At 36.4% G+C, this 72089-nt stretch overlaps 3 protein-coding genes and 1 long non-coding RNA gene across 4 annotated transcripts in view; all 4 read right to left on the bottom strand.

The window, feature by feature from the left end:
• The window catches only part of LOC105437773, a 12005-nt gene extending 475 nt beyond the window's left edge, over positions 1 to 11530 (bottom strand). The window contains exons 1-6 of the mRNA XM_030993631.1: positions 11228 to 11530; positions 9729 to 9892; positions 7991 to 8099; positions 7425 to 7482; positions 6478 to 6693; positions 4753 to 4892 (exon numbers count right to left, since the gene is read on the bottom strand). Coding sequence (XP_030849491.1) covers positions 4753 to 4892; positions 6478 to 6693; positions 7425 to 7482; positions 7991 to 8099; positions 9729 to 9892; positions 11228 to 11530 — 990 coding nt within the window. The remainder of the gene's footprint in view (positions 1 to 4752; positions 4893 to 6477; positions 6694 to 7424; positions 7483 to 7990; positions 8100 to 9728; positions 9893 to 11227) is intronic.
• A 19313-nt stretch (positions 11531 to 30843) lies between these two features.
• LOC115927198 lies at positions 30844 to 33237 on the bottom strand. The gene is made up of 4 exons (XM_030992704.1): positions 33065 to 33237; positions 32310 to 32426; positions 31856 to 32108; positions 30844 to 31273 (listed from the first exon to the last, which is right to left on the bottom strand). The coding sequence occupies exons 1-4, from the start codon at positions 33205 to 33207 to the stop codon at positions 30845 to 30847; spliced, it is 942 nt and encodes a 313-aa protein (XP_030848564.1). The 5' UTR covers positions 33208 to 33237; the 3' UTR covers position 30844.
• A 987-nt stretch (positions 33238 to 34224) lies between these two features.
• On the bottom strand, positions 34225 to 35363 carry LOC115927199. Its single transcript, XR_004065497.1, has 3 exons — positions 35308 to 35363; positions 34737 to 34847; positions 34225 to 34341 (listed from the first exon to the last, which is right to left on the bottom strand). It is a non-coding gene; the product is annotated as an uncharacterized LOC115927199 (long non-coding RNA).
• Positions 35364 to 35443: 80 nt separating this feature from the next.
• On the bottom strand, positions 35444 to 37609 carry LOC115927569 (THAP domain-containing protein 1-like). Its single transcript, XM_030993630.1, has 4 exons — positions 37387 to 37609; positions 36467 to 36673; positions 36041 to 36132; positions 35444 to 35492 (listed from the first exon to the last, which is right to left on the bottom strand). Exons 1-4 carry the CDS (start codon positions 37570 to 37572, stop codon positions 35444 to 35446), a joined length of 534 nt encoding a protein of 177 aa, XP_030849490.1. The 5' UTR covers positions 37573 to 37609.
• Between the last annotated feature and the right edge of the window lie 34480 nt (positions 37610 to 72089).

The following is a 72089-nucleotide window of genomic DNA, read 5'->3' as shown; positions in this document are numbered from 1 at the left end:
GACTTAAATAAATAATAATGATAAAATACCAAGGAATTTAGGAGTTTCATGGGTACCAATTCAATGGAAATTTGTATTAAAAATAAGAGCCCCCGTCAGCACTAAAAGACCCCCGTGAGAAGGCTCACGGGGGCTCTTTTTTTTTGGAAGAGCCCCCGTGGACAAAAAATTAACATATTAATATCAAATGGCAAGTATCAAAGAACATTTGTGTGCTTGTGTGTGTGTTTGTAGGTGTGTCTGACTTTGGCTCTGCAAAAAGCACATACAATGCATCTCATTTGATACATTCAAATAATTTCATCACTTTAATACTTTTGCGCAAGTCGAATATGTGTAATACTGCTCTAGCGCCGAAGGCTACAGACTTTCATAGAGAACAGGACCCTGTTTCATCAATATTTTATCAATAACAAATGCTAACTTTCTATGACAAATTTTGCTCTCAGCCAATTGAATGCCACGATTTCAGAAGCGTATAACAATTAATGTAACCTGTTATTGATAACAAGTTTCACGAAGCAGGGCCCTGGTAGGCTAAAAGTTGTTCACTTTTCATATATTATAGTCGGTCATGGACCCATAGGCATGATGATGCCAGACGTATCATGTAAAAGGTTCGCATGTAGAAAATTCATCAAATAATCTTTAACTTATCAACCTGGTTGACTGACGTAGTTACCTCTCCAAAAAAAAACAATCCATGACTTCATTACGTTACGTTTTTACCTGTCAATAAAACAAACGCAACAACTGAACGTTTTAAAAAAAAAGGCCACCAACTTTATTTCATCAATTCACGTAATCAAAGTTGAATGCCTTTCTTGAATATATTTGACAGAAAGAGTGAGTGATGACGCTGTGACATTTTCCAAGTATTCTTCCGATGTTTATTTCATATGTCAATTTGAAGTCTAATTTGATATCACTTTCGTAACTTTTAAAGATAAAGGTGGGTTCTGGTAAAAAAAAAAAAAAAAATTCTCACAAAATCAAACGAAACTTTCACTGAATGTTCAAGATTACAAATATATGTCATTTTCCAAACAATTTTGGTAGAAAATGTATACTGGCTGAGTAATGAGCATAGACAGATTAGGAAATCAGGGTTAGTAACCCCAACACCATTTGTGTAGTCCCATATACATCTTTCTGTGTACAGTGCTTGTTACTTTACACAGACTGGGCCAAATTTATATTTTGATTTTGATGACCTTATAACTTTGCAGTACACACCAATACTTACATGCTACATGATCAATTTTATCTTTCACAATGCAATGGGATTACCAGAACCCACCTTTATCTTTAACAAGTGCAATTGTACTATCCTAAAGCTAGTCATGCGCATTATTTATTCTTCTAACGCACTGACCTGAGAGTGGCATTCTTAGTTTACCTTCTTCACACTTGTATATTACCTTCTTCACACTTGTATATTACCTTCTACACACTTGAATATTACCTTCTTCAAACTTGTATATTACCTTCTACACACTTGTATATTACCTTCTGCACACTTGTATATTACCTTCTACACACTTGTATATTACCTTCTACACACTTGTATATTACCTTCTACACACTTGTATATTACCTTCTACACACTTGTATATTACCTTCTACACACTTGTATATTACCTTCTACACACTTGTAAATTACCTTCTACATACTTGTAAATTACCTTCTACACACTTGTATATCACCTTCTACACACTTGTATATTACGTCTAATTGTTAAAAAATGTTCTTATCTTTATCAAATATTCTATTATCATTCATTCATTTATTCATTCATTTATATTCCACAAATTGTTCGAGTTTGTGATAGATACTTTCATTGATTACAGATTTGCTAAACAACTTACAGAGAATGGTTAACATATGACAGATTGAGAACTAGAACAACAAACTCATGGGGAAATGTGGAGGGGTCTACAAAGAACATTAGTGTAAGTTAAATATAGTCCCATGAATTAACAAAATTATTCGGCTATGTATATTAAACAAACACAACAATATATATGAACATTGTATACAACAATTAAATGTGAATATTGTTGAGTTAGAGCGGTGAAAAACAAACAAAGCAGAATCGTCAAACACGCAAGATTTACGCCAACGTACATTAAATTACCCTTATAACATGTAAGCATGAATATTAAAGCTTCGGTTGGCTACTATGTATGTGTAATTATTTGAACAAGATATATTTAGGTTCATTAAATGATTAATAAGTCATTATTGTTCGAGTTGACTGATTTGATAATCAGGAGGGTTATTCAACGTCCCCCCTTCAACTTTTTTGGGGGGATAGTCCCCCCCCCCGTAAGATTTGAAAAAAACGGTAACAAAAAGTGCAACACACTTATAGGCTGTGGAGGGACCAAGTGTGCAACGTTTAGACTAATGAACATGCAAAAACCTTCTCGCTCGGTCGCTATACGCTTCCTCTCATAACATCCTTCAAAATGTACAAGAAAATAATTAAAAAAAATCTGTATTCCGTTGGTATCACCGTGATACCAACGGAATACAGAGTTCCCTCGCATTTCGCCCCCCCCCCCCCATTCCGGTCATGAAAAGAAATCGCCGCCCCTGGCACTAAGGGTCAATAGCTATAGTAAAGGCCAAGGGTTAGTTAGTCAGCGTAAGCTTTTGGCCGTAGAGTAATAGTTGATGTATTTGTTTCCAACAATTAAAGACGCTCTGATTGATTGTGGATTTAGCTGTCTCGGGTTCTGAATAGTTTGAGAAAATCTTCTCTTGTTTTCAGAACATTGCCGTCAGATTACAATACGGAACTTGGAGGGCGATGTTCCCGGACTTGCAACCGAAAGCATGGCATTCTGGTTGTCGCATGATATGTATAGTTCTGTCCCGAAGAGAGAAGGAGAGACGCAGAAAACATGTTAGAAAGAGGTATAGCGGGGAATGACAGTGAGAGGGGGAGAGGGAGATACATTGAAGATAATACAGAGAGAGAGAGAGAGGGGGGAGGGGAGGGGAATAAAGAAAGAAAGAGACAGAAAGTGGGTGCCGTCAGAAGGTTTGACAGGGTGTGTGTATGTGTGTGTTTGTGTGTGTGTGTGAGAGAGAGAGAGAGAGAGGGGAGGGGAATAAAGACAGAAAGAGACAGAAAGTGGGTGCCGTGAGAAGGTTTGACAGGGTGTGTGTGGGAGGGTGAGAGTGTGGGTGTAGGTGTGACAGAGACAGGGGGAGGGCAGAAAGGAGCGGAAGAAGAGAGTGGCGATAATAATAGTAATATAATATTAATACTACAATGAGATAGAAACGCGTCATACAGTCATTAATGATGTTTATAAACACTGTAATACCCACCGCACAATTTGCAATAGCATTTACTATGAACACTTCAACTTCTTAATTCTGAGTGATCGATGATTTTTATAATCAAAATTCTGATGGAATTCACGCATTTTTGGAGGAGGAATAATTCAATTGGCTCACAATCGTAGTGACGTCATGCCAGTAGTGCGATTCTCTACGATTTTAAATCAATTCGGCTTTTTAAAATCCCTTTTAAGAGCCTTCAACAAGAATATCTTGTGTCTTTAGATTTGTAAACCTATATATTATTGTCATTTCTTCTAAAATCGGATGACAGGGAAATCGTATAGTGTGCGTTTTAGGCTTAAATGACAATGTGATCTAGCAGGTCTGTAGTCAAGAAAATCAGACTATGAAAAAACAAGCAAACCAACATTTGCTTGTAAAGGTTTCAAATTAACGAAACGGATATCATTGTTTTCAAGAAGTTACAAAAGGAGAATGGAATAAATAAATAACTTGCCAATTCTTTTTTCAGAATGTGTCAAACCACATCAACTCTCCCCTTCCCCGTAAACCCGTCCCTTCCCCGTTGCAATATATACATTGCCATGAGTGAGGAGCCTTAACAAGATTGTATGAATTTATTTTTCTGTATTTCGGGAGGAGGGGGTGTTGTTGCACTACAAGCTGGCACACTCTTTTATTTGAAAGAGGGAGTATTCACCTCTGTGCTCCGCTCCACAAATTTTCTCCATTTTTCTACTAAGAGGATGGAGTCAGCCCCAGACGAACCCATAGACAAATGCCAACAATTTTTTGTATTTGAAGGTGTGTCCCCCCTCCCCCCATCCTCACAAACACACGCACGCTTAAATAGCTAACATTTCTCTTTTATTAAGAAAAGGGGTGTTCCCCTGCGAATGCCAACGCATCCCCCCTCACATGCACATACACACGCACACAAACGCACATCCCCCCACACACACACAATACAAGTCAACCATTTACCTTCTTCTGTGTTGGCAGCCTTAAATACAGATGCTCCATTAGGGAGACACAACTGGATAAAGAACATGTTATTTTGCGGAATCTCTTTATGACGACGCGTCATGTAGGAAGGAAAGGCCTGTCGAATCAACGAGGGAATGAAAGTAAGTTCGTGGTATTAGTGGAGAAACCAACAACAACAAAATAATCATCATCATTTTATTTTTACCGTTATAACCATTATTATTATCCTCATAGTCATCACTGATAAAACTATTATTACTCCTATTACTCTTACTACGATTATATTTGTGATGGTGATGGAAGTTAAGACGATGAGAAAAACGATAAAACGATAACGATGATTGGGATAAGGGTAGGCATATAATGATGACTGTAATTGTTATATATAATGATGAAGATGATGATGATGATGATGATGATGATGATGATAATAACAGTGAACTTACGACTACGCTAAGAGAACCATCATCGTCAGCCTCAATGCACATCGGACTATCATCGGACGATTCTGGTGTTGAGATGGAGACTGGAGTACCATCAACTTCACTATCGTATATCCGTTCGTATTTATTGATAGTCACGGTCTCTGCCAACAAGAAGACAACAAGCTCAATAATTAATTTATTCATTCTTGCACGAAATCAGATTTGGACCGGTTCTGTGCACTATTATTTTCACCTGAATGTCCTCGATCGAATGGCTCAATCTAAATGACACCACGTTTGCAACGGGCTTATGAATCGGTCTTCGCCCACACGAAGACAAAAGCCCCTTAATCAATTAATTCATTAATTATAGTAAGAGATCGTACTTAGACATGTTTTGTGCATTATTATAAGTCTGAATGGCATCGAATGGCGCAATCGAAATGACATTGCATGGGCAGCGGGCTCAAGATTCACTACTTAAGCTAAGCTCTATATTACGTGATCGCTTGATGGCGTGAGTCTGCGTAGAGAAGTAACGCACACATGCAGGTCCGGGTTACTGCAAGTCACGTCACAGGAAGATCATGCTAAATGAGGGTTAGCCTAAGCTGATGAGACCTATAATTCTAGTCTGAAGGCACAGCCTCCTCATTCTAACTTATTGACAATAAGCTAAATCATTGATACAATTGCGCATATAAGCAAAACCCACTGAAAACAAAGTAAAGCAAAGTAAATTCGAAGTTTCAAAGTACATTTTTATAACACTACAGTAGATTGGGGAAAATGAGTATTGTAAAACCGGTCACTCAAAGATTTTTACTTTTTTCAGGCTCTTCACCATCATTTTGAAGCGCAATTTCTGTAGGGCTTCAAGATCACACCATATCATAGGCACTGATAAAACGTAGGGCCATGCATTTCATATTTGTAAAACTGGAAACATCCTAAAAAACGCATTTAAGTTCTCTGTCTGCGAAGTGGTAATTAGGCAATGTGTCACGCACTGTTGGCGATGTGATCATGAGATGGCGCTGTGCAATAAACAGTATGCTAGGGCACAAAGTCCATCGGTTCACTATCGTTTTAAAATACCAATTTAAATGTTGGGTAATTTTACAAATTGGTCGATGCCTTGAAACGTTAAAGGGGTAGTTGAGTTCTGTTTTCAGACCGCAAATGCCTTCAAAGTGCATGGTTATTGCTCCATTTCTGATCTATGACATTTCTAGTGCCTTTTTAGAACCTAAAATTGCTATGAAGGTAATTTTAGACCCCAAAATGTGTAAACTTTAGCCAATACGATCATTCCAATTCGGTTCCACTTAAACAAAATCCGGTGACAGTTAATTAATTATTTAATTACAAATATCAGTACATGGGCCGGCTGGTTGTGCGTAATATAACTGACATGAAAAAGCTAACAAAAAGCCAACATCGGCATTGGCTGGATTACGACGTAAAAGGCGTAATTTCATTTTGTCAACGGCTTTTTCAAATTATGTAATATTTGTGGTGGTACACAAGTATTAGAAAATGTTATATTTATATATTTCAGCCGTCTCTGAAACGATTTTGATCAAACAAAGATGATTTTTTTTTTGGTCATTTAAATTGTATGTTCTTTCAAATTTGACACTCAGTTTTTCATTATCTCACAACAAATTATTTTGTGTGGCGCCCTCAGCAACAGAACTCAACTATCCCTTTAAGCCTAGACTAGTTAGTCATTGAGAAACGTACTTTTACATAGAACGTAGGTCGCCTTGTCGTTGTCGATCTCCATGAATCTGTCTTGTTTTTGTGGAAGTATCATTTGCACTTGAAGGGAAGAATCATAGGAATAGACAAGATTCACTCTGAAAGCACTCTTCCTGGGAATGACTGGTGTGCACGAGTTCTTCAATCTTTCGCTAGGTAATTGTTTGCTGAATATGTTTTCCACAACTGGCCGGTTACCTGCAATCGAAATAGATAAAGTGTGTGTGTTTGTGGGTGTGTGTGTGTGTGTGTGTGTGCGTGTGTGAAAGGGGGTGTAATAACTGCTCATGGTGAAAGAATATCTATAGAGTAACATTTCCAGAATCCCATCAATATTATTATATCATGCGATTGAAAATACATCTGAAGCAATGGCTTTCTCGCATGTACAAAGTACTATTACGGTAGAGTGCATACAGCCTCATTGCAGGCTATGAGTTAAGTAGAAATCTATCAAGGTATCTTTTTTTTCTGCCAATCTAGTGCACTCTTGCGGTGTCATTCAACTCCATTTCCCCTCCTAGGTTTTCTTGATTTCCCTCTTTATAGTATTTCCCCCTTTCTGTCTATAACCATTCCCATTATTTTGAAAGCGCTATTGAATTTAAAATGACGACTCCCATGGGAGGAAACTACAAACTTCAGAGAGATTGTTTTCATTGATTAGCATTCAGATCGGGGTCATTTTTTAACGATATATTTAACTGGCTCACATTTTTCACACATCATTTCGATTAAAGTTTTTTTTTACTTTCCTGCACATGCCCAAACCTAAAACTTAATTTTCAAGTATATGCACGGGTCAAAATAGCTTATGCATGCATGTAAATGAAAGCAAAACCATAGTAGTTGCTCCAAATGTTTATACTATCTCCTAATCTTATCTGTTCAAAAGTAAGTTGATGGGCAAGAAGAGAGAAAGAAAATACCCTTTTCGTTGAGATGAAAAGCAAACAGCCACGTTTCCTCCTGTTTCCTCTTAATAACCTAAATTTTGAAGAAAAAAAAGAGTTAATTTTAGGACTCGTGATTACAAATTTCTTTACCACGAATGTCGGTACGGATATAGAGCTTTCCTTTCGAAATGATTATAGTACTATAAGTTCATAGCCCTCTGTTTCCCTTGTTAACTTAAAAAAAAAATAAAAAAATAATCGTATCATAATATTGATGATAATGAGGATAGATGAATACAAACAAATGAATATACAATTTAATAAATATTGTCTTTAAAACGAAATTATATTATTTTAAATGTTTATAGAAATATTAATACTAACGATATTTATAATATTAATAATAATAATTATCATATTAATAATAATGATTATAATACTGATAAGTTTAATGATAATAATGGAAATAAATAAAATGATAATAATATTAGCAATAAAAAAAAATCATAATTGTAATCATTATAATAACCACGATCTTAGTAAAAAATAATGCCCGATCAACTAACAATAATGAGGAATAAAATAAAATGTATTCTTACCAAACCAATCTGAGTGCCAATATCTGAGAAACATTCTAGAACTGCTAGCTGGTTAGCACGGCTTATGTCTGACTGCAGGTTATTGATGCTTAGTAGTTCATCACAGTTTCTGCAATGACGTTATTGGAGGAGATACATTAGGCCAACAACAAAATCATTTGGTTGTCCTCGACCGCCTACTCTTCATTTTCGGGCCGCTCGATTTTTTTAATTTTTTTTTTGGTTGGGGGAGCAATCTTTAATGCCAAACATACCATTTTATGCATTCTGCAAGGATCAAAATGCGTCCCGTTGCCAGTTTGGTCTTTTCAGTACGCAACTCTGTATTTATTAAACTTACCATTTTTATTTTTCTATGTCAAAATGACGTTTATTCAAATCAGATTCTGAGCATTCTTAAACTCATTTTAAGCCCAATCTGTACTAGTTTACAGGAGGGATTTGACCACCCTGCAAGGTCACTGGACAGGTGGTTATCTCAATCAGCTCTCAGTTAACATTATATATAGAGGTTCACGGGGGACCAATGGTCACCGATTAGGCATTGTTTGCTATATAGAGGGCGCAAGTAGCTATAAGTAGCACAGTGGGGAATAAAAATGTGTTGTATTTCAAAGCCCGAAATACTCTTTGTGTTGGTCTTGACATTCATAATAAATTCAACTAGTCTTTTACCATATTCAAGTGTTTTATAGACTTTGTTTGTTTAAATCCTTGACATCCCAATGATTTTTGATTTTGTTATGGAAAAATATTCATTAAATTTTTTTTTTTTTAAACAAACAAAAATGGGGTGGGGGGAAATTCAAAGAAAGACAAACAAAAATGAAATTAAAATAAAACAAAACAATAACAAATCAGCCCGCCCGCCCCTACCCCAGAGAAGCAATCGAGGACAACCAATTTTTTTTTTTTTGCCTTATGGCGAGACAAGCCTTGCTGCCTTCAAAGAAGACGAAAGACTCCATGCATGGCTGATCATCAACGAAACGGAGTTAAGTATTTTGTCAACTCTGTTTGTCGCTACGGCAGGCAACCAGTGAAAATGAATTCGTTTTATGGAAACACAAACATTATTTTAAATAAACATTACTTTGTTTATCCTGCCTCATTTTTCCTGATTGAAGTGTCAAATGAAAGGGCAAAAAGTGAACTTTTTAGAAATGTAATTTTCTCTTTGAAATTCATATCGCCCGCCAAATGACTTTTTGGTACCCTCTCTTTAAATTGTTTTTAATCACTCTTGCGTGAAATATGCATCATATGAGTTGCATCAAATGAAAGAGAAGGATCTAAGCTTTACAAATATGTGTCATAAATAATTGTGATTAAGTTATGATAAAACATCGATAATTCTCAGTTTCGTTTTTTTCTGGGGCGCACTGTATATATAAAATTATATAGACATATAAATTATTTACATATAAATATATACCTAGTACGTTTTATTTTCATCATTGGGGCCTATAACTCACAATCATAGCTTTCATCAGAGCCAGAGATCCCTCAATTTATCACTCTTTGTTTTAGTTCAGGCTATTAATTTAGCGTGTTCAAACAAATTGATATGAGGTACTCACCTTCGTATTTCTTTTTGTAACGTTTCTGTTAATATAATTCTATTTTATTTGTATCATTCATTTCGTGAAATCATGATTGCCAAAAGTGAAATATATGTGAAATATGGGACAACAAACTGAAAATAAAATTGAATCAATAAGTTATAAATCCTATTTACCTCAACCCAACAGTTCTTGCCAGTCCGGTGCCATCTAGGGTCCTGAACTCATGACCACCCTGACTAGAATAAAGAAGTGCTCCAAACTCCGTGAGAGCATGAGATTTACCAGGAATATACTGAACAAAGATCTTCCGAAACGCAAGCCCATGTGAAGATTCGATCTGAAAATGTAAACAACAGAATATTATATTCAGTAGGTTTACGGTTGCACCATTTGAGAAAGAATAGGGGGGGGGGGGGTTAGTTCGTCCTGAAAAGGAGTACTGTCGGTAAGCTTTTATTTTTGAGTGTGTGTGTGTAGTGTAAACTTCCTTTCTTGAGTGTATGTGTGTAGTGTAAACTTTCTTTCTTGAGTGTGTGTGTAGTGTAATTTTTTTTCTTGAGCGTGTGTGTGTGTGTGTGTGTGTGTGAGTGTAAACTTTCTTTTAGAGATAGAGAAAGCGAATGCTCAATAGTACCTAAAGGGTCGGTGATTCAAAGGGAATGAGGGATGTCTCCAGCTGGTAAATATGTAAAAGGGGTCGTCCCCTTCCCCCAGATATATTTAAAAATCGCTAAAAAAATTGTCTAAATTAACGATTTGTCTCAGCCAATTGAGAGGACTAAAAAAAGGACTTAGGACAAAAAAGTTAAAACTACAGAATACAAATTTTCTGGCGCGGTCGCTGGGCTGCCTCGGAGAAAAAAAGGTATTTTTCAAAGTTCATCGGTTGAAAGTCGCTAACGCAGTGCTACGTCAGGGAAATGACGCTTCGTGTGGAGCAGAATAACAAACAAAAAGAGTTTGACCATGGAGGATCGATTCGTGGTTTCTCTTTACTTCCTCCTTCCTTTAGGCGACCTTCCTCTTTCCTGTTGTTTTTAACATTTTATTTTATTCCACAATCGCGTAAAGTCAGACTAATTACAAATTAAGTAATGATAGAGGACCTTGTACGGGACTGCAACTTAAGGTCAAAGTTGGGTTCAAAATACTCTCGCTTTTGGAAGCTTTGGAAATGCAATCTGTTTATCAGGCTAAAGCGTCAAGGGAGAGGCGGTGATGTATATATATTTATATCTTTTCATCGCTATTGGTGAATACAAAGATTAACAAGTATTTATCAAACTTTCAACGCTATCATATTCCCATTCTCTCTGCACTTTTTTGTTTGTAACTTTGGGCCTTTAGCTATTCACCGCGGTTCTTACCGCAGTGCTATTACTCCATACAACTACTGCTTATAGATTGCTTACTTACAAGCATACACATTCTTTCCAAGCAGTCAGGTAAAACAAACAAACAATAAAACAAGAAAAAAAAAAAACTCTTCCGTTATTGGTCATCATGCATTGAATGAAAACAAGGGCTTCCCGGTCACTTACGGTTTTAACAGCACTTTACCGGGGTGATTGCCGCCGTGCTGCGGTCATCTACACTGCTTATTCCCCTGTCCATAGGAGAAATGAGTTTGTGCCGACTTAACAGAATTAATACTTGTCGACCTACCACTTACCATCTCTTCACCATCATGAGGTTCACAGGGCGTCTTCTTCTCTGTTGCGGTTATAACCGCGGCTTCCTCGTGTTCGTTACTCGCCTCGACCACTTCTTTCTGTTTCGCCTGCGTCGAAGAAATAGCAGCTTCGGAACTCTCAGTGTAATCTTCACGCATGTTTGAATCAACTCTCTCTCGCTCGGTGGACTGCCCAGCTTGGCTTTGATCACCCGACGCTAACGGTTCCACCACGGGAGCGCCCCCCGACTGTTGATGGTGGGTAGATCCCGCACTTCGCTTTTTTGATGCTTTTCCTCCCATAGTGAGTTATGCTTCTATGCTCTTATTTTGAAAGTCGAAGATGAAGTGTTGCAAGTTTAACTTCACAGTGTGAGTGTAGCAACACATTTGACAAGCCAGTTTTCAAGTTGTGCGCATTGATTTATGTTGCAATCACTGCTAGAAAACCCATCGACCAATGGGAAGAAAGGGGTAGGCCTAGTTACCTTGCATCAGTGCATGCGAATGTTTATTCTTTGAATCAGGATCAAAAACATTTACGCAGAATTTCATATTCCTACAATATCTTTTTTTCACTCGCCGGAAACAAAAAACACAGGCACAATAGACCTATCTCTCATTTTAGGAGGACGAATAACTCTGACAAAATTGAACCATGTTAGTATAGATTACGTACCATTGTAATCGTTAACGTGATTTTGACTGTTGTGTTTCCCCTTCTTCTTCTTTTCGGAAAGTATTTTTAGCAGTGACACCTTTTTCAGGGAAGTCATGCATTCAATATTCACTATGACATATTTGTGTTTTGTATGTGGATTTATTCACATTTCTATTCGCAAGAGACAGACATAGCAGGGGATCCAGCAAAAGCTTTTAAAAAAAATCATCTAAGGCTGCACTCATGGTGAAAATATTGATGAAATAAACAAATAAAATGTGAATGATCATTATTTTGGAACTAAAGAAAGGGAACGATAGAGCATATAAAATGTCGAAAATGTTAATAAAATACAGAATCATAGATACAAACTTCGATACTATGTCAATGTATCAATAACATCGATCCAAATATACACAATTTATGTGCAAACACGGATAAGCTCGATTACAGTTGAAACAAATCCCCCTCTCTCTCTCTCTATATATACAGTGCGTCCCGGAAAAAACGAAACCGAGGATTATCGATGTTTTATCATAAGTCACATTTATAATTAATAAATGACACATATTTGGAAAGCTTAGATCCTCCTCTTTCATTTGATGCTACTCACCTAATGCATATTTCACGCATGAGTGATTTAAATGAATTTGAAGAGAGGAAACCAAAAAGTCATTTGGCGGACGATATCTGAATTTAAAAGAGGAAATTATATTTCTAAAAAAATTGAGTTTCTGCCCTTTCATATGACACCTCAATCACGAAAACGAGAAAGGAATGACAAAGTTCTGTATGTTTAAAGTAGTGCTTGCATTTCCATAATTTTATCAAACGAATTCGTTTTCACTGGCTGCCTGCCGTAGCAAAAAACAGAATTGTCAAAAGACTTAACTCCATTTCGTTGACAATCAGCCATGCATGAAGTCTTTCGTCTATGGCCGATTGTCAACGAAACGGATTTAAGTCTTTTCTTAATTCCGTGTGTTGCTAAGGCAGGCAGCCAGTGTTACATATAGTTGAACAACTGAGTCACATCTGCTGATTTGGATATGCAGTGCATGCAATCTTCAACCAAATCGAGTCAACCTCGTTTCTCTTTGATCATTACAAAATTTCACAGTATACATTCATTTTTCTTTTTCTTTTGAGTTTGAGTTCTCTCTCTTTCTCTCTGTCTCTCATTTCATCCTTTGCCTGTACATAAACGTACGAGTCAGAACAATTTCTGACCCATCATAAAACAAAACAAGATAAATAACGAAGAGAAAGGAAAAGTGTTTCATTTTAGGTGCCCTTGTAATAAAGATGGAAGGAGATGGGAAGGGGAGGGGCCCGAAAAGAACTTTGCTCTCGCACATCTCTCTCACTCTCTCTCTCTCTCCCTCCCTAGCTCCGCTCTCTCCCTCTCTCGCTCTCTCGCTCTCTCTCTCTCTCTCTCTCGCTCTCTCCCTCCCTAGCCCCGCTCTCTCTCTCTCTCTCTCTCTCGTTTCATCCTTTGCCTATACATAAACATACGAGTCAGAACAATTTCTGACCCATTATAAAACAAAACAAGATAAATAACGAAGAGAAAGGAAAGAGTTTCATTTAGGTACCCTTGTAATAAAGATAAAAGGAGATGGGGAGGGGAGGGGCACGAAAAGAACTTTGTTCTCGCACATCTCTCTCACTCTCTCTCTCCCTCCCTAGCTCCGCTCTCTCTCTCTCTCTCTCTCTCTCACTCTCTCTCTACCGCTCTCCCGCTCTCTCTCTCTCTCTCGCTCTCTCGCTCTCTCTCTCTCTCCCTCCCTAGTTCCGCTCCCTCTCTCTCTCTCGCTCTCTTTCTCTCTCTCTTTCTCTCCCTCCCTAGCTCCGCTCTCTGTCTCTCTCTCTCTCTCTCTCTCGCTCTCTCTCTGGCCGTGCAAACATCAACCAGGAAACATAATGTTTACATACGAGCAGCTTTTATGTCAAAGTTGTTGTTTATATTTCTAAAGTTGTCCCCCTCTTAATATTTTCATGAATAGCATACTATTGATACTTGCCGTTCCGCTCTTTACTTCTGTTTGACAAAAACACAAGGGGATCAAGTATTGAATCTAATTGGTTTATAAACAGAAAAACAAAACTTCTAAAGTGCATTGTTTTTTTATACCTGCCGTTTCTTAATAAACCCGTCCCTTTGCACTGTTGTGGTTGTTGTGAGGGAAGTACAAAGGAAAGAAAACTTATAATAAGCATTGCTCGAGAGTAGTCCAAGGCAAAACAACCTCAACTAGACTTTAATTCGTCACTTAGACGAATTAGGTGATACGTATGATATTGGTTTACATAACAAAGAATGCATTTAATACACGATATCATATTATTTTATAAAATACTTTTCCCATTATGATCTATCCATATGTCAAGTTTAAATTGCGTCGATCCCTTGATCATTATGGATCTAGGGAAGATAGATTGCAACAATATATGACCATTGACTCTATGCAGTAACCGGTTACACCTTTCACTTTAATTTACATCATGAAGAACACATTCTGACGATTTTATCTTATTCAAAGAAATGAAAATGTAATTGATAAAATGATTATCATCATTATGATAATGATGATCATGATGATAATGAAGATGATCATGATCATGAGCATGATCCTGATATCTTATTGAAAAATGAGGGATGATTTAAATAGCATATAGTCTCAGCTACAACATACTAAAAAATCAACTAAATGCAATCAGAAATAACGGCGATATTGCTCGCAAAAGACAGGAATGTAGAATCCAGATTTGAGAAAAAGTCATCTCCCAAAGGGATTACACGCAAAAAGTAATGGATTAAGTGAAAATAGGGTAATAATAAGGTAAATACGGTTGTTTATTACATTATTTGCGAATCTACGTGTTTTAATAATCAATGGAGATGGTACAGTGAAAGGTCAAAAAGAGAATGAAAATGAAGAAAAAAATGTTGGAAACACCCGGACTCGAACCAGGGATCTCGAGGTTGGAAGTCAAGTGCGTTACCGATATACCAAAACATTTCACATAGCGATTACACGTAAACGGAAAATGGGATTCTCAAATCCCACTTTGCAAGTGCAATATGAGCATGATCCCGGCATCTGATCAAAAAATAAAAGGCACATTTGAGATAGCTTATTGTCTCCGCTACAACATACTCGAAGCTCAGCGTAAACAAAGATAAAACAACAGAGATATTGCTCGCGAAAGACGGAAATGTAGAATCCAGTTTTGAGAAATAGTCATGTCCCATAGACAATACACGCAAAATGTGAAAAACTGACATGCCTCCTTTAATCGCAAAAATACGCCATGATACCTTTGTCAAACTGGAAAGGTGTGGTCAATGCATTCGTAGAAAACTATCTCAGCTAGAACATATCGAAATTTAGAAGAAAAACAATCTATATTTACAGAAATACAATCAATTCCCCAAAAATATGCAAACGTCGTAATATGCAAATTGAAATTTTGAATTTGGAGGCCATTATGATGACGTCATGAGTTAATTGAGGATCAAATGAGACATGAAATCATATTTCCAACTCATAATCTATCCAAATATGAAAAAATATTAGGAGATTCTATCTATTCTAAAGAGTTACAATGAATTTTATATAGGCATGTTTTTGCCCATGTATTGTGGATAAAGATAACGCAAATCCGCGCGTGCTGTCAACTTTGACGGACGCTCATTGCGTTATTAAAAGGTGAACAAGTTATAAAAATGTTTGGAAAAATATACCAAATATGATGACAGAAAAAAATCTGCGATTCTATGTTGCAAAATGCCAGTACGCGCGAAAACGCGCGCGCATGCGCTAGGCGTAATTTTTTTATCAAATGCTGCATATGGCCTGAAACGTATGTAAAAAAAAATTGGGATGATTTTAGGCATTTAAAAAAACGCGCGGACAAAAGCGTACGCGCATTTTTTGACCTGAAATTGACCGGACGGATATTGATCTTAATCATGGTAAATATGAATGAAAATTACATTCCGTTATGAAGATATGTTCATAAGTTGATTTTCACAAAATGGCGCCTGGATGACGTCACGATGATCTTGAGTCTCTGAAAAGTCACGCAGTTCTAAGTTAGACTAATATCTATCATCATTACAAGTTTTATGATAATAGCTTTATTCATTCTTGAGATATCTTGCGAACAAATTCGAGGAAGAATAATAATAAAAACTAGACTTTAATTCGTCACTTTGACGAATTAGGTGATACGTATGCTAATGATTTACATAATGAAGAATGCATTTTCACGATGTCATATTTTTATATAAAATGCTTCTCCCATTATGATCTATCCATATGTCAAGTTTCTACTGTTTAGCCTTGATAATTATGGATGTATGGAAGATATATTGAGACAATTTGACCATTGACCCTAATTAACATAATGAGGCCTACACATACACATTACATATTCCGTAGTAAGAATGAAGTAAGCGAGGGAAAATGAAGGCAATGACAAACGAGTGAGAGAGAGAATATGGCCGGGTTCAAATTAAGTGTTCTTTTAATTATTAGACCCAGTACTGAGGATCTTTTTATGTGCCATGTTTTTGTTATTTGACATATTCCGTGGTAAGGATGAAGTAAGCGAGGGAAAATGAAGGCAATGACAAACGAGTGAGAGAGAGAATATGGCTGGGTTCAAATTAAGCGTTCTTTAAATTATTAGACCGTGTACTGAGGATCTTTTTATCTGCCATGTTTTTGTTTTTTGATGGCTTTTGACGCTACATAAAAATGCCGTCTTTTGTCTCCAAATATTGTTTAAATAGCACTGTAGAGACGCTGAACACTAATGCAAAGTCGTAAGCCATGATAATATCAATTTATATCTGGGTCTGCTAAATAACCCGAAGAATAGAATCAACCAAGTGGAATCAACTGTTAAACGAATTTATCATGAGTTCTGAAATTTCAATTTGTTACTGCACGTCATAATAGTATTAAAGAGCCGCAAAGGCGAACGATTGTCGCTAAAATTCAGAAATTGTTGCTTAGATTGTTTAAATTACCAGGAGACATCAAGCTACATAGAACTATGATCGACACACATGATATTGTTTCGAAAACAGTCTGAAAAATTGGAGGTAGAATGAATAAGAGATTATGTGGTCATGTAAACAAGTGCATTATGTCCATGTTAATCCCCTAGTTCCAAAATCATGATTGTATTCTCTATTTATTTCTCCTATATAATTTATTTCAATTTAAAATAGAAATTCTAATGTTCCTTCTTTTGGCTTGATAATATTTCAGCAAAGAATTGACAGTTTTGGTAGACATCTTGGATGTATCATAGCAATAAATTCTTGGCACATGACGTATTGTGTATACGATAATAATGATAAGAAGAAGAAGCATACAAATAACTATAAGAATAATAACAATAACACATACTTACTATAATAATAATTAACATTACGATATTTTCTATAATTATGAATATAACAATGATTATTATAATAGTGCTGCTATTACTACTACTACAACTACAACTACTAAGAAGAAGTAAATGAAGAAAAAGGGGTAGGAGAAGAATCATTTCAGCGATATTAGTCAGTATACTCCCAATGATTGAGGCATACACGTGTATACACATTCCGTGGTAAGAATGAAGTAAGCGAGGGAAAATGAAGGCAATGACAAACGAGAGGGACAGAGAGAGAGAGAGAGAGACAGAATATGGGCCGGGTTCAAATTAAGTTTCCTTTAAATCAGACCCAGTACTGAGGATCTTTTTATGTGCCATGTTTTTGTTATTTGACATATTCCGTGGTAAGGATGAAGTAAGCAAGGGAAAATGAAGGCAGTGACAAACGAGTGAGAGAGAGAATATGGCTTGGTTCAAATTAAGCGTTCTTTAAATTATTAGACCGTGTACTGAGGATCTTTTTATCTGCCATGTTTTTGTTATTTGATGGCTTTTGACGCTACATAAAAATGCCGTCTTTTGTCTCCAAATATTGTTTAAATAGCACTGTAGAGACGCTGAACACTAATGCAAAGTCGTAAGCCATGATAATGTCAATTTATATCTGGGTCTGCTAAATAACCCGAACAATAGAATCAACCAAGTGGAATCAACTGTTAAACGAATTTATCATGAGTTCGGAAATTTCAATTTGTTACTGCACGTCATAATAGTATTAAAGAGCCGCAAAGGCGAACGATTGTCGCTAAAATTCAGAAATTGTTGCTTAGATTGTTTAAATTACCAGGAGACATCAAGCTACATAGAACTATGATCGACACAAATGATGTTGTTTCGAAAACAGTCTGAAAAATTGGAGGTAGAATGAATAAGAGATAATGTGGTCAAGTAAACAAGTGCATTATGTCCATGCTAATCCCCTAGTTCCAAAATCATGATTGTATTCTCTATTTATTTCTCCTATATAATTTATTTCAATTTAAAATAGAAATTCTAGTGTTCCTTCTTTTGGCTTGATAATATTTCAGCAACGAATTGACGGTTTTGGTAGACATCTTGGATGTATCATAGCAATAAATTCTTGGCACATGACGTATTGTGTATACGATAATAATGATAAGAAGAAGAAGCATACAAATAACTATAAGAATAACTAGACTTTAATTCGTCACTTTGACGAATTAGGTGATACGTAAGCTATCTTTGTATTATGAAAGTGTGCCGATAATGATCTAATGATAATATTCATAAATACGATAATGACGATATTGATGATAATGATTTTTTGGTAAACGAAAAATGGAATTCTCAAATCCCACTTTGCAAGTGAAATATGAGCATGATCCCGGCATATGATTGAAAAATAAAGTGCACATTGGAGATAGCTTATTGTCTCAGCTACAACATAGCCGAAGCTCAGCGAAAACAAAGCTAAAACAACGGAGATATTGCTCGCGAAAGACGGAAATGTAGAATCCAGTTTTAAGAAATAGTCATGTCCCGTAGACAATACACGCAAAATGTATAAAATTGACATGCCTCCTTTAATCGCAAAAATACGCCATGATACCTTTGTCAAACTGGATAATTGTGGTCACTACATTTGTACAAAATTATCTCAGCTAGAACATATCAAAATTTGGAAGAAAATTGATCCATATTTACAGAGATGCAATCAATTTTCCAAAAATATGCAAACCTCATAATATGCAAATTTAAATTTTGAGTTTGGAGGCCATTATGATGACGTCATAAGTTCATTGAGGGTCAAATGAGACATGAAATCATATCTCCATTTCATAATCTATCCACATATGAAAAAATATTGGGAGTTCCTATCTATTCTGAAGAGTTACAACGAATTTTGTATAGGCATGTTTTTGCCCATGTATTGTGGATAAAGATAACGCAGATCCCCGCGTGCTGTCAACTTTGACGGACGCTCATTGCGTTATTAAAAGGTGAACACAAAGACGTTTAAATATAATTACTAGACGGAAAGCAGCACGCGCGGAAACCATGCAGATGAATGGGATTAGGCTCCGCCTCTTTTGGATCATTTGAAGACAAAATAAGCCACCGAGGCGGCTCTTTGATTGGATATGAGCCTCATGAATATGTATTTTATCGATACTATCGATCAAAAAATATATTAATTCATTTGACCTTTTTTCGTCACTTCCGATTTGTTAATTATGCAGATTATATGCATGTTAACCGAAACCCTAGCTAGCTGCATGCATGCTGCACGCGGGAAATCCGACGCGAGGAAATGTAATTGTTTTAGAAATAGAAGTGTCTAGGCCTATATGGATGAACTTCTACCTTCTTTTTGCTAATTACATCTACATATGTAAGGTCCGTATCAATCACCAAACGTTTGATCGTTTAAATAGTTCGATCTGCTTGTATAATCCAGCAATATTTCATGCCTGGTTATCATAATCTTGTGCCTGTGCCCGACCGTCAAGGATGCTGCATTGCATGGCATGGCTACGTGATCGTGAGCTCAGCTGAGACAGTCGAGGTGAGTTAATTTTTGGCGAATTTATACTAGACCCTAGTCTACATTACTAAAAAGTTAGATCTAGATCTATGTGTGTGATGTTTTTCGTGAAAGTATGCCATCAAGGCATCATGCCTTGGACTATTTCAAACATTTTGAGACTAATTTAAAGTCTATGAAGACGTTACTTTGGGGGTTTCTTCAGTTTAGTTAGGCTATGAACGATTTTTCAATTTTCAATTTGGGATTGTTTTTCACCATTTTTGTTGGATATTGGAATAAAAAATGTAATCAGAATAATACCTTTCAAATTTCAAGACTCACCGATGTTTCTATCAAAAGATACAGCCTATTTCTAGATCTAGATCGTCTAGACCTGGCTGTAGACTAGTCTAGACTAGACTGAAGTCTAGGCCTAACTTAGTCTCGAGTCTATGTCATCTGGTCATGATGTTGATTGTGCATGCCATGTGATGATGTGTGTCAAGTTGTCAACATGTATGATGTAATGGATGCAGGGGGCTGTCAATCCTCCTGCATTTGGAGGGATCGAGTCTCACGCCACCACGCTCAATCTCAATCTCCCGCCGCCCCGTCCCACCAGCTCGTAGCGGGATGCCCTAATTCCTCCCGCTCTCGCTCAATCTCCCGGCCGCGTCATACCAAAAGACGTTAAAAGACAGGCTGCTACCTGAGTCGTTCGGTGTTCAACAATAACGGGATAGAGCAACGTCAACCTGGTGCTGCTCAGTCAGTGGCTGCCAGGCTCAAGTCAATTTTTTTTTTGCTCAAAAAGATCTAGATCTAGTTAGCACTTAGATTTTTTTTTATTTCTTTTTTTCTTTTCTTACTCAACGATCTCCCTCGAAGCAGTTCCCAAAAGTTGACAGCCCTGTGGATGTATCAATAAACCATGATGTACACACGTACTCTGCAAGACTTGGGTCACCATGGTAGACAACAATGAACATTATCCATAAACCACTTAAGACGCACCTAGGGCTAGGAGTATAATAGGAATGGTGCGTCATGGTTGGGTCATTTAATTACAACAACATTTTTGAAAACGGGTACCGTCAAATCAACCTTTGGTCCATCATATCAATTATCATCATGTTCTAGACCTACTTCCATGTTTTTCTCATTTTCACTCTGTAATTCTCTTTAATTACAATAATCACAAAAGTGACTGTTCATTGAATGACATGACAGTCGGATTCACTCTGCACTTTATTGAACATTTTCATGCATGCAACATACATGCTTGTAGATGTACATACATTTTGTATCTGAACTACAGTGTATTGAATTCTACCAATTCATGCAAAACAGAGATACTGATAGCCTTGTGAAGTTGTGATCAAAATAATAATACAAAAAATACAGAGCATTCAATCAGTATATTTCTCAAACAACGTTCTCGAAAGATTATTTGAGCTGTAGACTAGCCCTAATTTAATAATGCTTTGACTAGTAGTACATCTACAGACTGCAGGGGTTCATTAGCCACGTAACTCAGTCATTTTTCAAGAAAATCCCAACAAGACCTTATCTGCATTGCGCTTTGAACCAAGCATAGTGAAAATCATACAATTCACAATCTCATGCACAAGAAACTGGCAGAGAGTGATTCTATAGTCTATTAGTATTAGCATAACATGAAGAGAGTCATGAAACATGTCATATTGGTTATGGCAATGGCATCACAAATGGGCGTGTTTTAGTGGCAGTGCTCAGACATCATAAAATCTTGCTAAAATGATTCTAGGAAAACCGATTTTGAGTGTATTTGATCTAAGATTAAATGGATCTCATCATCTCGGTATACCGCCAGTAGCCTGTTATTTCTTTAGTTGTTGTTTTTACTTTTTACATACATGTATAACATATTGTACTCATTTTAGGTAAACAAAATGATAAAACAACTTTATTCATTTTCAACAATGGATATCTACATGTAATTGCACAAAATACAGTCATTCCCAATAGTTTAGGACGGACCATACAAAACTTAAAGCTCATGTATAGTTTTTGTAGCAAAAAGGAAATTTAATGAAATACAGTCTCATTTGCATGAAAAGAATTTTTTTGTTGGTTTACCAAAGCTGTACATTAGCTTAAAGTTAAAACCAAGCTTACAATCAGTAGGTATCAAGCACCTAAATAAAAATGAGTTCATAGCTACAAATTACATCGTTAAAAAAAATTGAAATTGGAAACTATTTACAGTTAAGATTTTCAAATAAATATCAAGTTATCTTAAAGGTACTACAGCTGTATGTCCCTTTTGCAGCCAACCTCAAATGCTGTAGAACTTTGCAGGAATTATGAATATGTCATGTATGTCCTATCTGAAATTTAAACGTTGGCAGTGTCCTCATATTCAAATTATGCAATGAAACCCGTTTACTTGCTAGACTTCACTGTCAGACACTATTGAGTGACTGACTAGCTTTTTTCTTCTTTGGTAAAAACATACATGAAAAGAGTTGTAAAGGGTCGTGAGCATTTGTCTAACGGTACATCAATAACCCACTTCTTGTGATGGCCAAGATTAAACTGATTTAATCTTTGCGCAGCATAAAACGTATGACCATTCAGTAAAATTGTCTGAAAATCAAGACTATTACTTTTGGGCTCTATAGCCCTAAAGTCGATTTGACAACTAATAGTCGTTATTTTCCCACTTTAGTCCGGCAGCCATCTCGATATACCTTGTTTTAGGGTCTATAGTTTTTTTTTCTTCGGATTATAGTTCCTTAGACCATCAATTTGAAGAATTCGATTGCTGACACTCTGTCAGCATTGAGCAATTTGAGATATGTGACGTCATACAAAATGGCCGCCAAAATCCCCTTTTTAACCAAAATTAATGATATAAAAAGTTTTAACAGCATTTTACTACATTAAATGGCAGTCAAATATTTTAATTTTTTTTCTAGAATCATCACTAAATAAAAATTGCGATGCTGTATGATCACAAATGATATGCAAATTTGCATAATTCGGAATGGCGCCCTCTATAGACACATTAACTTGAATAGTTCAAAATGATGGCCAAATACCAATTTCTAACATGAGATTATCATATGTCATGAGTCAGATGCACTGGATACAGTGAGTAAAAATTGTGCTGCACATTTATTTTTATTTTGTAATTTTATACTCGAAGAAAACATGGTTGAATTTTATGCTCTCTGTCCCATAGATATGAGGTGGCATATGGTGATAAATGCCTATTTTCAGTGACAGCGTTAAGAAACTAGATTTGTATTCTAAGGTACTAGATTCTTTTAAATTAACCTACAAATTACGAACTACCGGTACGATACAGGACTATATCCGTTTATAAGTTTGCTTCAAAATCTTGAAATTTGTTTAAAAGCCCTCTAAAGTGTTGGGAGCCCTAAAATATTCCATGCGGAAGAGGGTGTCATTTAACACTTAATTCTGCAAAGTGAGGTCGTGACTGTAATGCGTGCTTCCACACGCATGTTTGCAAATGAGCTCTCTTTTAATAACATTTTCTACAAACGCTTGAGGTAGTTTGAGGTAGTGAGGCAAGGTTTGGGGGTATTTGGAGCTCCTAGTCTTCGGACCCTTGATAGCCACACGTTGATACGAGCCTCTGACATTCAGTTGGTTGTTGAGTGTCCATAACATGAAGCAAAGCATTGAGTAGGTTGAGTGATGACATATGACCATGCTGCATCAACATTGCCAACTGAGTCCTAAGGGAGTCGAATCTTCTGCTTCATCACTTTCAGCATTGTACCCTATCCAATGCCAAAGTATGCCCCAAGAGTGTCGCATCCCGTCAACGCATGTCCTGCCAACATCGATGGAATGATATCTCCTAACTTGTCTACATTAGCAGGAACATCAATAACAGTTCAATTTGTGAAGGGGCGTCTCCATGGTCATTGGCGTTTTATAAGTCCGTCATGTAGATAATGATCGATGCAAAAGTAGTACGTAGACGTCTGTGTCATCCACTAGGACCCTAACATACATCTTCTCATTAGCATCAATTCAAATCGCTTGCTGTACTTCGATGTTGCCTGCTTCATCATAACTATGTTGTGGACAGACCTTTCCTTGCCATGACATCACTGCCTGGAATCACTTCAACAGGAACCTCATCTTGACGGTAAAGGCCTGCTTGTGCTTTTGCCTATTTCTGAGCACACAATCATCCTGCAGACTCGCGCATATAATTACGATGTCGAACAACTGTCGTTGTCATGAAAAGATAGTGAAGTTAGCAACACTAGAGACACGTTTCAACAACTTCTCTCCCTAGCTTTATTGATCTTTCCAAAGCCTTTGACTGCGTACAACATAAATCTATGGAAGATTATGAGCTGGATGGGCTTTCCAGCATATATAATTCAACTCATCCAGTCGCTCTACCAATACCTAGAAGCAACAGTAAGAACAGAGAATGGCTACATCGAAAAATTCACTATTGGTCAAGTTGTCCGTCAAGGCTGCATCCTATCACCATCTATGCTGTATTCATTATGAGAAAGGCATTTTATGGTCAAGTTTCTGTTGGTGGACGAACGATCACCAACCTAAGATACGCCGACAATACAACATTCTCTGGCGTATTGATGGGGAAGGGTTGGGGGGGGGGGGGGTTGGGGACAGTTAAACCCCCAAACAAAATTCAAACTGTTTTTTCTATATATTCGATACCAGTGATTTACAAATGTTGCTGAAATGACATGATTTTCCTGGGTTTTTTCTCACTTTTTAGTAAATTATTATTTGTTAAGCGTATGTTGGAAAATGACAAATCCTAAATTCACAGTCAAGCAAAAAAAAATGCTTATTTAAAAGCCTACATGTCAGGGTCCGCAGAACAGCGGGGCTCAGGGGACTCGAGCTCCCTCATTTTTTGTATAAAGTATGTTGAAGAGAACTAGAAAGAAAAAAAGAAAGTGACCCGAGGTGAAATGAGGTATCAAAATATGTTCATCTTACAGTTAATAAATGCCTGAAACCCTTGAGCTTCCAGGGGCTGTGCCCCTTGAACACCACGCCAATTTGCGCTCCTCTCTTCCTGATCGTAAATACTTCAACCCCCCCCCCCACCCCGATTTTAAAAAAGTTCTGCGGGGCCTGCATGTAACATGTATGAGTGGTGGTGATGCAGATTGTTTTTCTGCCCCTCTAAGTGTTTTTGCTCAGTATGCCACTGACAACACTTATAACAAGAACATCAGAAGAACTACTAGAACTCTTTAAAAAAGAGTGAAGGATGCAAGTGAATAATTTGGACCCTACCTCAATGGGAAAAATACCTAGATCATGATTGGTGGAAATTAACTACATGCAACAGAGCATGGTGGTTGATGGAGAAGAAGTTGATCAAGTGGACAAGTTTATATAATGTTCTTGGGTCAATGATTGTCAAGGAGGGTGGAAGCTCGGCAATATCTGCCTTTGAAATGTGGTGTTGGAGGAAGCTACTTGGGATATCATGAAGAGATTACAACACCAATGGACACAATTAATGTCCATCATCGGAGATCAACCGCCCCTTGCTACCAGGATTGACGGTACAAGCTACAATAGTTTGGTCACGTTAGCAGAAGATCAGGAGACAACCTTGACAAATTATCATTCAAGGTACCTTTGAAGGAACACGTAACAAAGGAAGACTCAAGCTCAGATGGACTGACGACATTCGGGAAATCACTAGCCACCCTCTAAATACTAAAGACACTCTACCGGATTGCAGGAGACAGATGCCGATCAAAAGGTCTCATCAAACGGGTCACAGTGGTGAGCCATGATCTATATGACAACGACGACGACGACGAATAGTAAGAGATAGTTTCTTGGAGGGCAGCAGTGACGCGGGACTCAGTTGGAAGACTCTCGACCCGTTATGACCTCTAGATACTCTCGGATCTGTCAAACACCAAGCAAAAATCATCAGATTTTCATCCACAGCAGAGCACAACCATCAATGACTGTACAAGGTTGTTCCAGTGTCTCATGCCTGGCTGACATCTCAACTTTTGTCAAATTCTATAAGTCCGTCTTTGACATGGGAGTGCTCGTTTCCAGAATCATCAAAAAGTGCTGTTGGGACTGGTGAAAGCTCTTATGACAAAATGTCCTTGATATTGACCTCTCTTGAACTTGCCTGCAGTCCTATTACTCTGGAGTAGATCAACTTTTCATAGATTTTCGTATCCCAACATTGACTTCTTCATGGCAGCCATGGTTTGAACTTTCTTGGAAATTGTGTCATAGAATCCACCAGGTAATATCTTTTGAAATTCATGCATCTGTCTAGTATAGATGTCAACTGCTTTATCCACATTCACTGACGTTGGAGCAATGCTGGTCTAAATAAAGCCTATCAATTGAATAATAATGTGTGCCGTAAAACCACTTCTCACCGATTTGATGAAAAATGAATTCTTTCATAGCCATTTTTTTTCTTGACATATGTAGGGTAGGTGTAGGGAATTGGAGACCACCAAGCTTGAACCCATCACTGTCTGTCCGTGTTGGCTCCAATATTGATATAGCGACATATGTGGCCTTAAACAACACTTCTGCATATATCCAATTCATTTCGAAGACTACAATGCGTTCTCTCTCCGAGAAAATTGGCAAAATTGACCAAAATATTAGCAATTTTGATCGTAAAAATTTGCTCTGATATAAAAACACAATTTTCACTGAATGTTGTGGTGTATGCAGATATTTAGGGGTGGCTCTTAAAAATAAGTTTTAAAAGGAAGTTTATGAAATGTGCCAACCATCACAGAAAGCTTATGGCCATTGTATGTTGTGAATGAGTGTTGCAATTCACATTATGAATGGTGTCTGATCAGAAATGTGTGTAGGTAATTGGGGACACCAGGTCCAAGATGGGGGCCTACTTCTCCCCAGTTGTCCATTTCATGTTGAAAGGCACTATCATGAAACATATTTGGTCGTACGTGTCACCATTCTAATTTGAATGCATTCAATTTTAATAAGTTGTTTCTATGCTGTGAGTTTGATCAATGTAAAAGTCACATTGCCAGAACATTATTCTGAAAGTATTTTAACATAATTGAGAACACCTTTATTACTGTAAACAAAAACTACAGAAATATTTTGGGCCACATTGTTTTAAAATCGTTTCAAAATTTCAGTAAGTTCATTGGCTCCATATATCTCTTTCAAAAAATGTTTGAACTAACTATAACAATCCCATTTTCATTCAAATTGTATTTAAAATGTCTTGATTTGTAACTGTCCCTTATTACCTACACATGTAGGTAATGAGAGACCTTTGGTGATGACGTCATTAATCATTGTTATCTTATTAATCAGTTACATCATGACCACAATTTCGTTACAAAATAAAGAGAAAAAATACTAAAGGGAATACAAAAATGTCTGTATGTGTAACATTGTTCATGTTTATGTAAATTATGCAAATGTGCTTAAGGGTCTTCCATTCCCCCACACCTACCCTATCTAAATTTGTACCAAACACGATGAAAGATTATGCAGCACAACTGCAATTGTTGCCCCCAAAAAGCATTTAATATGATTTCAACGTGACATAGATTTAAGAAATTGGCATTTGGCTGGCACATATATTTTATTCAAATTAATATGTTTATAGAGGGCGCTATTTCAAAATATGCAAATAAGCTGGTCATCTATGGCCATGCAACATAACAAAACATTTTGTTTAGTGATGGTTCTAGAGAGATACAGACATTTGGCTTCCAAAAATTGTAGAAAAAATCCTTATTATATATTTATTATTCATTTTTAAAGGAAAATTATGTACTTTGGCGGCCATTTTGTCTGACGTCATATATCTTAAATTGCTCAAGGCTGACAGAGTGTCAGCAATCGGATTCTTGAAATAGACGGTCTAGGCAATCAAAATCCATTGAAAAAAAAACTATAGACCCTAAAACAAGGTTAGGCCAATAATCTGCATTTGGCTGCCGGACTACTTGAAGACATTTTCAAGCCCCACCTTTTTTAGGGAAGTTCTAAATTAGTATTATCTTTCAAATGCAGAACTTTGGAATTTAACTTTTTCATTTTTTTGGCCTGCAAATGGGACATATTACCTTTAAGGCCTAGTAAAAAAATATAAATGTTTAGCGTCCCCGCCCGCTTCCTTTTTGGGGGCCGCCTCCTATTTTTTTTTTTTTTTTTTTTTTTTTTTAATATTTTTTATAAATGTTTTTCTTTAATGAATAGAAACATAAAAAAGTGACATACTGCTAAAATTATCTATTTCTGATTTTTTTTTTAATTAAAAAAAATACTGGCGGCCATCTTCAAAAATAGCCAGACTGTCCGGAAAAATGTACCGAGCGGCCATTTTGAGCGGCCATTTTGAAGGAAAAAAAAAGGGCCTCCTCCTTCCTTTTTAATTTGACCTAATATGTAAATCGAAATAAACATAAATGTGTCATCTTGAAGATGATATGCAATTCTTGTTAGCGCCAATACCCAAAATGCTGGGATGTTACTTCTATGCCCCCATTTCAAATGCACTCTGGGTCTGGGATAACTTTGTGACTTAGTCTCTTAAGATCTATTTTGTGCGGCTGTACTGTCTGGTCTCAGCCGGTGTAGCAGCTGGTAGTCGCCATGCTAGCTGTCTATATACAGTCACTGTACGCACAGTATTCGTTATATGGTGGTACTCTTCACTTCGTCTTTGGATTTTTTGATAGTATATCATAAGCAATTTGCTATTTTTATAAAAACTGAAATATCCATTGTAATACCACATAGAGCTGTATATAACAACTCTATGCTTTACCCTCATCTAGATGCTGAACAGGCATTGATGTGTATCATCATAGAAGTAGAAGTAGAATACATATGAATCTGCTGTGTGCTGGTCGCACTGTAATACCATAAACGAAAAAACTTACGAGATATTCCTGAATAAGAGATGCGACTTGGATAAAAATTTCCTGAAAATCATACACAGTGCGTAACCTGGACAAAAATATGAATGTGACTCTGTGTCCAATAAATGCTTTTGCCAACATAATTAAGTTCAATAAACTTGATCTAGGCAAACCCAACTCTTATCATGAGCATGTCTATGACTGTGATTTCAGATTTTCAGGAGAAATCATGTATTACAGCTTGTCAAGGACTCTCCTTGAAGTTCCAAAATCTTCGCCGATTCGTTGTAACTCGAGGTGAACTCGCCTACACTTGTAATATACTCGCATTACTCGTAACAAGCTCGCGCTGCACTCTTTATAACTCGTAGCGACTCGCCACCTTATGAAGAGTGCAGCGCGAGCTTGTTACGACTAATGCAAGTATATTACGAGTGTAAGCATTTCACCTCGAGTTACAACGAATCTCCTGCTTAAAGGACAAGTCCACTGTAAAAATAAGTTACTTTCAATAGAAGCAGAAAAATCAGACAAACTACCGGTAATCAAAAAAAGTTTGAGCAAAATCGGATAACTAATAAGAAAGTTTTGAAAAATTATGTAAAACTATAGAACAATTAAAATCACTACGCAAATTGCCAATTTGGTTAACAGTTTGTGATGTCATGTCCTCAGTATTTATCAATTGCTTCATACACTGTCGCTCATAAAGGTGGAATTATTTAGTTTTACCCTAATATATGGAATTATTTTTAAAATAATTTAAAAATAATAGATCTAGATAATAGTATACATTCTCAGATTGTATTGAATAATAATTTGCCAATGTGTGTTTTGCGGGACTGCTAAAGCATGTGTATGCTACTATGCTTATCAACTAGGGGACCTATGCCCTTAAGTCATAAATGACAGTAATGAGGATTAATGCTTCACAAAAGGGCACTTCTATAGCACATAGACACGGTTTTGATCCTGGGGCCTCACAGTTACGAGGCCATTGTTTTGTCACTGAACCATGACTGTACGCAGCGGGGGCTAGGGTTGGGGGCAGTTTCCATAAATAAAAAAAAAACAGAAAATGCAATAAATTTTCAATAATTTATTGCATTTTTACCCCGGTCCCCAACATAAAAAAAATCCTCTGGACGGCCATGCATTATGGGATAAAACTAAAATATTCCACCTTTATGAGCGACAGTGTTTATAGTTTAATCCTATTAATTTCTCCTTTTATCCCCCCAAAACTTGATTTCCCCATGCCGTTGCAGAGGTTATACGATTTGTATCATAATGCCTGCATGACATTGCACAAAATCTTTTATGAACTTTGAAGAATTGATAATATTTTCTGAATATTGTAGATTCATAATTATTGATTTTCATCTGAATAGTTTATCAAAAGTCACATTTTTCTGAAAAAAAGTTACTCTATAGTAGTGCATCCACACCAAAAAAAATTACTTTCAATCTAAATTTGATGCTGGTGTGAAGAATTAAGATTCTTAGAGGGGAAATAGGAAATTTTATATTATCAATATAAAGAAAACAATAAGTGGAAAGTGAGGACATGACGCTCCTCCTCCTCCTTCTTCTCTCCCCTTTCCTTTTCTTCTCTGCAAGTCACTCTTTTTTATTTTTATTTGTATTGTTGTATCTAAGTTGAGGGCTGCCGGCACGTCAAGCTACTTTGCTTATTACTGTAGCCCTCCTGCATCTAATGTATGTTAATTTCCATTCAATATATTTGTTTAAATTCAATATATGTGTTTAATATCGTTTATTATCTGTATAAAAATTATATACACTTGAAATATTGTATCAAGCCATATTATGTTTATGAAAATGTATGATGAAAAAAAGAAAAAAGATGCAGAAACCAATAAATCAAATCAAATCAAATCAAATGAGTGAATTTCCAATTTGTCTTGTGATTTTCATTGTTTCATAGTTTTACAGACTTTTTCAAAAATGTATAAGTTTCTTATTAGATATCCGATTTTTGCTCAAACTTTTTTTGGTTGGTTTGTCTTATTTTTCTGCTTCTATTAAAGTAAGTTATTTTTTGAGTGGACTTGGCCTTTAAGCTACTGATTTTGAAAAATCACCATCCGTGACATATGATTACGGATGCTTTGCCCACGGATGTCCCTGTTATATGTAAATGCGACAAAGTGCAACCTTGTAACCAGGTAATGATTTACAAAGTCCTTGATGAGCTGTAGTACATGATTTCTCCTAAAATCACAGTCATACTGCTCATGCAAGTTGGGAAAAAGACTCCCATGATTGAGACTGTGTATGATTTTAAGACACAGTTGGTCTCTTATATGCTGTCCAATCGTGGGCTTGGTACCCTGTTCTCTCAAGATTCTTTCGGAAGCCATTGCAATGTTCAGTACAGATTTGGAAGGGATGATTAGACCGCCATTGTCTTTCAACCTGATTAGTTGCAAGTAGACTTCTGGAACCTCATCTGTCCTGTCTACTAGTGCCTCCTTGCATTTATCACAGGACTGATTGTGAAAAAAATGGAGGAAAGATCAAATGACAAACTTGGCTTCACTCATAATCCTTACACAGCTTGAGCTTCAATTGAGACTGTTGAGTCCTACTCAGATAATCAATAACCTAACTTTACATGTATATTTACATGTATGTTGACCTCCTATATCATGTCTTTCAAACATTACATTCAGATTGTAATTAATATACATGTCCCTTTTTATGTTTTTAGTGCTGAAGAATGCAGAATAACCTGATATCGAGTTTATTATATAAATGAAATGATTAATGGGGGTGGGGGTTATTTTCGTATAGTGCAACATCCAATAATACAAATTATTTAAAATGGCTGAATACAAATTTTCACCATTTTTTTGGTGGTCCATTTCAGGTAATAGTATTCTTTCATCAATAGTCGACATAAAATACATTTGTTTTGAAAATCCTTGCAGAAATGTGTCTTAAATGACATCCTCTTTCACATTATGATACAATTTAAGTGAAATTTTGTCATCAATTTTTGGGGGCTTCCAACATTTCAGATAGCTTTATAAAAGTTTGTGCTTGTTACAAATTTAACCTTTTATACTTACATGGCATTTTCCTTGTATACTCCTAATAGTGTATCCTGCAATGTAAGCTGTGACATTCTGTTGAAACATGCTGAGTTCTGCAGGGGGAGAAGTGGATGGAGATGTCTGTGCCTCAATGGTCGATATTTCAACCGAGATGACCCCATCAGAGGGCAATTTCCGATCTTCATGGATGTTGGTTCCCATTGCTTCTAGAAAGCATGTAGCATTTCCTGATGTACTCACAGGTATGTTGGAGTTGATTAATAGTGCTCTGTGATGAGTAATTGAAACATTGTATATATTAAGGCATATAATTTCTCTAAAAAGTACGCTGCTATTTCAGTAACAATGAAATGTTAACTTCTCATTGTTTTCTTTTATGTTTACACTAGTGTAATCATGCATAGAATATAAAGTCAAGGGTCACATGTATCTTAAGAGCAATACATTTGTTAAGTGCATTGTTTGTTACCTGTAGGCAGCCTGAAATTGCGTTGATGTTGGATTGTTGTTCCAACCGCCCCTTCCTCGAATCTTAGCAAAGTGAAGTTCAAGTTGATCTTGGCTTAGACGATAGGGAAGGAAGTACCTGTATTAATAGCACAGTTATTATTATTAATTTTTAGTTTATTGTTTGTGTGTGTGTTAATTCTTGCAATATTTAAAATTAAAACCAAAAATTATAGTGTAAATAAATGCGGATTAATTTGATGGAAAAGAAATGAATTTGATTTCTTATTTTTTTCTTCTTCTTGTTAGTTACTGATGACAGAAAAGACCTGTTTCATACATGTACATGGGTTATGTACAAATATATTTGCAATAATTTTATTTAGGGTGAATGTATGAACAAACTTTTTCTTTAGATTTTTTTTAAAAGTACAGGGCAAGTAACTTACAAGAAATGGCCAACTTGTGTTTCATCGATCACAACTTCAAATCCTTTCATTTACCCGTTTCCTCTCATTGTTTGCTTCTATTAAAACCAACTTAACACATGTGTCATGGTGGACTTTCCCTTCAAGGTATTAATTGATAGTTAATACCGGTATGTACTTGATACTTGTGCTTTGTCATATTGATAAAGGATGTCCAACAATCAAATTTCAAGTAGAAAAAAAATGGAAGTCGATCAATAATCCTGTAATACATTCCTCCTGCTTTCATTAGTCTATGGAATATTTTACACAGAATTAAGTAGGTATTTATAATTGACTATAATCTTACTTTATTCCAGATTGAGGATCATTGAAGAACCGGTCTGCCAGAGAGATGAATCCATCCATCGCTAAACAGAAACCTATGACTGGTGTTCCTCTATTGCTTGAGGCAACGGGAGTACCGTCACTTAACTTCAGTGACAGTAGCATCTTCTTTGTCTTATTGAAGTAGGCTTCCCAGGTAGGACAAGTACTTTTGAAGAGAGGTGCTTTGTAACCTTTCTGTAACCTATTCCGCCCATTCAACATGTCAAATAGTCTGTTGAGTGAAATTTTAAAATAACTGATATGAAAGAAACTACTTGTCCCTGGGCAGTGAACAACAAGATACAGGGTCTGAATCCCTGCCACAATGTTAACCACCTTTTTGCTAAACATTAAAGAGAAGGTTGAGTTCTGGGAAGAGGTGAAAAATAATTTGTGAGCGTTATCATTCTTATTATGCAAGTGTGGAAGAACATCAGATAAGACATGTTCCCTGAAAAGCATGGCTCTTCAAATGCCTTCATATTCTAAATATGTCATGTAAATCGTAAAACTCGGGGGGGGGGGGGGTAGGTTTTTTACGCCACGTGTTCGTGTAGTCCCATATACATCTTTCTGTGTACAGTGTTTGTAACTTTACCAAGACTTGGCCAATTTCTTATCATTTTGATGATTCCAGAACCTTGCAATACCCACAAATTCTTATATGCTAGATGATCAACCTTTTCTGGTCGATTCCCCACCGTTTCTTTCACAATGCAATCGCATGACCAGAACTCAACTTCATCTTTAAGCTGCACTTTCCTCACTAGACTTAAATGGTTTAGTTTTATTCCTTGAAATGCTTGAGCCCTGTAATAACAGCCATACATGTACTGAATCCCCTGTCATAACAATGGAGCACAAGTTTATTCAAGTGGGACAGACCTGAGCACTAGACAAAAACCCACTAGTATTATTGCTATTAGACTAAATCAGATTGAAGCAATTAATAACTAATTAACTAATTAAAACATGTAAAGGTGATCATTCATGTTTAGATTCAACACTAAATTGCATTATATACTGTTAATACAAAAAAGATATATGGACAAAATTTGTAAAGGGCTAAATTATGTCTTTATGTATAAAGTAGTTTTTAACTTTTTGTACTCTCTACACTAATCTTATTCACCTGTCTATCTGTCGTAGGAAATAGGCACTGCTTTCCGAATCTTCAAATCCTTCAAAGTGCAGTTGCCTTAAGATGTCAACTGTAGCAGCTACTGAGCTACTAAAAACCTGGGCTGCATATTTAACCTGCATGAAATTATGCATACCGGTAAGTAGTTAAAGTGGATAAACAAAGAATATAAGGTTTCATCAAGAAATCATGAATAAAAAATTATCTATGTACAAGTGCCAATATTAGTGCTTTGATTGAAAAAAGGAAGAATGCATAGAACATCATGCGTTACGTGCAAAGGTAGTCTTACCAGAATTTAAATGGGATCACATGTAGATAATGACATGTGCCTGTAAGTCCTGTATACATCAGAATATCATTTAGTTCAAATTTTTAGAGGTGATCTAAATTATATTAATGCTATGTATATTTACTATGTGAAAGATCGTTCTTATCAAAATGTACCCAACCTGCCAAAAGGTATTTAACAAAATCAATAGCCTGTAAAGACTATATGAATGATCACTACCTTCATTTTTGCTTTTGAGTAGTCAATGTGGTCTCCTGTTAGCCTATTTGCAGCCCTCATTCCTTCACGCTGCTGGATTTCATAGGAGTTCTTGATATGCTTCCACTTGACCTGTAACGGAGACAAATCATTATTGTGTTTTCATCAATGTAATAGAGCGATTATTAAAAAATGAATTGTATAGATTTGTCAAGTACTATAAACAGGTGTAGGGATATTTCCTTTGTTATATTAAAATTGATCTTTATGCAGTATGTGTATATCTATGTCTACACCGTGGGAATTATACAAAACGATGAACATGAAATGTTTATTCAGATTTGATAGAAATCATGAAAATAAGTTTTTTTTTTTTTTTTTAATTATCATCCATATACTTCAGAAATTTTGGAGAAGGGTTCACAAAAATTTGATACTTTTGAACTTGAAGGACTGTAACTGTTTTCATAGTAACAAGTTTAATTTGGTCCTTATTATATTAAATACTTCATACACCTTATTCTACCATTAACAACATATTAATATTTATATTCTGTTTTTACACTAGAGAGATTTTAAAAAAATCACATACCTTTTCTGTACCATTGAATGTTAACTCTTGTTTGTCTCCAAGAAGATTCCTGAGCAATTTCAGGTTAAGGCAAACGTCGGGGATGTAGGTAATCGGGTGTCCATTTGATGGATGGGGAAAGTCTCCTCTTAGATTATTAGGATCCAGATTTGCTCCCAACATGCTCATAGTAGACTTGTTCACAGCTGCACCATCACAAACAATGGCATCGATTTGGATGCCTTTCTCGTGAAGAAGTTGTAGGCACTCCTTAATCAGGCTAGCCTGAAAAGGGGCCGACAATTTCTTCACAAGAAAATATCCAACTGTTAGTTTGATATGCATATTCATCGCAACCACCATAAACGCTAATGCCTGTGTTGCCGGCTCTGGCAATTCCCCTTTCGATTTGGAATTGCCAATATTGGTAAATCCGGTATTACAATCGCGGTTCTTGTCATATGCTACCTGCCTTTTGATAGACATTGCATCTATCATAAGGGTCCAATGTAATTGAGTAGGAGAGTTGTCTTTAATGTACTTTAATGTTTCTATTGATTCTGTAGTGAATCCTGGGTTCCCATCTACGGATGCTAACATCTTTCGAAGTGTCACCTCGGATGGCAGTGCAAATATAGTTCTTAGAAATTTGTAGCAGCGGGGTGACATGTAATGTAATGTTAAAGAGAGGTTGAGTAGTTCTTGGCTGTATCTTCTGGCAGAAATTTTGTCACTATTCACATTTTGATTCGACAGTATGACATATGCGTTTCCATGGACAGAGTCGAATGTAGATTGGATGGCTTCATCCTCCATCCCATGGTCTTGCATTGTTGATTTCAGATCCTAGCGATGAAATATGGAAAAGAATATATTTGAATTCTGAAACCACACTTGCCTTTCATTCAGATGAGAAAGAAAAAAAACTGTGTCTTATGTGAATAAGTCTTGGCGGAGTTTATCAATAGATGTGAATCTTGGATTATACATGTATATGTTCCTTGTTAAGATACAGAATTACCCTTCTATGAAGAATGAGCTGTAAAATTATCAACATTTCCAAGATTTCTTTATAAATTGAAATATTTTGGTTCCATGATGTGAGCTAGTTCAATGATTTCAGATAATTGTTTATCATTCCCTTACATACCATGCCTCTGGACTTACATAATTTACTTACTTTTAAAGATTGAATCTTGATAGATTTCTTGATGTTATCCATCTGTGCCTTGCGCTTTTTTATCTTCTCTATCCCTAGGGCTCTTTCCAGCTTGCGTTTGGTTGTGCCAGGACTCACTGTGTAGCTGTGGTCATGCAAGTTACCAGGTGTAGGAAGTGGTACAGGTGTCCTCTCATGGTAGAATGGAATAGGATTTGAAACTGGCATCTAAATTGTTTAAGGGATTGAAATATTTAAATGTATTTACATAAAAATGCAAAGGCTCTTCATAATTCTGAACTGGGCAAGTTTAATAATTTTCATTGATGAAATAATAATAATATTGATAATAATAATAAATATAGTGAACATTTATAATGCACCGTGTCTGTCAAAATTGACACTCCTGGTGCGTTTGTGTGAAGATTGTTTAATTGCGGTCCTACTACTATCAATTAATTTAAAGTAAAATACACATACGTTTAAGTTTAACCTACTTCAGGACATAATTTAGCAATAATATAATTACAATATTCCTATTAACCCTGATCCTGAACTTTTTTATTTATTTTTTTTTTATTTTAGTTGATTACAATACCGTAATGTATTTTTAGTTATACACTGTGTAACCACAAAACAACAAATATAAGTGAAAATTTCACTCTTGCGTGAAAATTTATCTTATTTTAAGGTAATTTTGTATAATGTTTCATTTATAAATCTATGTATCTTTTTGATTATGCTTATTGAAGAAATTTAAAATAAAATAATAATTGTTATGGGTTTTATTTAACTTGAGTTACGGTTTTTGATAATAACTGCTTGTTAATAAGCCACTGCTCTCTTAATTAGAGAGAAGGGAAACCCTTGTGGATAGGTACTTACGGGTAAAAATTACTTAAAGATATTGCAATTACTTATTTGATAAAAAAGTAACTCACATCTAATGAAGGTATAGCTGAAGGTAGCAGACATCTCCTCTTCACAGTTTGTGAATAGTTGTCAGGTCCAAAGTGCATCGAGCAAACATATGTTCTTGTTATTGGATCTTCAGTTCCTCCAAGAGCCTTCAACCATTCTTTGCGAATGCTAGGTTTTGTTGGCAGTCTTGGAAAAAGAAAGATCATTTCATAAGAGCTTTGGATCCCATTTAAAGCTTGATTCTGAGTTTATTGATATATAATCATTTCTGTGTATTTTGTGAAAATGAATACATTTCACCACTCCTGCCATGTCAAAAATTTAGCATTTACTCCTTTCCACATTTTAACAAGTTCTGAAAAATAGTCAAATTTGATGGTTCCCTTTACCTTTACATGGCTTTGGTAGGAGGGGGGTGAGTTTACATGTGTTTCCAACTGATAGACACATTGCTAATTGGTATTACTACAGATTTTTGTTGTATGCACCTGATGTTTGTACACTAAATTTACACAAATTTGTCATTCCTTATTTGTCCTAAGATTCATAAAACAATGCAACCCCCTCCCTGTCCCATTGCCAACATGGGCACAAAAGGACATTACCTATATTAATTGTACATTTAAGAAGTTCTCAACATTTTTTTAGTGACCTTGTATGTTTATCCAGCGATGATATTATTAATTTAAGAAATCGTACCTTTTTTTAGTAAACTTGTATGTTTAACCCCCCCCCCCCAAGCGATGTGATTGTATCCATGACTGAAATTATTTTGTTCCCTCAAAAAGTTATCAGATTGTCAACTTTGCTTGTACAATGTTTTTTTCAGTAATCAGTAGTTTATTTTCTTTATGACGTTCAGCTTTGCACAAATAGAAATAATAATAATAATAATACTGGCTCCTTGTATAGCACACAGGTCCACCTTTCGGTGCTCATTTGATTAATTTATAAAAAATACATACGTGTATATGCATGAATACTGGATTGGTGACTGAAGTTTGTAGTATATTGTACTTGTATTAACTTATTGTTGACTTTGTCAATTTTAATTAATTACAGTACCGGTAATCAGTGACGTTTTGATTTTTTTTTTTTTTTACCTTTGCATGAAATAAATTATTTTTTTAAATAACTGAATTTTGTAGTTTTGTACACTTTTGTTCACACTCATTATCTTACATGTTCATTGTCCTGGATGCCAGTTAAGAGGGCCTTGTGTTTGTTAATCATGCTCTTAAGAGAATTCTTGAATCAGAAGCCGCAACCCCCCCCCCCCCCCAAAAAAAAGGGGGGGAAGCCTTCAAACAAAATGAGTCTCGTATTTTCCAACCTTGCTTCTGCACTTGCTCCAAGTGAAAAAAACACACACAGGCTCCCAGGTTCATACCATGTTCCATTAGTGTACTGTGATGACCTTCATTTTTTTAAAGGATGGGTCAAAATCTATCATGATGAAAATGAGGATTGTAGTAATAAAATAATTTAAGTAATTAAAAATGTATCAAATATAATTGACATACCCCTGGCCCCCCATAGAAGTTGTTTTTAAGAGAAAGAGAAGAGAAGAGGACTGGTAAACAGAATTTTGTTGGAACTTGTAACCCCCCCCCCCCCCAACTCGGACACACACACACACACACACACACACGCAGCATCGCCTACTACCACTTTTTCATAACTTACCGATGGAGTCTCAAATCCTCTTGAGTCCTATTTTTTGACCAACATCCCTTCACTGAACATCTTGGAGGCATTGTGGCCGAAAAAGCTCGATCGGTTGGAAATTAGAAGACAAATAGACTAAAAATATGAGGATGCCAATCAATTATTAGTCGGCACGAAGAAATCGATCAGCTGATGGCCAGCTGGAAGAGTTGTCATAGCAACACAAATCCATTTGGATTTAATGGATGATCAAGATATTTGCTATTTTCATTTATTATAGGTACTCATGGTTTAAAAAAAAAAATGGAAATTTAAAACTTAACATTTGCATTACAATTGAGAGTCGTAAGTACCACATATTTGGGAAATATCTCCCCCCCCCCAAAAAAAAAAAAAAAAACAGGAGGGGGTGTGGCCTCTGAGGATTCGGCTAGCCGACACTTGCAGACAGAATCAGAAAGCTGCACCTCCTCGACAGTCCTCGACTATCATTTGAAGACAAATAGCCGTCACCTTGATATTAATATTTCAATGCAATAGGGTTTATCGATGTATGCAAATGAATTAGTGCTTTGGTTAATTTTGTGGCCTGATTTAATGAAATTCTTGTGATTTTCGTGCCTTTTTTCTCGTCTTTTTTTACGATCATTTAATTTTTGACGGTCATACAATATCGAATAAAAATAACAGCGCGTATATTAACGCATCAGAATAATCCACGTGATTCGCTGAATCACTTGCGTTGCTAGCGCGCAGCGTGATGAATAAATTACCCATAATTCCGTACAGTAGATTATTTGACCTCTCTTATTACGCTGATACGCGCATTGTCTTTTACCATGTAGTGAACATCATTCCAGTTCACTTTTCGCGGGGAGCATCCTACAGAATGCATAATTCATAAGGCTCATGAATTATGCAAGGTAGCTTATTTGGGCTTCTAATGGATCCGGACAAAATGGCGGAGCTTGGGGGGCCTGGGTGAACAAGTTATCAAAATGCTTGGAAAAATGTGCCAAATACGATGAAAGAAAAAAAATGGCGATTCTATGTTGCAAAATGCTAATACGTGCAAAAAACGCGCGCGCATGCGCGTTTGCATCATTTTTTGTCAAATGCTCCATATGGCCTGAAACGTATGCAAAAACATTTTGGGATGATTTGGAGCATTTTAATTTTTTTCGCGCGCGTAAACGCGCAGACGAACGCGCACGCGCGCATTTGCGCACGTTTATTGATATGAAATTGACCGGACGGATATTGATCTTAATCATGATAAATATGAATGTAAAATTACTTACTGTTATGAAGATATGATCATGAGTTGATTTTTACAAAATGGCGCCTGGATGACGTCACGATGACTTTGAGTCTTTGAAAAGTTACGCAGTTCTAAGTTAGACTAAGATCTATCATCATTGAAAGTTTCATGACAATGGCTTTATTCAGTCTTGAGATATCCTGCGAACAAATTCGAGGAAGAATAATAAATAATAAACTAGATTTGTAATACTTGTTTGGAACAAGTATAGGTGGGCTGGTTGAACTAAAATTTGAGACAAAATAAAGGGTACATTTTAGATAGTTCATTGTCTCAGCTACAATATACTCGAAGTTCAGCGTAAACCAAGCTAAAACGACAGAGATATTGCTCGCGAAAGACGGGAATGTAGAATCCAGTTTTGAGAAAAACTTATGTCCCATAGAGAATACACGCAAAATGTGAAAAATTGACATGCCTCTTTTAATCGCAAAAATACGCCATGATGCCTTTGTAAAAATAAAGGATAACAGTAACTTTGTAGAAAATTGTCTCAGCTAGAACATATCAAAATTTGGAAGAAAATCGATCAATATTTACAGAGATACAATCAATTTTCCATAAATATGCTGACGTCATAATATGCAAATTGGAATTTTGAGTTCGGAGGCCATAATGATGACGTCATGAGTTAATTGAGGGTCAAATGAGACATAAAATCATATCTCCAATTCATATTCTATCAAAATATGAAAAAAAATTGAGGTTACCTTGCATCCTAAAGAGCTACAATGGATTTTGTATAGGCATGTTTTTGCCCATATATGCTATGTATTACAAGAGCTCGCGCGCACGGAAATTTTTGTTAAACGGTCGATCATTCCGTTATTAATAGTCATAAAGAGACAAACATGGTATCAATTTGTTTGTAAGTATATGTGAAATATTATGAAAGAAAAAAAAAGGCAATTCTATGTTGTGCAATAGTTTTACGCGCGAAAACGCGCGCGCATGCGCGTGTGCGCGATTTTTTTATAAAATGCTTAGAATGGCCTAAAACGTATGCAAAATGATTTTGAGACGATTTTGAGCATTTCAAAATTTTGCGCGAGCATTGACGCGCGGACGTACGCGCACGCGCGCGTTATTTGACCTCAAATTGACCGGACGGATATTGACCTTGATCATGATAAATATGAATGAGAAATACCTTTTGGTTATGAAGATATGATCATGAGTTGATTTTCGTAAAATTTTACAAAATGGCGCCTAGATGACGTCATCAGTAAAGGTCAATGTTGAAAACCTTATTGTGCTTTGTACATATGCCTATACATATGTGTGCCAAATTTCAAGGCATTTGATGGAGCCATTTCCAAGTTATCTTGCCAACAAAAAAGTGGTTAGAAATAAGAAAAATATATAATAATAAATAAATAAATAAATAAAGGCAATTCTAACGAAATTATAAGGTGGTCTGTACGTTATACAGCCCACCTGATAAATAAATAAATAAATAAAGGCAATTCTAACGAAATTATAAGGTGGTCTGTACGTTATACAGCCCACCTGATTAGGGTGACCTTGCATCCTAAAGAGCTACAATGGATTTTGTGTAGGCATGTTTTTGTCCATATATTCTATGTAATACAAGAGCTCGCACGCACAGAAATTTATGTTAAAAGGTCAATCATTCCGTTATTAATAGTCATAAAGAGACAAACATGGTATTAAATTGTTTGTAAAAATATGTGGAATATTATGAAAGAAAAAAATTGCGATTCTATGTTGTGTAATAGTTTTACGCGCGAAAACGCGCGCGCATGCGCGTGTGCGCGATTTTTTATAAAATGCTTAGAATGGCCTAAAACGTATGCAAAATGATTTTGAGACGATTTTGAGCATTTTAATATTTTGCGCGCGTATTGACGCGCGGAGGTACGCGCACGCGCGCGTTTTTTGACCTGCAATTGACCGGACGGATATTGACCTTGATCATGATAAATATGAATATGAAATAACCTTTGGTTATGAAGATATGGTCATGAGTTGATTTTCGTAAAATTTTACAAAATGGCGCCTAGATGACGTCATCAGTGAAGGTCAATATTGAAAACGTTATTGTGCTTTGTACATATGCTTATACATATGTATGCCAAATTTCAAGGCATTTGATTGAGCCATTTCCAAGTTATCTTGCCAACAAAAAAGTGGTTAGAAATAAGAAAAATATATAATAAATAATAAATAATAAATAAAGGCAATTCTAACGAAATTATAAGGTGGTCTGTACGTTATACAGCCCACCTGATAAATAAATAAATAATAAAAATCTTGACGAAATCAAAAGGTGATACGTTTACGTACGTATCACCTAATAACAATAACACTTACTTACTATAATAATGATTATGATCATGACCATGAGCGCGATCATGACATCGTATTGAAAAAATGAGGGTTGATTTAGATAGCATATAGTCTCAGCTACAACATACTCAAAAATCAACAAAATCCAAGCAGAAATAACGGCGATATTGCTCGCAAAAGACAGGAATGTAGACTCCAGATTTGAGAAAAAGTCATCTTCCATAGGGATTACACGCAAAAAGTAATGGATTAAGTGAAAATAGGGTAATAATAAAGTAAAAAGGGTTGTTTATGACATTATTTGCGATTCTACGTGTTTAAATAATCAAAAAATCATACGTAGACTTCGTTACGTATCACCTAATAATAATAAAAATCTTGACGAAATCAAAAGGTGATACGTCTACGTACGTATCACCTAATAACCATGCTTACCTCATGAAGTATGTCGCCCTTCAGAATAATTGAATGATTTAAGGGAAAATTGACAATTACAAGGTGAGTTTTCTCATTCTTTGAATATCAGTTTCAGAGAATAACATAATAACAATTATATTTGCTTATATAGCGCCTAACACTTACTTTATCAGAAGTCTCTTAGCGCTCTACAATAATGCGGCATAATTACCCTGGCTTTGGCAGTGCAGCCGTTACGCGTGCAGCGTTTCAAGGAATAAATAGGCCATTTTCGTAATGTAACCAAATTTAATGCATAGGTCTTTGTGAAGTGCCTCAATACAAACTATTTCATTCACCTGAAAAGAATAATAGTATTTCAATAGACAGAATCCTAACTGCATACATTAGTTGTTGCCAGGTTGGACAAACATTATGGCTTGACCTACCTAGCAATACTTAATATATGCAGTTGCATTCTGACTATTGAAATACTATTATTCCTATCAGGTGAATGAAATAATTTGTATTGAGGCACTTCACAAAGACCTATGCATTAAATTTGGTTACATTACGAAAATGGCCTATTCCTACCAGGTACCCATTTACATAGTACAAAATTCACCAAAGTGTTACATGTTGAAAAACTGAGTCACATCTGCTGATTTGTATATGTAGTGCATGCAATCTTCAACCAAATCGAGTCAATCTCATTTCTCTGTGATCATTACACACTTCACAGTATACATTTTTTTTTCTTTCTTTTTCTTCTTTTTTTGAGTTCTCTCTCTCTCTCTCTTTCTCTCTGTGTCTCTCATTTCATCCTTTGCCTGTACATAAACATATGAGTCAGAACAATTTCTGACCCATTATAAAACAAAACAAATTCAATAAAGAAGAGAAAAAAAAAGTGTTTCATTTTAGGTGCCCTTGTAATAAAGATAAAAGTAAGGTGTGGAGGGGAGAGGCACAAAAAGAACTTTGCTCTCGCACATCTCTCTCACTCTCTCTATGTCTCTCTCTCTCTGGCCGTGTAAACATCAACCAGGAAACATAATGTTTACATATGAGCACCTTTTATGTGAAAGTTGTTGTTTAGTTTCCTAAAGTTTTCCCCCTTTAAATATTTTTATGAATAGCATACTATTGATACATGCCGTTCCGCTCTTTACTTCTGTTTGACAAAATAACACTAGATCAAGTATTGAATCTAATTGGTTTATAAGCAGAAGAGCAACTCTTCTGAAGTGTATTATTATTATTATACCTGCCGTTTCCAATCCAATCCAATCCAATCCAATAGATATTTGATATAGTGCCTTTTCCTTGCAGTTACAAAGCGGTGCACAAACGCTCCACAATGTTTGGGACACTCAAAAACAAAAGTTAGCACTTCTCAGAGATCAGTAAGTATATGTAGGCTGGTAATAAAGTAATTTCAAGCAGAATAGTTCCTTTGCACTGTTTTGGTTCTTGTTATGAAAGTATAAAGGAATGACAAATTATATTTGGCATTGCTCCAGAATGGTTCAAGGCAACACAACCTCAATAACTATGTATGTCGCCATTCAGAAAAATAGAATGACTAAAGGGAAAATTGACGATTGCAATATGATTTTTTTCATTCTTTGAATGTCAGTTTGGGAGAATATCATAGTAAAAAAATCATCAAAATATTACTGCTTGTAAGTGTCGGCTTGCATGGTGATGTAGATATACAGAAGGCTTGCGGGTGCACCATGTGAGAGAGAGGTTGAGTATCCTGACGACGGATAGTCAACCTTTTCGAAACGTCGAGCCACTCCCGCTATTCATCCTCTCCAAGCGCTATAGTTCTCCCTAGAACTTTAAGCTAAGAGAAAGATAACCAACAGTTTTTTTCAAGACTGTACCAAACAGTCCTTTTCTGGACTACAAATCCACAAGAAAGATTACCGAGAGTCCTTTTTTTAAGGACTCCTCAATCCTCCCTCTCTCTAACATGGTGCACCCGCAAGCCTTCTGTATATTATGGTACATATAGTTGAACAACTGACTCACATCTGCTGATTTTTATATGCAGTGCATGCAATCTTTAACCAAATCGAGTCAACCTCGTTTCTCTTTGATCATTATAAAACTTCACAGTATACATTTATTTTTATTTTTATTTTGAGTTTTTTCTCTCATTTCATCCTTTGCCTATACATAAACATACGAGTCAGAACAATTTCTGACCCATCATAAAACAAAACAAGATAAATAACGAAGAGAAAGGAAAAGTGTTTCATTTTAGGTACCCTTGTAATAAAGATAAAAGGAGATGGGGAGGGGAGGGGCATGAAAAGAACTTTGCTCTCGCACATCTCTCTCACTCTCTCTCTCTCTCTCTTTCTCACTCCCTAGCTCCTCTCTCTCTCTCTCTATTTCGCTCTTTCTCTGGCCGTGCAAACATCAACCAGGAAACATAATGTATACATACCAGCAGCTTTTATGTCAAAGTTGTGGTTTATTTTTCTAAAGTTTTCCCCCTTTGAATATTTTTATGAATAGCATACTATTGATACGTGCCGTTCCGTTCTTTACTTCTGTTTGACAAAATAACACTACATCAAAGTATTGAATCTTATTGGTTTATAAGCAGAAAAACAACTCTTCTGAAGTGAATTATTATTATACCTGCCGTTTCCTATTAAACAAGTCCCTTTGCACTGTTTTGTTTGTTGTTAGGGGAGTATAGAGGAATGAAAAGTTATATTCGGTATTGCTCCAGGGTTGTTCAAGACAAAACGACCTCAATAAACATGCGTTCCCCATGAAGTATGACGCCATTTAGAAAAATAGAATGATTAAAGGGAAAGTTGACAAATAAAGTGTTGCTTTTCTCATTCTTTGAATGTCAGAAAAATGGAAGAATAGAATATTAAAAAAACATTAAAGTGCCCTCATATTAAGAAGATTTAAAGACATACGTGTAATTGAAAAGATGAGTCCCATCTGCTGATGTGTATATGTAGTTCATGCAAACTCCAACTAGATCGAGTCAACCTCTTTCCTCTTTGATCAATACAAAACTTCACATTATCCATACATTTTTTTTCTCCAAACTCCAAACTCCGTGAGAGCATGAGGTTTACCAGTAATATACTGTACAATGATCTCCCGAAACGCAATCCCATGTGAAGTACGGTTGCACCATTTGAGAAAGAAGAGGGGGGGGGGGGGTAGTTAGTCATGAAAAGGAGTACTGTCGGTAAGCTTTTATTTGTGAGTGTGTGTGTGTAGTGTAAACTTTCTTTCTTGAGTGTATGTGTGTAGTGTAAACTTTCTTTCTTGAGTGTATGTGTGTGTAGTGTAAACTTTCTTTCTTGAGTGTATGTGTGTAGTGTAAACTTTCTTTCTTGAGTGTATGTGTGTAGTGTAAACTTTCTTTCTTGAGTGTATGTGTGTAATGTAAACTTTCTTTCTTGAGTGTATGTGTGTAGTGTAAACTTTCTTTCTTGAGTGTATGTGTGTAGTGTAAACTTTCTTTCTTGAGTGTGTGTGTGTGTAGTGTAAACTTTCTTTCTTGAGTGTATGTGTGTAGTGTAAACTTCCTTTCTTAAGTGTATGTGTGTAGTGTAATCTTTTTTCTTGTGTGTGTGTGTGTGTGTGTGTGTAGTGTCAACTTTCTTTTAGAGATAGAGAAAGCGAATGCTTAATAGTACCTAAATGGTCGGTGATTCAAAGGGAATGAGGGATGTCTCCAGCTGGTAAATGTGTAAAAGGGGTCGTCCTCCTCCCCCAGATATATTCAAAAATCGCTATTTTTTCCCCTAAATTAACGATCTGTTTCAGCTGATTGAGAGGACGAAGAAATCCTGCGGACAAAACAGTTGAAAATACAGAATGCTAATTTTCTGGCGCGGTCGCTGGGCTGCCTCGGAGAAAAAAAAAGTATTTTTCAAAGTTCATCGGTTGAAAGTCGCTAACGCAGTGCTACGTCAGGGAAATGACGCTTCGTGTGGAGCAGAATAACAAACAAATAAAGTACGACCATGGAGGATCGATTCGTGGTTTCTCTTTACTTCCTCCTTCCTTTAGGCGACCTTCCTCTTTCCTGTTGGTGTTCTAATTTAGTTCTATGACACATGTGCATAAAGCCAGACTAATTACAAATTGAGTAATAATAGAGGAAGTTGTACGGGACTGCAACTTAAGGTCAACGTTGGGTTCAAAATACTCTCGCTTTTGGAAGCTTTGGAAATGCACTCTGTTTATCAGGCTAAAGCGTGCAGGGAGAGGCGGGATGGCAGGGGTGGGGGGGGGGGGCGATATGAATATATGAGTATATATGTTTACATGTATTTATCGCTATTGGTGAATACAGAGATTGAAATATATCTATTACACTTTCAACGCTATCATATTCCCACTCTCTCTTCACTTTTTTGTTTGTAACTTTGGGCCTTTAGCTATTCACCGCGGTTCTTACCGCACATATGGAAACGTTGTATTATCCGCTCAATCTGACTTGCGTGCATAGAACAAATAAGCATTTATCCATGAAAAAGTGAAGTTTTCTAAAATGTGCGTTTCTTTCCAGCATTGGGGCGCCCGGGAGTCACTCGGGTAACATTTCATAAAGTATAATATAAAAAGATCATATGCAAATTGTCTGTACTTTTGTCGGAAAAATAGATTTATCCAGCACAATGTCATCTCTTTTTGCGTTGGAGAAGAGTAAAAGCGAGTTTCAATCATACTTTGTCCGCTCTCGCAAGCTCTCACTCATTTCACTGTGGTCAAGCGACTTTGGGGCAAGCGGTTAATGAACATACTAATCGTTAGCTTTCTTTTGGTATTAAACTTGTTTTGATTGATTGTATAATTTTGTCGGAATAAAGGAAACAAAAGGCTTGGCCAATAACTTATCAGCGTCTGAGTTGACCTTTTGACCTTGAATTCCCTGATGCAAGCGCATATAAACAGGTTCTAATGACGTCATGTTCGCTCAATCGGTGTCTTTTATCGTAACGTGCTACACTTTCACAATGTTTATACATCTTTTTTTAATTATTAGTAGGATATAACATATTTTGTCTGATATCACTGAAGTTTGGGGTTTTATTTAATGAGTAATTTTTAAATAAGAGCCATTTTTACTGTTTTAATTGACTGGATCGTACCATTAAAGTCGCAGGGTAGAAAGATGCATTTTCCAACCGCGCCAAATTTAATTTACGTTCCGACATTCTGTTAAATGGGTTCGTGTTGTTAAGAATCCACTGCTTTCTGCTCCACCAAACGTCCACATGCGGAATCGTTTATAAACTAAATTATTCAAATTTATGGATGCTTCCTTCCCAGGTGTTTGTGTTGTTGAAGCATTTCATTCACCTGCTATCATTCTTTGTACTCCAATTGCCAAAACGCAAATTACATTTTGGTTTTATAGTTTCATGCGGAGTCGTTTATCAACTATATGTATTCAAATTTATGAATGCTTCCTTCCCAGGGGTGGTTTTAATGCATTTCAATCACCTGTTATTATTCTTTGTATTCCAATAATTGTTAGAATACAAAATGCATTTTGTTTTTATAGTTTCATTCAATAAGTAAGTCAATAAAAGAGTATGTTCTGCACAATAAAAGCAATGTGTGTCCCTATTGTACAATGTAATGTATCCCCTAATTTTGTAATAGTTAATTTTAACCATTCACATAATGGAACTGCCTGCCCGCGACCCCTGAGCACTCAACACCGTGTGGGAGTCAGTTTGTGGTCAACTTCTTTTCTGAGACAAATCAAAGCAAACGTTTCCATATGGTGCTATTATTCCATACAACTATGCTTATTGATTGCTTACTTACAAACATACACATTCTTTCTAAGCAGTCGGGTAAAACAAACAAACAAACAATAAAACAAGCAAACAAAAACAAACTCTACCGTTATTGGTCATCATGCATTGAAGGAAAACAAGGGCTTCCCGGTCACTTACGGTTTTAACAGCACTTTACAGGGGTGATTACCGCCGTGCTGCGGTCATCTACACTGCTCATTCCCCTGTCCATAGGAGAAATGTGTTTGTGCCTACTTAACATAATTAAAACTCGTCGACCTACCACTTACCATCTCTTCACCATCATGAGGTTCACAGGGCGTCTTCTTCTCTGTTGTGGATATAACCGCGGCTTCCTCGTGTGCGTTACTCGCCTCGACCACTTCTTTCTGTTTCGCCTGCGTCGAAGAAAGATCAGCTTCGGATCTCTCAGTGTAATCTCCACGCGTGTTTGAATCAACTCTCTCTGGCTTGGTGGACTGCCCAGCTTGACTTTGATCACCCGACGCTAACGGTTCCACTTTGGGAGCGACCCCCGACTGTTGGGTTGAAGATCCCGCACTACGCTTTTTCGATGCTTTTCCCCCCATAGTGAATTTTGCTTCTATGCTCTTATTTTGGAAGTCGAAGATAAAGTTTTGCGAGCCTTCCTGTTCAATAAACGTGTAGCAACACCTTCAATAATGCTATGGTCACATTACCCAAAAGTTGCCTGCTCGGCGGCCGAGCGGCGAGTTTTTAACCAATTCTGCCCGGCGGCTGCTCGGCCACCGAGCGGCGGCCGCCCAGGCATCGCTCGTTTTTAGGGCATCGCTCGGTCGCCGCTGAAGTTTTAGCGCGGAGTTAAAATTTGGGCGGCGCCTGCTCACTTTTCACTCGCCGCCCAAAATACGCTCGATGCCTGGGCGGTCGCCGGCCGTCACCGACCTAATTGCTGGGCGATGCCTAAATTCCAGCAGCGACCGAGCAGGCTACTGATCGGTCGGTCGCTGCTCAGATTTGTGACCATAGCATTAGCCAGTTGTCAATTTTTGAGAATTGATTTATGTTGTAACCACTGTTAGCTAACGCATCGACCAATGCAAAGAAAGGGTCAGGCCTAGCTACTTTGCATCAGTGCACGCAAATGATTTTCCTTTGAATCGGGATCCAAAACATTTACACAGCATCTCCTATCCCTACTCATACGCTATATATTTTTTTTCACTTGACTTTATGCGAGTATGAATATTTGCTTGCACAACCAGTGAACCATTTCCAAATAAATAACAAAAGAAAAGCCTAGCTACGTACCTAGCTGTCGACGCATTTTCTCTCTCGCTTTTTTTTTGTCTCTCTCTGTCTCTTTCTCTCTGTCTCTCTGTCTCTCCCTCTCTCTATCGCTTTCTTACCCCTTCTCTGTCTGTGTCTGTGTGTGTTTCTCTCTCTCTCTCTCCCTGCTGCTCTATCACTTCTTCTCTTCATTTGTTTTTCTATTCTATAAATCCATTGCTGTTTCTCTTATATTCTCACTGCATGTCTTTGTATCACTTCTGTTATTTTCCCGGACCCCCCTCTCTCTCTTTCTCTCTCTCCCATCTCTCTCCATCTCTTCTTCCTTTTGTATTTTCTCTATGATTTTTTCTGTCTCCCTCCAACTACCACCTTGCATTTACACCCTTTTTGTTCTCTCTCTCTCTCTCTCTCTCTTTCTTCCTTTATATTGTTCTGTCTGCTTTTCCCCCTTCACCTCTCTCTCTCTCTCGTCTTATTTAACTTTCTTATATCTCTACTATGTTCCCCTCTTTCTCTGTATTTAAAAAAAATCTCTCTCTCTCTCCTCCTACCACTTACCCCACTTACCCCTCCCCCTCTCTCTCTCTCTCTCTTTCACTCCCCATCTCCTCCCCCCCCCCCCCCCCCCACAGGCAAACAATGACAATTAATGTAAACGGAGTTAACCTTTGTACTCTGGCATACTGCGTTACAGACATTGATTCGTGAATGCATTGATGTTTCCTCTTATTTTTGTTTAAATTTGTACTCCAGTACTAACCTATTCAGAGCAAACTATTTCACTCACCGGAAAAAAATACAGGCATAATCTACCTACCTTTTATTTAATGGGAAAGAATAACTCTGGAAAAAATTGAAATCGGATGGAAAGGACGAGGGGGGGGGGGGGGTATTTCTATCCCCCAAGGAATAGAATTGATTACTCCTCTTTACGAAAATGGGTCGCTCCCTGAAATTAATTCCCCTTCCCTCTTTTTTACAAATCCTCTTCAAATACCTGTTATTAGGTTTTTAACGATAGACATCGAATTATTTTCTAAGACATGGGAGAGCAGAGAGAATCAATAATACAAAGAGAGTATATTATTTTATTGTAGCAATATCTATGTTATTTAAGTTATTATTCATAGATACTTTTTTAGTTAAACCGCATGTCTGAAATTCAAACAGATAAATTGATACATGCCGTTTCGTTCTACACTTCCGTTTAAAAAGATAACAACGGGATCAAATGAAGAGCTCGGTTCCAAAAGGTATAACATTCATTTTATATTTAAAACAATGTTTGCGTTAATGTACACATTTCCAGTAGCTTCATACACTGACACTTCCAAAAAGCTGAACCCCCCCCCCAAGTTTTAAAATGGCATTTAAAAATCAGTTCGGTTCCAAAAGGTACTAAATCAATTCAAGTCATGCATTGTTACCCGAGTATAGTATTCAATATTTCGTTGACAAGTTGACAAATAAAATGTGAATGTACACAACCTTATATTGAGCATAACATGAAAATGGAGAGGGCGCTGTCCAAGTGAACCATCCTACAGTTTTGATCACACACAATAGGCCTTCGAATCACCTGTATGAACTAAATATGCGAATGTAAGACGGGCACTTTGGTCAGTTGATTGTGACGTATGCACGGGAAACATTCACGTTTGCCGTGTACAAAAATAGTAATAAATGTTTTTCTCACAAGTGCCTTCTTCTTGCGGCACTACATCAAAGTGGCGTTAGTGAGGCAGCTAATTGAAAGTGCCCATTCGTATAGCAATTGCAATTAAATTATAAATTGTTATTTTCTTATATGTTTTTCCAATTTTATTTAAACTTTCACCTGTCTACTTCTCGGATATTTTTGCATTCTTGAGAGTAGTTGACAGTGGTTAATTATGGTTGGAATGTAATTTATGTCAATGGTAAAACGAAGTGAGAATATCCAATATTGCGTGACCTATACCAAATATACTTAGATGATTCGTAGAATTTAGAAAACAAAACACATACAGTCATAATCAAGTTACCTCTAATTTTAGGGGAACAAATTAATCCGGCAAAAAAAAACTGAACCTCGTTATCATGAATTAAATACCATTGTTATCGTTAGCGTATTAACAAATCTTGAATCTTTAAATCGTACGGTGATTTGTTCCTTCTCCCTCTTTTCGGAAAGTATAGTTTGCAGCAATACTTTTCGGAGAAGTCATGTATTCAATAATCACTATGACAAATTTGTGTTTATATGTGTATTTATTCAGACTTTAAATAGCCATACAAGGCTGCATTCCCGATGACAGTATTGATGAAAAACAAACAAACAGATAAGCAAATATAATATACATTATCATGAAGACTAGGTTGAAAACATACAAATGCAACGACAAAGCATATAAAATGTCGAAAATATTAGAAAAACATAATCATAGAAACAAAAACTGATACTATGTCAATGCATCAATAAAAACGGTACGAATATATTCAATTAATCTTAAAGTAGTGAAAACAAAATAATCAAACACGAATAGGCTTAAGTAACGTTGAAAGAACTAGGTATATATTGAAATGTATATATACATATATATATATTATATATATATATATAACCCTTCATGGTACATTAAGTGGACATCATAAAAATCCTAACCTTAACCCTAACCCTAACTCTAATGTCTACTTAATGACACATTTTTTCACTCCAAATGTCCCTCCAATGACGCTTTTATTGAAATTATATATAGAGAGAGAGAGATATATAAACAAAATGGGCCTTCTATGAGAAATAGACCGTAACAAACGTTAAGAGGACACTAAATTGTCCTCCTAATGACAATGTCTACTTAATGACTAAATTGTTCACTCCAAATGTCCCTCTAATGACGCCTTTAGTAAAATATATGTAATATATACATATATACACTGTCGCCTATAGACTTGGAATAATTTTTTCTTATGTAATTTAATAAAACAATTGTAATTTCTGTGACCCTTAAGATGAATCAAACTAAATTTCTGAGAATATAAAACTTAATCTTTCAAGAATAAACCATTTACAAAAACAATCCTTTTATAAAAAGAGATACTATGAAAATGTTTTAACTTGTTAGGTACATTATTTGTAACTGGTGAATGAAAACATTCGTATCAAAGCGCTTCACAAAGGCATATTCATGATTTTTGGCCTTATGGAAGAGTTAATTTGATTGAATTGGTTACCTTAAATCTATTGATAAATATTTAACTTTTGTAATTAAAGTATTATGTGCTACAGTGGTTCTTACGCTGACTTTTACATTAAATGATACATGAACTTGATTTAAAGATTATTTAGACATTATTTCACTTCGAAAACAATTCGAATGAAAAGAAATAACACACAAATTAACAAATAAACGAATGAATTGATGAAGATATGAACAACTAAAGAAAGATTTGGATGAATAAATGGTTTGGAATGATATTGAACATGTAGTTTTCGATATAAGTGTGTTAATTACTTTAATATTAATGTCAAATAAATTTCTCCAATGTGATTTGCATGTTGCTGTCTTAATTATTTTTTCTTGTCACCGAATACCTTCGATTTTTTTTTTAAAGATGCTGAAAAATCTAAATGTTATTGTTTTTAATATACTTACATTAATTAGAGAAGGACTGTACATATTCATTGACCTGTGCATTAAAGGGAAATCTATTATTGATCACAAACTACTCTACAGTGTGAGTAAAAAAAAAAGGTAACATTTAGAAAATTGCTAAATATTATAAAAATCATCTGTGAACAGTAAATTAGTATACATCTTATAAAAGAATGTTTTATCCCAAATCATTTGGTATCAGTTGTGTGTGGTATGTGTTCATGTTTGGATGAGCAGGAGACATTGTTTCAGAGAGTGCAACAATTCTCGGCTAAAGTATTGCAGATGAGCTGTTGGAATAAAACAATTGGGATTGGGCCGGTCATTAATTCAGTCTTTGTAGATTCCATTAACATCCCTAATAAAATTAATCATGCCACACATATCAAATATCAAATATCAAATGGCAACCATCAAAGAACATATGTGTGCTTGTGTGTGTGTGTGTGTGTGTGTGTGTGTGCGTGCGTGCGTGTGTGTATTTGATTCTGGTTCTGCAAAAAGCATATGCAATGTATCTCATTTGATACATTCAATTAATTTCCTCACTTTAATACTTGTTTGCAAGTCGAACGGGTGTAATACTGCTCTAGCGCCGAAGGCTACAGACTTTTACGGAAGACAGGACCCTGTTTCATAAATATTTTATCAATAACAAATGATAACTTTCTAGGACAAATTTTGCTCTCAGCCAATCGAATGCCACGATTTCAGAAGCGTATAACAATTAATGTAACCTGTTATTGATAACAAGTTTCACGAAGCAGGGCCCTGGTAGGCTAAAAGTTGTTCACTTTTCATATATTATAGTCGGTCATGGACCAATAGGCATGATGATGCCAGACGTATCATGTAAAAGGTTCGCATGTAGAAAATTCATCAAATAATCTTTAACTTATCAACCTGGTTGACTGACGTAGTTACCTCTCCAAAAAAAACAATCCATGACTTCATTACGTTACGTTTTTACCTGTCAATAAAACAAACGCAACAACTGAACGTTTTTAAAAAAAAGGCCACCAACTTTATTTCATCAATTCACGTAATCAAAGTTGAATGCCTTTCTTGAATATATTTGACAGAAAGAGTGAGTGATGACGCTGTGACATTTTCCAAGTATTCTTCCGATGTTTATTTCATATGTCAATTTGAAGTCTAATTTGATATCACTTTCGTAACTTTTAAAGATAAAGGTGGGTTCTGGTAAAAAAAAAAAAAAAAATTCTCACAAAATCAAACGAAACTTTCACTGAATGTTCAAGATTACAAATATATGTCATTTTCCAAACAATTTTGGTAGAAAATGTATACTGGCTGAGTAATGAGCATAGACAGATTAGGAAATCAGGGTTAGTAACCCCAACACCATTTGTGTAGTCCCATATACATCTTTCTGTGTACAGTGCTTGTTACTTTACACAGACTGGGCCAAATTTATATTTTGATTTTGATGACCTTATAACTTTGCAGTACACACCAATACTTACATGCTACATGATCAATTTTATCTTTCACAATGCAATGGGATTACCAGAACCCACCTTTATCTTTAACAAGTGCAATTGTACTATCCTAAAGCTAGTCATGCGCATTATTTATTCTTCTAACGCACTGACCTGAGAGTGGCATTCTTAGTTTACCTTCTTCACACTTGTATATTACCTTCTTCACACTTGTATATTACCTTCTACACACTTGAATATTACCTTCTTCAAACTTGTATATTTATATAATATTGACTGGCCTTGAGGGGTATATCAGAAATATTGACCAAGCTCAGATCATATTGCCCCGAGTCGAAAGACGAGGGCAATATGGTCTTAGCGCGGTCAATATTTCTGATATCCCCGAAAGTAAAGCCAGTCAATATTTTTATTGTTATCCAAATCAGACATCTAGAGCAAATAGAGACATCCACCATGACAATCTCAAGAACTGAACAAACTTTTTCAAACCAACACTGTGCATCCAGTGCTTGACAAAATTTTCGATACACTACAAACAGTGTGTATTGGTGTGATTATTACGTCACAATAGAGTGCGCGCAAAGTGCGCAGGTTCTCGTATGCATAATATTAATAGATGCGCAATGAAAATGCGAGACCGTGGAAAATACCAAGGTATATTTTCACTCGTCTCTACACGCAAAGTCAATACGCGCAGGGAGACCAAGGAAAATACAAAGAATATACCCCTCCGTTCCCACTGCTAGTGAAAACTAGGGCAATACGGTTTTGTAAATGACCAGCTCAGATGTCTGATACGGGTAATAATACCTTCTACACACTTGTATATTACCTTCTGCACACTTGTATATTACCTTCTACACACTTGTATATTACCTTCTACACACTTGTATATTACCTTCTACACACTTGTATATTACCTTCTACACACTTGTATATTACCTTCTACACACTTGTATATTACCTTCTACACACTTGTAAATTACCTTCTACATACTTGTAAATTACCTTCTACACACTTGTATATCACCTTCTACACACTTGTATATTACGTCTAATTGTTAACAAATGTTCTTATCTTTATCAAATATTCTATTATCATTCATTCATTTATTCATTCATTTATATTCCACAAATTGTTCGAGTTTGTGATAGATACTTTCATTGATTACAGATTTGCTAAACAACTTACAGAGAATGGTTAACATATGACAGATTGAGAACTAGAACAACAAACTCATGGGGAAATGTGGAGGGGTCTACAAAGAACATTAGTGTAAGTTAAATATAGTCCCATGAATTAACAAAATTATTCGGCTATGTATATTAAACAAACACAACAATATATATGAACATTGTATACAACAATTAAATGTGAATATTGTTGAGTTAGAGCGGTGAAAAACAAACAAAGCAGAATCGTCAAACACGCAAGATTTACGCCAACGTACATTAAATTACCCTTATAACATGTAAGCATGAATATTAAAGCTTCGGTTGGCTACTATGTATGTGTAATTATTTGAACAAGATATATTTAGGTTCATTAAATGATTAATAAGTCATTATTGTTCGAGTTGACTGATTTGATAATCAGGAGGGTTATTCAACGTCCCCCCTTCAACTTTTTTTGGGGGGATAGTCCCCCCCCCCCGTAAGATTTGAAAAAAACGGTAACAAAAAGTGCAACACACTTATAGGCTGTGGAGGGACCAAGTGTGCAACGTTTAGACTAATGAACATGCAAAAACCTTCTCGCTCGGTCGCTATACGCTTCCTCTCATAACATCCTTCAAAATGTACAAGAAAATAATTAAAAAAAATCTGTATTCCGTTGGTATCACCGTGATACCAACGGAATACAGAGTTCCCTCGCATTTCGCCCCCCCCCCCCAACCCGGTCATGAAAAGAAATCGCCGCCCCTGGCACTAAGGGTCAATAGCTATAGTAAAGGCCAAGGGTTAGTTAGTCAGCGTAAGCTTTTGGCCGTAGAGTAATAGTTGATGTATTTGTTTCCAACAATTAAAGACGCTCTGATTGATTGTGGATTTAGCTGTCTCGGGTTCTGAATAGTTTGAGAAAATCTTCTCTTGTTTTCAGAACATTGCCGTCAGATTACAATACGGAACTTGGAGGGCGATGTTCCCGGACTTGCAACCGAAAGCATGGCATTCTGGTTGTCGCATGATATGTATAGTTCTGTCCCGAAGAGAGAAGGAGAGACGCAGAAAACATGTTAGAAAGAGGTATAGCGGGGAATGACAGTGAGAGGGGGAGAGGGAGATACATTGAAGATAATACAGAGAGAGAGAGAGAGGGGGGAGGGGAGGGGAATAAAGAAAGAAAGAGACAGAAAGTGGGTGCCGTCAGAAGGTTTGACAGGGTGTGTGTATGTGTGTGTTTGTGTGTGTGTGTGAGAGAGAGAGAGAGAGAGAGGGGAGGGGAATAAAGACAGAAAGAGACAGAAAGTGGGTGCCGTGAGAAGGTTTGACAGGGTGTGTGTGGGAGGGTGAGAGTGTGGGTGTAGGTGTGACAGAGACAGGGGGAGGGCAGAAAGGAGCGGAAGAAGAGAGTGGCGATAATAATAGTAATATAATATTAATACTACAATGAGATAGAAACGCGTCATACAGTCATTAATGATGTTTATAAACACTGTAATACCCACCGCACAATTTGCAATAGCATTTACTATGAACACTTCAACTTCTTAATTCTGAGTGATCGATGATTTTTATAATCAAAATTCTGATGGAATTCACGCATTTTTGGAGGAGGAATAATTCAATTGGCTCACAATCGTAGTGACGTCATGCCAGTAGTGCGATTCTCTACGATTTTAAATCAATTCGGCTTTTTAAAATCCCTTTTAAGAGCCTTCAACAAGAATATCTTGTTTCTTTAGATTTGTAAACCTATATATTATTGTCATTTCTTCTAAAATCGGATGACAGGGAAATCGTATAGTGTGCGTTTTAGGCTTAAATGACAATGTGATCTAGCAGGTCTGTAGTCAAGAAAATCAGACTATGAAAAAACAAGCAAACCAACATTTGCTTGTAAAGGTTTCAAATTAACGAAACGGATATCATTGTTTTCAAGAAGTTACAAAAGGAGAATGGAATAAATAAATAACTTGCCAATTCTTTTTTCAGAATGTGTCAAACCACATCAACTCTCCCCTTCCCCGTAAACCCGTCCCTTCCCCGTTGCAATATATACATTGCCATGAGTGAGGAGCCTTAACAAGATTGTATGAATTTATTTTTCTGTATTTCGGGAGGAGGGGGTGTTGTTGCACTACAAGCTGGCACACTCTTTTATTTGAAAGAGGGAGTATTCACCTCTGTGCTCCGCTCCACAAATTTTCTCCATTTTTGTACTAAGAGGATGGAGTCAGCCCCAGACGAACCCATAGACAAATGCCAACAATTTTTTGTATTTGAAGGTGTGTCCCCCCTCCCCCCATCCTCACAAACACACGCACGCTTAAATAGCTAACATTTCTCTTTTATTAAGAAAAGGGGTGTTCCCCTGCGAATGCCAACGCATCCCCCCTCACATGCACATACACACGCACACAAACGCACATCCCCCCCACACACACACAATACAAGTCAACCATTTACCTTCTTCTGTGTTGGCAGCCTTAAATACAGATGCTCCATTAGGGAGACACAACTGGATAAAGAACATGTTATTTTGCGGAATCTCTTTATGACGACGCGTCATGTAGGAAGGAAAGGCCTGTCGAATCAACGAGGGAATGAAAGTAAGTTCGTGGTATTAGTGGAGAAACCAACAACAACAAAATAATCATCATCATTTTATTTTTACCGTTATAACCATTATTATTATCCTCATAGTCATCACTGATAAAACTATTATTACTCCTATTACTCTTACTACGATTATATTTGTGATGGTGATGGAAGTTAAGACGATGAGAAAAACGATAAAACGATAACGATGATTGGGATAAGGGTAGGCATATAATGATGACTGTAATTGTTATATATAATGATGAAGATGATGATGATGATGATGATGATGATGATAATAACAGTGAACTTACGACTACGCTAAGAGAACCATCATCGTCAGCCTCAATGCACATCGGACTATCATCGGACGATTCTGGTGTTGAGATGGAGACTGGAGTACCATCAACTTCACTATCGTATATCCGTTCGTATTTATTGATAGTCACGGTCTCTGCCAACAAGAAGACAACAAGCTCAATAATTAATTTATTCATTCTTGCACGAAATCAGATTTGGACCGGTTCTGTGCACTATTATTTTCACCTGAATGTCCTCGATCGAATGGCTCAATCTAAATGACACCACGTTTGCAACGGGCTTATGAATCGGTCTTCGCCCACACGAAGACAAAAGCCCCTTAATCAATTAATTCATTAATTATAGTAAGAGATCGTACTTAGACATGTTTTGTGCATTATTATAAGTCTGAATGGCATCGAATGGCGCAATCGAAATGACATTGCATGGGCAGCGGGCTCAAGATTCACTACTTAAGCTAAGCTCTATATTACGTGATCGCTTGATGGCGTGAGTCTGCGTAGAGAAGTAACGCACACAGGTCCGGGTTACTGCAAGTCACGTCACAGGAAGATCATGCTAAATGAGGGTTAGCCTAAGCTGATGAGACCTATAATTCTAGTCTGAAGGCACAGCCTCCTCATTCTAACTTATTGACAATAAGCTAAATCATTGATACAATTGCGCATATAAGCAAAACCCACTGAAAACAAAGTAAAGCAAAGTAAATTCGAAGTTTCAAAGTACATTTTTATAACACTACAGTAGATTGGGGAAAATGAGTATTGTAAAACCGGTCACTCAAAGATTTTTACTTTTTTCAGGCTCTTCACCATCATTTTGAAGCGCAATTTCTGTAGGGCTTCAAGATCACACCATATCATAGGCACTGATAAAACGTAGGGCCATGCATTTCATATTTGTAAAACTGGAAACATCCTAAAAAACGCATTTAAGTTCTCTGTCTGCGAAGTGGTAATTAGGCAATGTGTCACGCACTGTTGGCGATGTGATCATGAGATGGCGCTGTGCAATAAACAGTATGCTAGGGCACAAAGTCCATCGGTTCACTATCGTTTTAAAATACCAATTTAAATGTTGGGTAATTTTACAAATTGGTCGATGCCTTGAAACGTTAAAGGGGTAGTTGAGTTCTGTTTTCAGACCGCAAATGCCTTCAAAGTGCATGGTTATTGCTCCATTTCTGATCTATGACATTTCTAGTGCCTTTTTAGAACCTAAAATTGCTATGAAGGTAATTTTAGACCCCAAAATGTGTAAACTTTAGCCAATACGATCATTCCAATTCGGTTCCACTTAAACAAAATCCGGTGACAGTTAATTAATTATTTAATTACAAATATCAGTACATGGGCCGGCTGGTTGTGCGTAATATAACTGACATGAAAAAGCTAACAAAAAGCCAACATCGGCATTGGCTGGATTACGACGTAAAAGGCGTAATTTCATTTTGTCAACGGCTTTTTCAAATTATGTAATATTTGTGGTGGTACACAAGTATTAGAAAATGTTATATTTATATATTTCAGCCGTCTCTGAAACGATTTTGATCAAACAAAGATGATTTTTTTTTTGGTCATTTAAATTGTATGTTCTTTCAAATTTGACACTCAGTTTTTCATTATCTCACAACAAATTATTTTGTGTGGCGCCCTCAGCAACAGAACTCAACTATCCCTTTAAGCCTAGACTAGTTAGTCATTGAGAAACGTACTTTTACATAGAACGTAGGTCGCCTTGTCGTTGTCGATCTCCATGAATCTGTCTTGTTTTTGTGGAAGTATCATTTGCACTTGAAGGGAAGAATCATAGGAATAGACAAGATTCACTCTGAAAGCACTCTTCCTGGGAATGACTGGTGTGCACGAGTTCTTCAATCTTTCGCTAGGTAATTGTTTGCTGAATATGTTTTCCACAACTGGCCGGTTACCTGCAATCGAAATAGATAAAGTGTGTGTGTTTGTGGGTGTGTGTGTGTGTGTGTGTGCGTGTGTGAAAGGGGGTGTAATAACTGCTCATGGTGAAAGAATATCTATAGAGTAACATTTCCAGAATCCCATCAATATTATTATATCATGCGATTGAAAATACATCTGAAGCAATGGCTTTCTCGCATGTACAAAGTACTATTACGGTAGAGTGCATACAGCCTCATTGCAGGCTATGAGTTAAGTAGAAATCTATCAAGGTATCTTTTTTTTCTGCCAATCTAGTGCACTCTTGCGGTGTCATTCAACTCCATTTCCCCTCCTAGGTTTTCTTGATTTCCCTCTTTATAGTATTTCCCCCTTTCTGTCTATAACCATTCCCATTATTTTGAAAGCGCTATTGAATTTAAAATGACGACTCCCATGGGAGGAAACTACAAACTTCAGAGAGATTGTTTTCATTGATTAGCATTCAGATCGGGGTCATTTTTTAACGATATATTTAACTGGCTCACATTTTTCACACATCATTTCGATTAAAGTTTTTTTTTACTTTCCTGCACATGCCCAAACCTAAAACTTAATTTTCAAGTATATGCACGGGTCAAAATAGCTTATGCATGCATGTAAATGAAAGCAAAACCATAGTAGTTGCTCCAAATGTTTATACTATCTCCTAATCTTATCTGTTCAAAAGTAAGTTGATGGGCAAGAAGAGAGAAAGAAAATACCCTTTTCGTTGAGATGAAAAGCAAACAGCCACGTTTCCTCCTGTTTCCTCTTAATAACCTAAATTTTGAAGAAAAAAAAGAGTTAATTTTAGGACTCGTGATTACAAATTTCTTTACCACGAATGTCGGTACGGATATAGAGCTTTCCTTTCGAAATGATAATAGTACTATAAGTTCATAGCCCTCTGTTTCCCTTGTTAACTTAAAAAAAAAATAAAAAAATAATCGTATCATAATATTGATGATAATGAGGATAGATGAATACAAACAAATGAATATACAATTTAATAAATATTGTCTTTAAAACGAAATTATATTATTTTAAATGTTTATAGAAATATTAATACTAACGATATTTATAATATTAATAATAATAATTATCATATTAATAATAATGATTATAATACTGATAAGTTTAATGATAATAATGGAAATAAATAAAATGATAATAATATTAGCAATAAAAAAAAATCATAATTGTAATCATTATAATAACCACGATCTTAGTAAAAAATAATGCCCGATCAACTAACAATAATGAGGAATAAAATAAAATGTATTCTTACCAAACCAATCTGAGTGCCAATATCTGAGAAACATTCTAGAACTGCTAGCTGGTTAGCACGGCTTATGTCTGACTGCAGGTTATTGATGCTTAGTAGTTCATCACAGTTTCTGCAATGACGTTATTGGAGGAGATACATTAGGCCAACAACAAAATCATTTGGTTGTCCTCGACCGCCTACTCTTCATTTTCGGGCCGCTCGATTTTTTTAATTTTTTTTTTGGTTGGGGGAGCAATCTTTAATGCCAAACATACCATTTTATGCATTCTGCAAGGATCAAAATGCGTCCCGTTGCCAGTTTGGTCTTTTCAGTACGCAACTCTGTATTTATTAAACTTACCATTTTTATTTTTCTATGTCAAAATGACGTTTATTCAAATCAGATTCTGAGCATTCTTAAACTCATTTTAAGCCCAATCTGTACTAGTTTACAGGAGGGATTTGACCACCCTGCAAGGTCACTGGACAGGTGGTTATCTCAATCAGCTCTCAGTTAACATTATATATAGAGGTTCACGGGGGACCAATGGTCACCGATTAGGCATTGTTTGCTATATAGAGGGCGCAAGTAGCTATAAGTAGCACAGTGGGGAATAAAAATGTGTTGTATTTCAAAGCCCGAAATACTCTTTGTGTTGGTCTTGACATTCATAATAAATTCAACTAGTCTTTTACCATATTCAAGTGTTTTATAGACTTTGTTTGTTTAAATCCTTGACATCCCAATGATTTTTGATTTTGTTATGGAAAAATATTCATTAAATTTTTTTTTTTTTAAACAAACAAAAATGGGGTGGGGGGAAATTCAAAGAAAGACAAACAAAAATGAAATTAAAATAAAACAAAACAATAACAAATCAGCCCGCCCGCCCCTACCCCAGAGAAGCAATCGAGGACAACCAATTTTTTTTTTTTTGCCTTATGGCGAGACAAGCCTTGCTGCCTTCAAAGAAGACGAAAGACTCCATGCATGGCTGATCTTAAACGAAACGGAGTTAAGTATTTTGTCAACTCTGTTTGTCGCTACGGCAGGCAACCAGTGAAAATGAATTCGTTTTATGGAAACACAAACATTATTTTAAATAAACATTACTTTGTTTATCCTGCCTCATTTTTCCTGATTGAAGTGTCAAATGAAAGGGCAAAAAGTGAACTTTTTAGAAATGTAATTTTCTCTTTGAAATTCATATCGCCCGCCAAATGACTTTTTGGTACCCTCTCTTTAAATTGTTTTTAATCACTCTTGCGTGAAATATGCATCATATGAGTTGCATCAAATGAAAGAGAAGGATCTAAGCTTTACAAATATGTGTCATAAATAATTGTGATTAAGTTATGATAAAACATCGATAATTCTCAGTTTCGTTTTTTTCTGGGGCGCACTGTATATATAAAATTATATAGACATATAAATTATTTACATATAAATATATACCTAGTACGTTTTATTTTCATCATTGGGGCCTATAACTCACAATCATAGCTTTCATCAGAGCCAGAGATCCCTCAATTTATCACTCTTTGTTTTAGTTCAGGCTATTAATTTAGCGTGTTCAAACAAATTGATATGAGGTACTCACCTTCGTATTTCTTTTTGTAACGTTTCTGTTAATATAATTCTATTTTATTTGTATCATTCATTTCGTGAAATCATGATTGCCAAAAGTGAAATATATGTGAAATATGGGACAACAAACTGAAAATAAAATTGAATCAATAAGTTATAAATCCTATTTACCTCAACCCAACAGTTCTTGCCAGTCCGGTGCCATCTAGGGTCCTGAACTCATGACCACCCTGACTAGAATAAAGAAGTGCTCCAAACTCCGTGAGAGCATGAGATTTACCAGGAATATACTGAACAAAGATCTTCCGAAACGCAAGCCCATGTGAAGATTCGATCTGAAAATGTAAACAACAGAATATTATATTCAGTAGGTTTACGGTTGCACCATTTGAGAAAGAATAGGGGGGGGGGGGTTAGTTCGTCCTGAAAAGGAGTACTGTCGGTAAGCTTTTATTTTTAAGTGTGTGTGTGTAGTGTAAACTTCCTTTCTTGAGTGTATGTGTGTAGTGTAAACTTTCTTTCTTGAGTGTGTGTGTAGTGTAATTTTTTTTCTTGAGCGTGTGTGTGTGTGTGTGTGTGTGTGAGTGTAAACTTTCTTTTAGAGATAGAGAAAGCGAATGCTCAATAGTACCTAAAGGGTCGGTGATTCAAAGGGAATGAGGGATGTCTCCAGCTGGTAAATATGTAAAAGGGGTCGTCCCCTTCCCCCAGATATATTTAAAAATCGCTAAAAAAATTGTCTAAATTAACGATTTGTCTCAGCCAATTGAGAGGACTAAAAAAAGGACTTAGGACAAAAAAGTTAAAACTACAGAATACAAATTTTCTGGCGCGGTCGCTGGGCTGCCTCGGAGAAAAAAAGGTATTTTTCAAAGTTCATCGGTTGAAAGTCGCTAACGCAGTGCTACGTCAGGGAAATGACGCTTCGTGTGGAGCAGAATAACAAACAAAAAGAGTTTGACCATGGAGGATCGATTCGTGGTTTCTCTTTACTTCCTCCTTCCTTTAGGCGACCTTCCTCTTTCCTGTTGTTTTTAACATTTTATTTTATTCCACAATCGCGTAAAGTCAGACTAATTACAAATTAAGTAATGATAGAGGACCTTGTACGGGACTGCAACTTAAGGTCAAAGTTGGGTTCAAAATACTCTCGCTTTTGGAAGCTTTGGAAATGCAATCTGTTTATCAGGCTAAAGCGTCAAGGGAGAGGCGGTGATGTATATATATTTATATCTTTTCATCGCTATTGGTGAATACAAAGATTAACAAGTATTTATCAAACTTTCAACGCTATCATATTCCCATTCTCTCTGCACTTTTTTGTTTGTAACTTTGGGCCTTTAGCTATTCACCGCGGTTCTTACCGCAGTGCTATTACTCCATACAACTACTGCTTATAGATTGCTTACTTACAAGCATACACATTCTTTCCAAGCAGTCAGGTAAAACAAACAAACAATAAAACAAGAAAAAAAAAAACTCTTCCGTTATTGGTCATCATGCATTGAATGAAAACAAGGGCTTCCCGGTCACTTACGGTTTTAACAGCACTTTACCGGGGTGATTGCCGCCGTGCTGCGGTCATCTACACTGCTTATTCCCCTGTCCATAGGAGAAATGAGTTTGTGCCGACTTAACAGAATTAATACTTGTCGACCTACCACTTACCATCTCTTCACCATCATGAGGTTCACAGGGCGTCTTCTTCTCTGTTGCGGTTATAACCGCGGCTTCCTCGTGTTCGTTACTCGCCTCGACCACTTCTTTCTGTTTCGCCTGCGTCGAAGAAATAGCAGCTTCGGAACTCTCAGTGTAATCTTCACGCATGTTTGAATCAACTCTCTCTCGCTCGGTGGACTGCCCAGCTTGGCTTTGATCACCCGACGCTAACGGTTCCACCACGGGAGCGCCCCCCGACTGTTGATGGTGGGTAGATCCCGCACTTCGCTTTTTTGATGCTTTTCCTCCCATAGTGAGTTATGCTTCTATGCTCTTATTTTGAAAGTCGAAGATGAAGTGTTGCAAGTTTAACTTCACAGTGTGAGTGTAGCAACACATTTGACAAGCCAGTTTTCAAGTTGTGCGCATTGATTTATGTTGCAATCACTGCTAGAAAACCCATCGACCAATGGGAAGAAAGGGGTAGGCCTAGTTACCTTGCATCAGTGCATGCGAATGTTTATTCTTTGAATCAGGATCAAAAACATTTACGCAGAATTTCATATTCCTACAATATCTTTTTTTCACTCGCCGGAAACAAAAAACACAGGCACAATAGACCTATCTCTCATTTTAGGAGGACGAATAACTCTGACAAAATTGAACCATGTTAGTATAGATTACGTACCATTGTAATCGTTAACGTGATTTTGACTGTTGTGTTTTCCCCTTCTTCTTCTTTTCGGAAAGTATTTTTAGCAGTGACACCTTTTTCAGGGAAGTCATGCATTCAATATTCACTATGACATATTTGTGTTTTGTATGTGGATTTATTCACATTTCTATTCGCAAGAGACAGACATAGCAGGGGATCCAGCAAAAGCTTTTAAAAAAAATCATCTAAGGCTGCACTCATGGTGAAAATATTGATGAAATAAACAAATAAAATGTGAATGATCATTATTTTGGAACTAAAGAAAGGGAACGATAGAGCATATAAAATGTCGAAAATGTTAATAAAATACAGAATCATAGATACAAACTTCGATACTATGTCAATGTATCAATAACATCGATCCAAATATACACAATTTATGTGCAAACACGGATAAGCTCGATTACAGTTGAAACAAATCCCCCTCTCTCTCTCTATATATATACAGTGCGTCCCGGAAAAAACGAAACCGAGGATTATCGATGTTTTATCATAAGTCACATTTATAATTAATAAATGACACATATTTGGAAAGCTTAGATCCTCCTCTTTCATTTGATGCTACTCACCTAATGCATATTTCACGCATGAGTGATTTAAATGAATTTGAAGAGAGGAAACCAAAAAGTCATTTGGCGGACGATATCTGAATTTAAAAGAGGAAATTATATTTCTAAAAAAATTGAGTTTCTGCCCTTTCATATGACACCTCAATCACGAAAACGAGAAAGGAATGACAAAGTTCTGTATGTTTAAAGTAGTGCTTGCATTTCCATAATTTTATCAAACGAATTCGTTTTCACTGGCTGCCTGCCGTAGCAAAAAACAGAATTGTCAAAAGACTTAACTCCATTTCGTTGACAATCAGCCATGCATGAAGTCTTTCGTCTATGGCCGATTGTCAACGAAACGGATTTAAGTCTTTTCTTAATTCCGTGTGTTGCTAAGGCAGGCAGCCAGTGTTACATATAGTTGAACAACTGAGTCACATCTGCTGATTTGGATATGCAGTGCATGCAATCTTCAACCAAATCGAGTCAACCTCGTTTCTCTTTGATCATTACAAAATTTCACAGTATACATTCATTTTTCTTTTTCTTTTGAGTTTGAGTTCTCTCTCTTTCTCTCTGTCTCTCATTTCATCCTTTGCCTGTACATAAACGTACGAGTCAGAACAATTTCTGACCCATCATAAAACAAAACAAGATAAATAACGAAGAGAAAGGAAAAGTGTTTCATTTTAGGTGCCCTTGTAATAAAGATGGAAGGAGATGGGAAGGGGAGGGGCCCGAAAAGAACTTTGCTCTCGCACATCTCTCTCACTCTCTCTCTCTCTCCCTCCCTAGCTCCGCTCTCTCCCTCTCTCGCTCTCTCGCTCTCTCTCTCTCTCTCTCTCTCTCTCGCTCTCTCCCTCCCTAGCCCCGCTCTCTCTCTCTCTCTCTCTCTCTCTCGTTTCATCCTTTGCCTATACATAAACATACGAGTCAGAACAATTTCTGACCCATTATAAAACAAAACAAGATAAATAACGAAGAGAAAGGAAAGAGTTTCATTTAGGTACCCTTGTAATAAAGATAAAAGGAGATGGGGAGGGGAGGGGCACGAAAAGAACTTTGTTCTCGCACATCTCTCTCACTCTCTCTCTCCCTCCCTAGCTCCGCTCTCTCTCTCTCTCTCTCTCTCTCACTCTCTCTCTACCGCTCTCCCGCTCTCTCTCTCTCTCTCGCTCTCTCGCTCTCTCTCTCTCTCCCTCCCTAGTTCCGCTCCCTCTCTCTCTCTCGCTCTCTTTCTCTCTCTCTTTCTCTCCCTCCCTAGCTCCGCTCTCTGTCTCTCTCTCTCTCTCTCTCTCTCGCTCTCTCTCTGGCCGTGCAAACATCAACCAGGAAACATAATGTTTACATACGAGCAGCTTTTATGTCAAAGTTGTTGTTTATATTTCTAAAGTTGTCCCCCTCTTAATATTTTCATGAATAGCATACTATTGATACTTGCCGTTCCGCTCTTTACTTCTGTTTGACAAAAACACAAGGGGATCAAGTATTGAATCTAATTGGTTTATAAACAGAAAAACAAAACTTCTAAAGTGCATTGTTTTTTTATACCTGCCGTTTCTTAATAAACCCGTCCCTTTGCACTGTTGTGGTTGTTGTGAGGGAAGTACAAAGGAAAGAAAACTTATAATAAGCATTGCTCGAGAGTAGTCCAAGGCAAAACAACCTCAACTAGACTTTAATTCGTCACTTAGACGAATTAGGTGATACGTATGATATTGGTTTACATAACAAAGAATGCATTTAATACACGATATCATATTATTTTATAAAATACTTTTCCCATTATGATCTATCCATATGTCAAGTTTAAATTGCGTCGATCCCTTGATCATTATGGATCTAGGGAAGATAGATTGCAACAATATATGACCATTGACTCTATGCAGTAACCGGTTACACCTTTCACTTTAATTTACATCATGAAGAACACATTCTGACGATTTTATCTTATTCAAAGAAATGAAAATGTAATTGATAAAATGATTATCATCATTATGATAATGATGATCATGATGATAATGAAGATGATCATGATCATGAGCATGATCCTGATATCTTATTGAAAAATGAGGGATGATTTAAATAGCATATAGTCTCAGCTACAACATACTAAAAAATCAACTAAATGCAATCAGAAATAACGGCGATATTGCTCGCAAAAGACAGGAATGTAGAATCCAGATTTGAGAAAAAGTCATCTCCCAAAGGGATTACACGCAAAAAGTAATGGATTAAGTGAAAATAGGGTAATAATAAGGTAAATACGGTTGTTTATTACATTATTTGCGAATCTACGTGTTTTAATAATCAATGGAGATGGTACAGTGAAAGGTCAAAAAGAGAATGAAAATGAAGAAAAAAATGTTGGAAACACCCGGACTCGAACCAGGGATCTCGAGGTTGGAAGTCAAGTGCGTTACCGATATACCAAAACATTTCACATAGCGATTACACGTAAACGGAAAATGGGATTCTCAAATCCCACTTTGCAAGTGCAATATGAGCATGATCCCGGCATCTGATCAAAAAATAAAAGACACATTTGAGATAGCTTATTGTCTCCGCTACAACATACTCGAAGCTCAGCGTAAACAAAGATAAAACAACAGAGATATTGCTCGCGAAAGACGGAAATGTAGAATCCAGTTTTGAGAAATAGTCATGTCCCATAGACAATACACGCAAAATGTGAAAAACTGACATGCCTCCTTTAATCGCAAAAATACGCCATGATACCTTTGTCAAACTGGAAAGGTGTGGTCAATGCATTCGTAGAAAACTATCTCAGCTAGAACATATCGAAATTTAGAAGAAAAACAATCTATATTTACAGAAATACAATCAATTCCCCAAAAATATGCAAACGTCGTAATATGCAAATTGAAATTTTGAATTTGGAGGCCATTATGATGACGTCATGAGTTAATTGAGGATCAAATGAGACATGAAATCATATTTCCAACTCATAATCTATCCAAATATGAAAAAATATTAGGAGATTCTATCTATTCTAAAGAGTTACAATGAATTTTATATAGGCATGTTTTTGCCCATGTATTGTGGATAAAGATAACGCAAATCCGCGCGTGCTGTCAACTTTGACGGACGCTCATTGCGTTATTAAAAGGTGAACAAGTTATAAAAATGTTTGGAAAAATATACCAAATATGATGACAGAAAAAAATCTGCGATTCTATGTTGCAAAATGCCAGTACGCGCGAAAACGCGCGCGCATGCGCTAGGCGTAATTTTTTTATCAAATGCTCCATATGGCCTGAAACGTATGTAAAAAAAAATTGGGATGATTTTAGGCATTTAAAAAAACGCGCGGACAAAAGCGTACGCGCATTTTTTGACCTGAAATTGACCGGACGGATATTGATCTTAATCATGGTAAATATGAATGAAAATTACATTCCGTTATGAAGATATGTTCATAAGTTGATTTTCACAAAATGGCGCCTGGATGACGTCACGATGATCTTGAGTCTCTGAAAAGTCACGCAGTTCTAAGTTAGACTAATATCTATTATCATTACAAGTTTTATGATAATAGCTTTATTCATTCTTGAGATATCTTGCGAACAAATTCGAGGAAGAATAATAATAAAAACTAGACTTTAATTCGTCACTTTGACGAATTAGGTGATACGTATGCTAATGATTTACATAATGAAGAATGCATTTTCACGATGTCATATTTTTATATAAAATGCTTCTCCCATTATGATCTATCCATATGTCAAGTTTCTACTGTTTAGCCTTGATAATTATGGATGTATGGAAGATATATTGAGACAATTTGACCATTGACCCTAATTAACATAATGAGGCCTACACATACACATTACATATTCCGTAGTAAGAATGAAGTAAGCGAGGGAAAATGAAGGCAATGACAAACGAGTGAGAGAGAGAATATGGCCGGGTTCAAATTAAGTGTTCTTTTAATTATTAGACCCAGTACTGAGGATCTTTTTATGTGCCATGTTTTTGTTATTTGACATATTCCGTGGTAAGGATGAAGTAAGCGAGGGAAAATGAAGGCAATGACAAACGAGTGAGAGAGAGAATATGGCTGGGTTCAAATTAAGCGTTCTTTAAATTATTAGACCGTGTACTGAGGATCTTTTTATCTGCCATGTTTTTGTTTTTTGATGGCTTTTGACGCTACATAAAAATGCCGTCTTTTGTCTCCAAATATTGTTTAAATAGCACTGTAGAGACGCTGAACACTAATGCAAAGTCGTAAGCCATGATAATATCAATTTATATCTGGGTCTGCTAAATAACCCGAAGAATAGAATCAACCAAGTGGAATCAACTGTTAAACGAATTTATCATGAGTTCTGAAATTTCAATTTGTTACTGCACGTCATAATAGTATTAAAGAGCCGCAAAGGCGAACGATTGTCGCTAAAATTCAGAAATTGTTGCTTAGATTGTTTAAATTACCAGGAGACATCAAGCTACATAGAACTATGATCGACACACATGATATTGTTTCGAAAACAGTCTGAAAAATTGGAGGTAGAATGAATAAGAGATTATGTGGTCATGTAAACAAGTGCATTATGTCCATGTTAATCCCCTAGTTCCAAAATCATGATTGTATTCTCTATTCATTTCTCCTATATAATTTATTTCAATTTAAAATAGAAATTCTAATGTTCCTTCTTTTGGCTTGATAATATTTCAGCAAAGAATTGACAGTTTTGGTAGACATCTTGGATGTATCATAGCAATAAATTCTTGGCACATGACGTATTGTGTATACGATAATAATGATAAGAAGAAGAAGCATACAAATAACTATAAGAATAATAACAATAACACATACTTACTATAATAATAATTAACATTACGATATTTACTATAATTATGAATATAACAATGATTATTATAATAGTGCTGCTATTACTACTACTACAACTACAACTACTAAGAAGAAGTAAATGAAGAAAAAGGGGTAGGAGAAGAATCATTTCAGCGATATTAGTCAGTATACTCCCAATGATTGAGGCATACACGTGTATACACATTCC

Source organism: Strongylocentrotus purpuratus, unplaced genomic scaffold, assembly GCF_000002235.5.
Source record: "Strongylocentrotus purpuratus isolate Spur 01 unplaced genomic scaffold, Spur_5.0 spur5_scaffold_20, whole genome shotgun sequence".
In the NCBI taxonomy this organism is placed as follows: Eukaryota; Metazoa; Echinodermata; class Echinoidea; order Camarodonta; family Strongylocentrotidae; genus Strongylocentrotus; species Strongylocentrotus purpuratus.
This window is presented reverse-complemented; position numbering and strand designations above follow the sequence as displayed.

Bases quoted from the DNA above. Each gene is read 5' to 3' on its own strand.
- LOC115927569 (XM_030993630.1), bottom strand. From the start codon at position 37,572: ATGATCTTTCTTTTTCCAAGACTGCCAACAAAACCTAGCATTCGCAAA. The intron at 36,133-36,466 runs GTAAGTAAATTA...TTTCATCGCTAG, and splicing joins TCAAGATTCAATCTTTAAAA to GATCTGAAATCAACAATGCA. The intron at 35,493-36,040 runs GTCGAATCAAAA...GTGATGGTGCAG, and splicing joins GGAAACGCATATGTCATACT to CTGTGAACAAGTCTACTATG.
- LOC115927198 (XM_030992704.1), bottom strand. From the start codon at position 33,207: ATGCTACTGTCACTGAAGTTAAGTGACGGTACTCCCGTTGCCTCAAGC. The intron at 32,427-33,064 runs GTAAGATTATAG...CTATTAATACAG, and splicing joins GATCCTCAATCTGGAATAAA to GTACTTCCTTCCCTATCGTC. The intron at 31,274-31,855 runs GTAAGTATAAAA...TTTCACAATCAG, and splicing joins GTATACAAGGAAAATGCCAT to TCCTGTGATAAATGCAAGGA.